This window comes from Pan paniscus, chromosome 7 (assembly GCF_029289425.2).
Source record: "Pan paniscus chromosome 7, NHGRI_mPanPan1-v2.0_pri, whole genome shotgun sequence".
NCBI classification, from domain to species: domain Eukaryota; kingdom Metazoa; phylum Chordata; class Mammalia; order Primates; family Hominidae; genus Pan; species Pan paniscus.
In genome coordinates, this window is record NC_073256.2 from 126,022,088 (window position 1) to 126,094,176 (window position 72,089).

Genomic DNA, 72,089 nt, shown 5'->3' on the forward strand with positions numbered 1-72,089 from the left:
ATAAACCAATGGAACAGAATAGAGAAGCCAGAAATAAAACTGCAAACCTACAGCCTTGTCGATCCTTGACAAGGTCGACAAAAACAAGCAATGGGAAAATGATTCCCTGTTCAATAAATGCTGTTAGGATAACTGGTCAGCCATATGCAGAGGAATGAAATAAGACCTCTACTTTTTACCATATGCAAAAATTAACTCAAGATGGATTAAATATTTAAATATTTAAATGTAAGACTTCAAACTATAAATTCTTAGAAGAAAACTCCATTCTGGACATTGGTCTTGGCACAGAACTGATGGCTAAGACCTCAAAAGCAATTGCACTGAAACCAAAAATTGACACATGGGACCTAATTAAACAAAAGCGCTTCTGCACTGCAAAAGAAACTGTCAACAGACAAAGCAGACACCCTGCAGAATGAGAGAAAACATTTGCAAACTATGCATCTGACAAAGGTCTAATATCTAGACTTTATAAAGAACTTAAACAAATCAACAAACAAAAACAAACAACCCCGTTAAAACGTGGGCAGAGAACATGAACACTTTTCAAAAGAAGACATACAGTGGCCAACAAACATATGAAAAAAATGCTGGAAATTACTAATCATTAGAGAAATGTAAGTCAAAACCACCATGAGGTAAAACCTCACACCAGTCAGAATGGCTACTATTAAATAGTCAAAAAATAATAGATGCTGGTGAGGCTGCAGAAAAAAGGGAATGCTTACATATTATTAGTGAGAGTGTAAATTAGTTCAGCCATTGTGGAAAGCAGTTTTGATATTTCTCAAAGAATTTAAAACAGGACTACCATTTGACCCAACAATCTGATTATTGGGTATATACCCAAAGGAAAATAAATCATTCTACCAAAGAGACACGTGCACTCACTTATTCATCAGAGTACTATTTTCACAATAGCAAAGACTTGGAATCAACCTAGGTGCCCATCAATGGTAGATTGGATAAAAAAATGTGGTGCATATACACCATGGAATACTACACGCCATAAAAATGAATGAAATCATGACCTTTGCAGCAACATAGATTCAGCTGGAGGTCATTAACCTAATCAAATTAGTATAGGAACAGAAAACCAAATACTAAATGTTCTCAATTATAAGTGGGAGCTAAGCATTGGGTACACATGGACACAAAGATGAGTAAAATTGGCACTGGAAACTCCACAATATGGGAAGGAAGGAGTGGGGCAAGTGCTGAAAAACTTTTGTATACTATGCTCAGTGCCTGGGTGATGGGATCAGTCACACCCTAAACCTCAGCATCATGCAATTTACCAGTTGCATGTATTGGTATTGAGATCTAGCAGAAAGAAGAAATTTTGGTTGTGCTAGAGAAATCTGGGGTCAGTGATCAGAAATCTGTGATCAGAGGAGAAGCTTGCCCCATTTCATGATCACGTACTAGAGACATGACAAGATCATGTCCAAGAAACATGGCAAAAATGGGGCATCAAAGGAAAATGGTCCTGGGTCTGAGGGCTCCCAGCCTTGCCTGTCATTCCCTTACCCAAAACATGGAGCACAGACACGACAGAGGAATCAGACTTACAGGAGCCACACAAGTTGTGGAAATGGACATTCAGACATTCTAAGAGATAACCAAGGGATTAATTTATCCCCATCCCCAGGAATCTGGTATGATGTAAGACTGAGCCCCTGACAATGCTGGAGGAGGGGAACAACGCAGCAGAAAGGGTTTCTTGCTAGGTGAACACAGGGAAGCTACGGCAATGATTTAAATAGGTTGAATTGTAATGAATAAGTATTATTTCCTACATGTCTAAGTTTGTGGGCTCAGATTTATGCTTGCCTCTATTAGTTAATGAGACAATTATAAAATTATTTTAAGAGAAATTATAAAACCAGTAAACCACTTGATATATATTGTTCACGAAGTTTTTTTTTTTTTTTTTTTGGAAAGAGTCTAATAAAGAACTTCACACTTAACATGGGCTCAAGAAATATTTGTTAAATTGAAATGACTGTATTAGGATGTTTCAAAATTCTCCATGTGCATCCATGCTAAATATACACTTTAGGACAAGTGACATGGTATATTTTAAGAGAGTCAGTGTAGTGCTTGGGTTGAGGGAATAGGTTTAGGAATCACCTGCTTAGATTCAAGTATGTTATACAATAATTATATAACCTTAGACAATTAGCTAAATGTTTTGTGCCAAGTTTGCATTTGAAAAACGAGTATAATAATAATAATGCCCACCTCTCAGTGTTGTCACCAAGATTAAATGAATTGTGTCTTTGAGTTTTAAATGCAAGATTTCAAAATTAGTGACAATGTATAGGCTGTAGCCAATTTGCATGGGTGAGTTCATGAATAAGTTCCAAATAGACAAGAATATGCCTTTTATTGTATATTCTGCTTGCAGGCTTGGAATTCAGAATCTTTCTCAAAAAGCCTAGAATTTGTTGTTATTGTTGTTAAACTGTGATCTGTTTTACGGTTTGATGAACTGAGATTCTGCAAAATATTCAGGCATTAACAGTGACAGTTTTAACATTGGCATAGAAACACTCTCAAGATATTTAAACATTAGCTAACTTGATTGTCTTTGGACTTCAATGCTGTCTTTATATATTTTTGTCCTTCATAACTCAGGTTATAAAAATATCATTACCTGAGCTAAAAAATGGCCAGGGCAACCACCCATATTCCAAGTATGGTCTATAGAACATTACATATTACATTGGAGAATAACACAGGGGTGGGTTCCTCCTTGGTTATTTCATTATATTAAACATCTGTACATTTCATTTTAGCTTGTATTATAGCTGGCTTTCTTGGTTACAGGCACACCAAGTATCCATTCCCCAAACAAGCTCTGTTTCTTGTAACTCACCATCTCCTTTTTAATTCCTTAATTCCACTGGCAATTTGGAGTGGTCTGCTTACTCATGTTGTGTCTGCAGTTCTGGAGTCTTAGCCCTTGAGTCATGTAATTTTGGAAATCTTTGCCTTCTGCCTTATGTATTAACAGCAATCAGGCAGCCTCTTAAGACCTTCCTGGAAACATCCCAAAATACCTCAGCTTTTATTTTGGTTTTAGTTTGAAGAAATATCAGTCAAGTTATCCCTGAGCTCCTAATTTTGACTGGCCACCCAGATGAAGACAGCCTTAGAGATGTCTAGTTTGGCAAATCAGCATCCTTGGCAGCAATTTGTGGATTTCGTAAATGTCACACAACCAATTTGTATTATCGAGGTACCAAAATCACAATTTAGCTTTTTATTCCAAGGAAAACTTTTTCTATGACTGATGTTTAGTACTAGAAATTCCTTCCTTTCTTGTTTAGCTGATCAATGAAAGGCTAGGTTTTAAAGTAGGAAAAAAAAGTATGGGATTAAAGATTCACTAAGTAAAGAAATCTATTTTTTTTAAAAAAACATTAGTAGCAATTGAGGGATAAACGAGTAGATGAAACTCTATAATCAGAGTTTATAGAATATTTCTTAATACATGTATTCAATAAAACCTTTTTAACCTACTATATACAGGATACATTGCTAAGTCACAGAGAAAGTGTGAAAAACTAAGAGCCATTTTTTTGCCCAAAAGAAGCTTATGGTCTAGGATGAAAGGCAAGAAGATAAACAGGTGATTTCAATATAGAGCGCTAAGTGCTATATTAGGGGTAAGTACTCAGTATAATGAGAGCACTAAGATAAAGCACCAGGAACACTATGGGGTTTGGGGTTAGAAGAATTTTCCTGGAGGTATACATATCTAAGCTATAATAAGAAAGGGGTAAATAATTTGGCCAGGAAAAGATAATGCATTTTGAGCATTCTAGGCAAGGGAAATAGCCATGCAAAGACCTCAATTATTCCAATCAAAGAGGGAAGGCCTTAGAAGTTCTCACTCACATATTATGTTAATTTTGGTAAATTGAAAAATAGCCACAGGTTCTTCCCGTTTTTTTGCATCCAGGTTCTTACAATGTGATGTCACAAATCCTCCCATAAAGAGGTGGGGTATATTTTTCTACCTCTTGAGTCTGGGGTGGCCATGTGACTTGTTTTGGTCAAAAGGACATAAGCAAATGTGAAAACTGCTTGTGCTTTGGAGCCTGGCCTCTTTCTGAGCTAAAGGCCTGAGACCACTATGTTTTTATGAGCATGAGCAAGCCTGCAGATGAAAAGAGAGATCACATGGAGGAAAACTGAGGCATCTGGGCTGACAATCTGCCAACTGCCAGGTAGGTAAGAGAAGCTGTCTGTGCGAGGCAAAATTAGCTTCACTACCCCGCAAAGATGTCCATATCCTAATCCTCAGGACCTGTGAATATGTTATTTTACATGGCAAAAGGGACTTTGAAGATATGACTAAGCATTTTAAGATGGGAGGATTATCCTGGATCATCTTGGTGAGTTTATTATAATCACAAGGGAGACAGGAGACTCAGAGTCAGAGAAGACGGGGTAATGGAAGCCAGGGTAGCTGTCATAGAGAGATTTGAAAATAGTATATGGCTGGCTTTCAAGATGGAGGGAGGAGTCATGAGATAAAGAATGTAGGTGGCCTCTAGAATCTAGAGAAGGCAAGGAAGCAGATTCCCCTCTAAAGCCACGAGAAGGAATACAGTCCTGTGGATATCTTAATTTTAGTCCAGTTAGACTTCTGATCTTTATTTAGAACCCTCAGGAAATACAAACTATAACAAGCAGTTTTGGTCTTAAGTTACTACGTTTCGGGGTGAATTCTTACACAGGAACCGCTAAACAATACACTGATCTACAAGTTCAAAATAAAAAATAAAGCAAAAGAGTATTTATATTAAGCTACTTAAAAATAGTCATTTTCTAACTCTCCTATGGACTTTTACGTGGGTTCTTTACATCTTCTGAGATTCCAAATGAGGATTTCATCCATTCTTTCATCCAATACAACCTGGTTGTCTGTTGTCTGAATAGTAATGAACTAGACCCTGCAGCAGAAATTGGGAACTTGTTTCTGCTTTCAAAGAGCAATTATGTTCCTAGAAGTCTCATCTTGAGCATGTTGCTTAAGTCTCTAAATTTCAGTATCTGCATCTTCAGAAATGGGATAATAATAGTACTTAGCTTAGAGAATTGCTTTGAGACTCAGATGCAAAAATGCTTATAAAGCACTCAGCTTTACATGACATTCAATAAGTATTCAATAAATGCCAGCAGAATTGAAAAGAGATGAGGGAAAACTAGATGGCAAATAAAAAGTAGGAAAGACAGTAATATGAGAAGTAACAATAACTCTTATTTATTGTTTGTGATGCTCTGGAAAACTTATGTTTATGTTTAGTAACAGTGACAACAACTCTGCAAGGTAGATTTTGTTATTTTTACTTTACAAATGCCAAAATTGAGATTTCAAAGGTTAAGTATCTTATTAGGTCGGTGCAAAAGTAATTGCAGTTTTGCCATTACTTTCAAAGGCAAAAACCGCAATTACTTTTCACCAACCTGATATCTGACACCAGACAAGCAGCCAGTAGCACCAGGTATCTAACCCTGCACTGTCTAATCCTAACGTCCTTTATCTCCCTGAAAACCCTAAGTTTATAGTAGTTTTAGTTGGTAGTTACACAGTCTTACTTCTGCACTGTTCAGTAGCCAGGTGGCTGTGGCTTAGGGTTTTCAAGTCCAGTGGAGCCTTCAATGTTGCTTGGCAATTTTTTTCACTAAATGCGGGTTAACAGCCTCAACCTTTTCTCTTTGAGTAGATTATTTTGCCTCGGCTTTCATAGAAAAAATAGAGGCCATCAGATATTAACAGTTTCCCTTCCCTACATTATAAAACTTCCCACAGTAGTATCCATCCTTCTTTTCTGTATAAGGGAAAATGAGTCAATATTTATCAGCTGCATGCTTTTTATATCTCCAGCCTAACCTGAACTCTTGAACCACACTCATACTTCTTATTACCTATGAAACATCTCTACTGGGTATCCAATAAGCTTTTCAAACTTCACTGATCTTCCTTACCAAAATCTGTTGTCCCATCATCTTCCCCATGCCAGGTAATGGCAACTCACATCCCTCCATCTCTTTAGGCTACACACTTTGGAGTTATCCATGCCAGCCAAGTCATTATCATTTCTTGTTTGGATTATTTCAATAACCTCCTAATTTATCCTCTTTCTACCACCAACATTGTGCACCTGCAATCTATTCTTAACACAGTATCTGGAGTTATTCTGCTAAAAATGTAAATCAGATTATATTTTCTGTCCCAAACTATCTATTATGTTCTCATTTCATGCCAAGCAAAAGCCAAAGTATTTGCAATGGCCTATAAAGCTCCATACCATTGGGTTCCCCATCGCCTCTTTGACCTCACAGCCTACTATTCTCCTCAGTTGTCCATCTCCTTGTTGTCCCTTGACTATGTTGGCCTTGTTTGGCCTTGGGCCTTTGAATTTGTTCTTCCCTTTGCCTGGAACAGTCTTCTCCATGAAATTTGCCTGGCTTTTCTTTTACTTACTTTGGATTGTTGCTTGAATGTTTTATTCTCATTGAAGCATTCTTTTTATTTATTTATTTATTTATTTATTTATTTATTTATTTATTTTTTTATTTTTTAGATGAAGGCTTGCTCTTGTCCCCCAGGCTGGAGTGCAATGGCATGATCTCAGCTCACTGCAACCTCTGACTCCCAGGTTCAAGAGATTCTCCTGCCTCAGCCTCCTGAGTAGCTGGGATTATAGGCACCTGCCACCACACCCAGCTAATTTTTGTATTTTTAGTAGAGACAGGTTTTCACCATATTAGCCAGGCTGGTCTCAAACTCCTGACCTCAGGTGATCTGCCCACCTCGGCCTTGCAAAGTGTTGGGATTACAGGCGTGAGCCACCGCGCCTGGCTCACTGAGGCATTCTAATCACTTTATTTAAAATTGCTTGATACTCTACACCGTTCTGTATCTCCCTTTTATGTCTTAATCTTCTCCATAGCGCTTACTACCATCTAACATTCTGTATATTCATTTTGTTTGACTCCTCCAACTAAAATGCAAGATCCATAAAAATGGGATTAAAAAAAAGTACCACTATACTTTCCAGTGGTTATGACATTGCTGGAATATAGTAGAACTTCAGTAAAGAATTTTGAAATGAATGAATCTTTTTTTTCCTTGCTAAAGAACTTTGTTTATATGCTGAATCCAACTTTACTGCCCTCTTTAGGAACTGATTCATCAGTTATTCTCAGAATTTCCTGTGTTTTTCCTCTCTTTCATCTGAATATAGTCTTTAGGCTATAACTGTAATTAACAATCACTAATCTCTTTAAAAATATCTTCTCTGTGGTTTCCAGTTTAGGCTATTTTTCTATGAAAATTACAGTAAAGAAACACAAGATGGAATGAATGCCTAGGAAAGATAGGAGGCTGGAAGACAAAATGAGATTTTAAAAAATATCTGGAAATTAGAAAGAGGATGAGAGCAAGATGAAGGATGAGGCAGAGGAGTAGAGGCAGCTATAGCTCAGAATATATGGAAGGGAGCTTTGAGGTGTGTGTGTGTGTGTGTGGTTGGGGCACTGTCAGCTTATCTTCCTGGTGGTGCCTAGAGAATATTTGGACCCCCAGTTGACAAGGAGAAACAGCAGTAATGAGAAGTAAAGCTAAAAGGAGAAGAGTTATTTTTTTTGATATATGTGTATGCATTGCATCAGTCTGTTCACCCATTTCCTCTCCCCATTGTTATACACAGAACTGTTCACTGGTGAGCTAGAGAGTACGTTGAGATTACAATGACTTCTTTATACATCCAGTGTTACAACCATGTGTCGCTAAAAAAAAAAAAATACTAGTGCAAAAGTCAATATATTTGCTGACACTCTACTAACTACTTAAAATCATGCCACATTTCAGTCTTCTTCATATTTAGGTCTTGACTTCTATGTACAGTTGTTTTTGTTAGATTTTTATAATTGGATTTTTGCCAGAAAGAAAAAACACATTTTTTACTCGCATTAACTCTTTCAATTTCACAACAAATCTAAGAAAAATGCAACAACAGGAAAATTAAAACAAATGGAAACATTAAAAGTATCCATCAATATATACAAATATTGGTTAAGTAAATTATAGTGTAATCTTACTATATATCATGCAACCTTTAAAAGAAAGGGAAGTAGATGTGTGTGTCCTGACATGGAAAAATATTGAAGATACATTTTCAATTGAAAAAAGCAAAGTGCATGATGGGATAAGTGGACTAGACACATGGACTGGGAATTAGAAGGGAGTGCTTAGAACACAGTCACCTGGAATATCTGAAATATCTGAATACCTAAAATATCTGAGAGCTTTCAGTTTCTGCAGATTGATGCAGAATGCAAATGCCAGGAGGGAGAGACCCTGACCACCAGAGTGCAGGATGGTGCTCATTCTCAAACAATTTGGTTTTCTCGGTATCATAAGAAAGATATCCAGAGAAAACAGAGACACTGGGAAAAGATAGTTGCAGTAAAGAAGGCAAAAGAAAGCAAGAAAAAGAAAGAAGAAAAGCCAATTGCGCAGAAAATCCAGGAATCTGCCCCTAACACAGCAAATATTTTCTGAGATCTCTAAGCAAAGAGATTCTTTTGGAAGACAAACACTCAGGACAAAGGCTGTGTATCAATTTGAGTATGACCCACCCCATGTCAAAGAAGGAATTGAGTAGACTGGCTGGACAGATATGAAGGTTGTATGGTTCAGATGAAATCTACTAGGCCATTTTGGATCTGCCTCACTGGATTCACAGTAGACAGTGCCCTGTGTGAAGAGCGAAGATGAATTTTCTAGCGACTTGCTAGACATAAAAGAAGACTTCTTTTAGTTTATTTCCTCTGGAAACCCTTGTGTTCCCGACTCCTAACTTAGAATACACTCTTGAAGATGTTGATGTAAACAAAGTTTGTATCTTTGATGGACTTGTGGATGAAAGCATTCAGAAGAAGGTGACATTTCAAAAGGCCCAGGAATACTCTTTCAGGACAGCCCACTTGTCTGTCATTCCAGGGATACATGATCAGACACCAGAGTGGAAATAACTCTCATTTAGGGTTGCTGGCCATCAATCAAGTATTTGATATTCTGTCCACTTGAGACTCTTAACTTGCCTGAAGCATTGAAGACAGGAATTTCTTCCAGAAAAGTTATATTCTTCAGAGCACAGTGGGATGATGGGCCTAAGATTGCAGCTGCAGAACAAAGCGCTGGAGGCCCTGACCAAAGAACAGGGCAGAGGGTGGCAGTGACACACTTGCCTTTACTTGACATCTTCTTGGATCTTCACAATAAGCTACTAATGACAGGGACCACATTTTGTACTCTTTTTTTATCTCCCATACTTCCTAGTTCACAGGATATACCCGTATTTATATTAAGTAAAAAAGTTTATGTAACAAGGAATTAGCCCCAAACCACATGGCTTTGGATGTGTCTTAATTCATCTTTTGTACATATATCATTATATGTGAAACATCTACTCTTTAGAGATTGTTTAAATAATAAATAATTATTGTTGTATAAAAATTAAATAATTATCATTATATAAGAAAAAAGCAAAGCACAGCACAGTGCATAAAGATGATTCATTTACTCTGTTGTGCTTTTTTAAAGAAGTATAACAATAGATACATCTATTTTGGTTGTGTGCAAATATCCTTTTTCTGAAGATGAATTACACAAATTGGGATTGATGATTAGCTTTGGGATAGGTGGGAAGCATGCAGGCTTTTGCTATTTATTTGTCAATTTTCTAAAATGTCTGTACCATTGGGTAGGTGGGAATTTTGTCGTGTTTGTATTTACCTTTCAGAATATGTGCATATATAATATAAAGATGTATTGCTTATACAATTTACATTAAAACATACTTACATAAATAAAAAATATTAAAAAGCAAACAGTGATTGAAGGTAGAGGGGTTTGGGACCATTGTTTTCATTATAAGACAGCATACTTTTGATTTTATTTATTTATTTTTTATTTTCTTAGATCTTGAGCTTGCATTACTTTTACTTAGTGGAAAATAACAATAAAGATGGAAAAAAGGATAAAGGCAGCAGAGGAAAAGCATTTGAGAGCTTAGGCCCAGGCACCAGACTGCCTAGGTTTAAATCTTAGGTCTGCTACTTACTAGCTGGATAACCTTGGGTAATTTACTTACCTTGTCTGTGTCTTAGTTTTCCTATTTGTAAAATGCAAAATAGAAATACTTTTCATATAGGGTTATAGTGAGGATTAAATTATAGAAATTAGTTAATATGGAAAAAGTGCTTGATTTAGTATCTTATACATAGTAATCACTGCCTGTGATATATTATAAATATGTTCTTAGGTAAAGAAAGGGAAAAAACACATAAACCACTTCAATCTGTTTTATTTTCCCCATCCTGACCCATGTCTAGTTTGACTAATAATTCTAGGGTTGGGAGTCTTTTCAAGAAGAAGGAGAAGACCAGGGTTGAAGCTGAGCAATGGTTTGGGGCCTCTGAAAGAGGAAAAGGCAATGGGAAGAATTTTTCAAAAATAAAAATTGCATTCTAATTATTATGCTTTAATCAATACCTTTATTCCTTCTTGCCATCCTGAAAAATCTTTGTCCTTTTTACCAAGTGTTTTTTTTTTTATATTCCACCTAATTTTAAGGAATGGCCAAGCCCTACTCCCTCCAGGAAGCCTTTGATAAAGTTCCTGGTGCATGCAGAACTCTCTTGTATATATTGTTTTTCATCACATTTAGTTCCATCGTATACTGTATGGTCTGATTACAGGAACCACAGAAATTAGTTGTAATTTATCGTATGATAGCATTATGTAGAAATACATCAGTAAGGTACTAATTACTATAGGTTTTCAATATGTTTATTAGATTGGTAGTCATTTTTTTATGAAAGAACATCGATTTTCCTTTGACCTAACATATCTTGTAAAATCTTGTACTTTCTTTTTCCTTCTATTCATATGTAAATCTTTAGAAGTGGAAAGCTACATTTCATAATAGCAGTTTCCATTTCCACAGATGAGTTACTCCTGAACCCATTATAAATGGCTTTCAGTCCACCATTCTGCTAAAACTACTTTCATTGAGGTATGCAGTAACTTCTTACTTGCCAGAGGCAAATATGTATTTCAGTCCTTATTTTACTTAACTGTTTAACATCAATGTCTTGACCACTTCTGGAATCTTATTGAATCTTCTCTGCTGGATTCCCAGGACTTTGGGAGGCCAGGTTTGGAGAATAGCTCGAGCCCAGGAGTTCATGATCAGCCTAGGCAACATAGCCAGACCATGTCTCTGTAAAATAAAAAAATAAAAAAAAAGAAGAAAGTTAAAAGACAAATTTTTAATGATCTGTGGTACGTTTAAAAAGAAACACTTAGAAAGTGACCTTGCAAAGCCAAAATCATTGATGGCAAAAAATTTTTAATATAGTTCTTAGAAAATGCACCTCCATGGAAATTCTCTTTTACTCCCCCAAGCTGCTGGATTCCAGGAGAATTTCTTCTTGGCTCAATTCCCACCCTTGGCCATTCTTTCTCAGTCTTCTTCATAGGCATCAACATCTAAGAAAATCTTCTGCAGGTCTTTCCTGCCACAGCTGGTTATTATAAGTATCAGAAATATAAATTATGATAAATTGGATAGTAAACAAGGTTACCATCATATTTAACAGAAAGGTTCTTAAGAACTGAAACATTGTAGAACAATATAGCACATCAAACAATATATTCTAGGGAAAGTATCATTATTGAGATAATATCATTTTGAGCATCCAGGATTTTGGAAAAGATATTTCTATAGGAAAGTTTAAAAAGGCTGGGCACAGTGGCTCATGCCTATAATCCCACACTCATGAGTGTGCCAGGCACACATCATTTGGTGGTGCTGATAGGGGCCAGAAGTGCTCTTATTCCTCACTCCTCTTTTCATTCAAAAGGAATTTTCCCCTCTCAGCGGTTTACTTTCTTCCCCAGGAGAGGCAGACTAATTTCAAGATTGGTGAGTTTCGAAGGAGAATCTGGCAAGTGTAGCTCCTTCTTCTCCCCTTGGTCTTTGGGATTTGCCTGCCTGCAGAGAATCTGCTCTAGTGGACCATATGGAAATCTTAGTGGTAAAGGTTGTAAACTTGCTTTTCTTCCCCCACAGTGAGTGGGTGAATAAGTTTGCTTAGTTCAGGGCTCATAATCGGGAAGCTCATTGTTGTCACATGTTCCCTGGGAGTCCTACTTTGATCTTCATCTGGCTCACTCCTTTGCCCATCTCAATTGATTTAGATTCAAGAGGGAAAACCAGGGGGCTTATTTAATAGTCCATTAGAACTTCAATATCTTCTTCCACATAGAGTTACTCTTCACTATATGTAACCTCATACACTGAAGAAAACTATCATTTCACAAATGTATTGTTCTACCTGTGGTAGTTTCAGATAGAAATCTTTCTATGATTTCATTAAGACAAGACATAACCACTCTTAGGATGACTTCATTGTCCCGAAGAGACCAAAGTACATCCCTCAGTGATGCCTAAGCATACCTCTCTCACGATCATAAATTCAGCTTAGAATTCCTGTGGTCACACATTTTGTTCTCTATTTTTGCCATGCAGGTAACAAAATAAAGAAGAAACTACCACCTAAAAAAGTAGAAAAAGACTAGAAACGTGCAAAAGAAATTCTGCTTCCTTCTTTGGAAAATTAGATCTTGTCCAATATCATATGATTCTCTACTGTTCTAGGATTTTCTCATATTGAACTTGAATGAAAACTTCCAAATTCTGGTAAAAATTTTTTCCAGAAGCCATTTTTATAAAAAAGATAAAATTTGAAATTAAGCTGAGAAATCATAATAAATGAAAACCTCTTTTCTTTGTGGTTTTCTCTATTATGTAGTAGTCATAAAGTGCATTTTATAACATTCACTTTTTGGTATGAAAATATTAGTCTTTTGAGACAATTCCAATCAGCATCCCTAATTTATATGTAAGGGAAATATTGAGTCATTCCAGGTTAGAGGGAGAATTCTTGGCACAGTTAAAAACTGAAATTCTAAGATTCTAATCCTAAGCCATATGGGGTCCAACCAGCTTAATATAGCAAGATGTTCTCAATAACTACCATGGTGTTATTCAGGGACTGAGAGAACCAAAAGTTAACCAGACCTGGTCCTCATCCCTGAGACTCTTGCTTACAAGCAGGAGAGGTAAATGTGAATTCAGAAAATTGTCTGATCCTCCTCTTCTGAAGCACCAGCATAACAAGTTTGGGTATTGGCCAAATGGATTAGTGCTATGTTTGGGTTCCTGGATGCTGGATCTTGGGTTTGTAAGTGCTCTGAAGCAACCAGAAATGGGAAGAATTAGTTGGAAGTAAAAATATGAAAACAACCCCAAACCCCAACTAAACCAAGAAATAGACAATAAAAAATATTTTTGGACCGGGCGCAGTGGCTCACCCCTGTAATCCCAGCACTTTGGGAGGCAAATGAGGTCAGGAGTTGGAGACCAGTCTGGTCAACATGGTGAAACCCCATCTGTACTAAAAATACAAAAATTAGCTGGGCATGTTGATGTGTGCCTGTAATCTCAGCCACTCAGGAGGCTGAGGCAGGAGAATAGCTTGAACCAGGGAGGTGGAGGTTGCAGTGAGCTGAGATCATGCCACTGCACTGTAGCCTGGGTGACAGAGTGAGACACCATCTCAAAAAAAATATATATATATATATATATTAATTACATATATATATTTCGAGAAGTCCAAGGTCTATCACTTTTAGAAGTGGAAGTCAGCATAAATTAAAATTTGAAGGAACAAGAGTCTGGTAGACACTAAGACCACATAGAGAATGAGAACAAGGCAGAAGGAAAATGAGAAGACCCCAAATCATCGCAGAGAACAAGCTGGCCAGCTTGTGACTCATCCCTGGTGGCTGCTGGCCATACAAATTATGAGCTTAAGGCCTGTATTGGAATTATGAGCTTAAGCCAAACACTGGATCATCGTGGTACAGTGGAAAGAGGACAGGGATTTCAGCAAATCATACAAGTAGTTGTTATTTTCAGCAAGTCCATGTTTCAAACTGGTACCTCAGTCTTTCCACCTAGAAGTATAAGGGTTATGTAGGAATGGGGTACCTAAAATAATCAGGAACATTGGCATATACACAGGATTTTTGGCCTTATTATATTTGCTTTCTTTTATGTCATGTGCTTACCTCTAGATCTGGGAGTGACTGAGACCAGCCCTGATGTGCTGAGATAGACACATTAGAAATGAGAGAAATGAGTGGGTCTCTAAAGAGAAAACTGGGATACTCTTACCCAATTTAGAAGAAAATAATTCCAGACTGGTAAAAACAGATGTCTTCCACAAAGAGGAAAGCCAAAATATCAAATGCAGCTGATGACAAGGATTATGAGGGAAAAAGATCTCTGAATTTATCAATAGTCCTGAATGTGAGAAAGGCAGTGGGCTGTTCTAGGAAAGCTTTGCAGCCAAGCAAATGCCAATCTGAATCCTGGTTGAGCCTCTTCGTAATGTTGTAATCTCTGGCAAATCAAATAATCTCTCTGAGCCTCAACTGTAAAGCCAAAATTATGATTACTACCTAATAACTTGAATACAAAGATTAGAAAAACATAGGTAGTTATCATTAACAGTCTTCAAGAGAATAATCATTTCAGTGGTGAGGATTGAATGGAGAGGAAATAAAAATAATAGAAATATACCCCTGATACAAGAAAAGTAATCAATGAAAGAAAATAGAGAAATCCGATGATAGCTAGAAGATGGCATCAAGCTAAACTTACTTTTACCACGGCTTCCACCTGCCACTATAGGGCAGATCTGTCACAATAAGGCAGAAAATATGGAGACTTGGTAGAAATAGCCAACTGAAGAAAAATATATAAAGAAAGGAGTTAAATGTGATAAACCAACAAGTAATTTAACATTTAATATGGAGAAAAGACCATTTCTCCTTCAAAACTAAAGATAAGGACAAGATGGCAGATGGAGATAGAGATGCTGAGGTAAGATGTGGTTTGATCCTGAGGTGTGGACTTTATAGATAGCCCACTTACACACACACACACACAAACACACACACACACACACATACAGACACACATATGCACTGGACACTTGGGTCCTTATCTTACTGAAGTTTTCTAAGGCAAGTGCTGACTCCTGTCCAATGTCTCCTCCTAGAAGGATTTTCCTTCTTTGTTTCCTATGAAATGATCCTCCTTGGATTCTCATTCTCTCTTAAACCTTGTCAATATCCTTTCCTTCTGGTTGTTTCAGAAAAGCTGGTGCTCTCCTGGCTTCCAGTCTTGGTCCTTTTCTGCCATTTTTACATGCCTGGGTGAGCTTGCCTAGCTTCCCATTGCTTCAATTTAGTCTCGAATATTGGTAATTCCAAAATCTATGTCTCTGGACCAAACTCTTCTCCAGCACTCAAAGACTTCTTATACAACTAATTGGTTACAGGTTGTCTCTGGCTAAATGTCTTTCAGTCTTAATATGTCCAAGATAGAACTCTATATTCACTCAAACCACTTCCTGCTCCAACCTGTGTTGCCCAGATACCCCTCAAGGAGGACTTGTATCCAGTAGCTGGGAATGTTGTCAGCAAGCAGCCTCAGTTGTCAGCTCCCACAGGTTTCTCCACAGCCTCAGAGAGCCATCTCACCTAAGACCATGCCGTTCCTGGACTGGTCTACATCCAATTACTCAGTACAGTGAGAGCACAAATCCCCAGCCATTTCAGCTCCCTTCAGGACAACTTTGATGAGCCGTATGCTACCCAGAGCTCCTGAGACATTGACCAAGGCATCAGGCCTGCATTGCAATTCATCTTCTCCTTCCACCTAACCCCACTTCCTCTGCCTTCCTTCTACAGAATTTGATCTCTAATAAATACTTGTCATGCCAGTCTTTGTTTTGGCATCTGCTTCCAAAGAACACAACTTGCAGCACACCAGGACCTACTTGTTTTCCAAAGCAGAAATCTAGGTGTTATGTCTCTCCCACCCCCCTCATTCACCAGTCATCAAAGACTGGCAATTCTTTCTCCTAAATCTTACCATTCTAGCTAGTTTCTCTACTACTCCCTACTCACTTCCAATATTCTAGCTCAGCTTTTGCATCCTTGGCAGGCCTATCTTAAACTTGATGGTTAAGATTCCTTCCATTGAATGGGCCCAGAAGGGCCATTGTTTTCCTCTTTGCTGAATTGCGAGTTTACAAGTCTCTCTCCTTTATTTAACTGTCTGCTTCTCTGGGCTAGATGCCAAGTCTTATTTTTCTTCTTGGTATTCAACCTTCCCAAAACTTCACTCACACCCTCAACTCCATAGCAGAAACCTTACCCAGTCCCTGACACTTAGAGAAACTCTGTATGCATTTGGCTAATTAACACATCAATAATATTGTCCAGGTAAATAAGATTTAAACAATACCTAACGTGATACTGTTTAAACCTACAGTTAGATAGTTGTGCCTTACAGACAGCTTGTCTATAAAATGACTTAAACACATCATTCACACATCATAAACCTGCCCCTTTTTCATCTTTTTGTTATACTTCATTGTGAAACAGTTAGCCGTAATATCCCCACAGAGAGTATTTCATGCAGGTAACTCAGTTCACTGGGAGAAGAGAACAGATTTTAACCGTTGCTTATTTTGTATATTTGTAGCTCCAGTTTGCCAAGTCTGAAAAAGTTACCATCATGTTATGTATATGCTGTATATATAACATGGAAAATTATCTGTGATCAAGGGAAATAACTAAATAAGGGAGGTTAGGATCCATCCATGTGATGAAATGTGGTTTAGTATTAAAAAGCAAATCCATTCCCAGAGATTGACTAGGATGATACTTGTAAAATAATCTCATATGGTTAAATTTAGGGACCTGAAAAAAATTCCACCTAACCATCCCCTCTGTAGCATTTTCATTTGATTATAATTTGAATATATTTTCATTTACTTTAAGCCTTTTCCTTGGAATTACCTATTCCAAGATTCTTAAATCAGTGGTAAGAGAACTGTTGGCCAAAGTTATGGCATCCCTTGTACAAATGATCTTTTTAAATTATACGACTCTGCTTTAAAAGCAGCTTTATGCAGCCTAGATGTTTTTAGTTTATGATTTGCAAGAATTGCTTTGTGATTTTTGCCACTGAACCTGGTCTTTTATCTTTTTCCTCTCCCTTGCAGCTCTTTTTTTTTTTTTCTGTCTTTGCTGAGGTCATCTGAGAAAGATGGAGAGGCTTATCAGTAATGGCACATTGGTCTATTTGTTTGCAATTTAAGATTGGAATCTTTCAAAGAAAATGGAAATTGGCATGGATCACTCTTATCCCTTAGAATTTCAATTTTCATTAAGTAGATGTTTATGGAGCAGCAGCTTGAACCAGGCACTGAAAGTACATGGGTTCATATGTCTATGAAACCATGTCTTACGGAGAAGACATTAAACCGTATTAACAATTCCTAATCTGTGTGATGAATGCTGTAAGGGTAAGCACAGAAGGCTCTGGAAGCACTAAATGAATGTCTGATTCCACAATGAACGGGGCAGCCTCCTTTCTGGGTAGGTGACACTTAGTGTTTAAAAGAAGAATGGGAATTAGCCAGGGAACAGGAGGAAGTCATACGTTAGACAAGCTGGAAAGGACCTTCTAAGGAGGAAGGAGTTTGTGAAATTGCAAGAAATTCTCTATTCCTTATAAGGAGAGTGAAAGGAAGGAAATAATAACAGATGAGATGGTGAAAAAGGATGATAAAACTATAAGCATTTACAATTTTCCATCTCTGATTTTCTACGAAATGTGGATTTCAGAGATAACAGTCCTTCTTTTTACAGTGGGGTGAAAGATAGAGATGGAAAATGAAAGCAGCTGAAGATTACCTTATCTGCTAAAAAAGATGGATAGACCCATTGGGAGAACAAAGGATTTGGGAGATAGAGCCTTCCACAGTCAGGATGAAGAAATAAGCAGGTGGAAAAGTTGAGGAGGTGGTGGAGATAGAGGGAAAGAGAGAGACAAAGAGAGATGGAAAAACACACACACATACAAACACACACATAAGACAGAAATAGTGAGAGACACATGATAGAGAGGTAGGGACACCTAGAGAGAAAACAAACAGATAGGCAGTGAGAGAACAAACAGAGACAGAGATCGAGACATTCGTTGAAAGACAGACATTAAACAAGGAGACAGAGAACAGGAAAGGCAGCAACTACCACAGACATGAGAACTTTAAGGAAAGGGAGTTGCTCTTATTGAGGTTTTTAAGAAGATTTCTTGTGTATTGTGTTACATAATGCCCTTCATTTTTCCACAAAGAGTTTAGTAGAACTACCCTGCTTATCAATGTTTTTTGACTTAGAGTTTTTCTTCTGGATGTATTACCATGGTCAGCCTGGCTCCATAGATGCCGTTATGTACTATAGTGGTAAGCAGTGATGAGATTAGGGAAGGCCTGTGTGCCCCATTAGGGTTTGAGGTTCCTTAGAGACCAGCTCATTGTAGTTAGAAGGTGAGATTTCTCTGTTTTGACCCCACAATTTATGCATAAAAAGCTCTGGGGAATCTGGTTGCATCTCAAGAAAAGCAGCTTGGGCATCACCTGGCCTGGGAAGTCTTTCCAATCCTTGCAGACCTGGTTGGTGCCCTACTTCTGTGTTCCCACAGTACTCTGACTCACCCTGTTTACCACAGGTAGAACATGGGGGAACTCTATTCACATGGGTGTAGCCTTGTAGTATAGTTTGAAGTTGGGTAATGTGATGCCTCCAGGTTTGTTGTCTTTGCTTAGGATTGCCTTGGCTATTTGAGCTCTTTTTCGGTTCCATATGAATTTTAAAATAGGGATTTCTGCCAAAAGCAATAGCAACAAAAGCAAAAATTGACAAATGGGATCTAATTAAACTAAAGAGCTTCTGCACAGCAAAAGAAACTGTCATCAGAGTGAACAGACGGCCTGCAGAGGAAGAGAAATTTTTTTCCATCTATCTATCTGACAAAGGTCTAATACTTAAAGGTCTGGATATAAGACTCTAATATCCAGAGTCTACAAGTAACTTAAACAAATTTACAAGAAAAAAAACATTAAAAAGTGGGCAAAGGACATGAAGAGACACTTCTCAAAAGAAGACATTCATGCGGTCAACAAACATATGGAAAAAAGCTCAACATCACTGATTTAGAGAAATGCAAATCAAAACCACAATGAAACACCATCTCATGCCAGTCAGAATGGCGATTACTAAAAAGTCAAGAAACAACAGATGCTGGCTAGGTTGTGGAGAAAAATGAACGCTTTTATACTGTTGGTGAGAATGCAAATTAATTTAACCATTGTGGAAGACTGTGGTGATTCCTCAAAGACCTACAGGCAGAAATAACATTTGACCCAGGATTCCCATTACTGGGTATATATCCACAGGAATATAAATCATTCTATTATAAAGATACATGCACGCATATGTTCATTGCAGCACTATTCACAGTAGCAAAGACAGGAAATCAACCCAGATGCCCAACAGTGATAGGCTGGATAAATAAAATGTGGTACATATACAACATGGAATACTATGCAGCCATAAAAAGGACTGAGATCATGTCCTTTGCAGGGAGATGGATGTAGTTGGAAGCCATTATCTTCAGCAAACTCACAAAGGAACAGAAAACCAAACACTGCATGTTCTCACTTATAAGTGGGAGCTGAACAATGAGAACACGTGGACACATCAGAGGAAACAACACACACTGGGGCCTCTCAGGTTGAGCAGAGGGAGGGAGAGCATTGGGAAGAATAGCTAGTGGATGCTGGGCTTAATATCTGGGTGATGGGTTGATCTGTGCAGCAAACCACCATGGCACACATTTACCTATGTAACAAAACTGCACATCCTGCACATGTACCCTAGAACTTAAAAGTTGAAGAAAAGATAAAATAAAATAGGTTTTTCAAATTCTGTGAAGAATGTCATTGGTAGTTTCATAGGAATAGCACTGAAGCTGTACATTCCTTTGGGCAGTATGGCCATTTCAACAATATTGATTCTTCCTATCCATGAACATGGAATATTTTTCCATTTGTTTATGTCATCTCTGATTTCTTTGAGCAGTGTTTTGTAATTCTCTTTGTGAAGCTATTTCACCTCTCTGGTTAGCTGTATTTCTAAATATTTTATTCTTTTTTGTGGCTATTGTGCATAGTATTGAGTTCTTAATTTGGTTTTCAGCTTGCATGTTGTTGGTGCATAGGAATGTTACTGATTTTTGTACATTGATTACATTGATTTTGTATCCCGAGACTTCGTTAAAGTTGTTTTTCAGATCAAAGAGCTTTTGGGAAGAGAACATGGGTTTTTCTAGGTATAGAATCATATTATCTGCAAACAGGGAACGTTTAACTTTATCTCTTTCTACTTGGATGCCTTTTATTTCTCTCTTTTGCCTGATTTCTCCGGCCAGGAATTTCTTCCTTGCTTTTCTAATTCACCAAAGCCAAGTCTTAAAGATTCAGTGGTCTACAGGTATCTGCTAATGAATATTATTGTCCCCATATAACCTAGAAGAAACAAGTAGAGGATGTTAAGAGACCTGCTCAATGTGAGGGTAATAGTAAATGGCAAAGCCAGGTCTAGATCATAGATCCGCTAATGTTTGTGTCTCCGCTATTTTGACTCTACAATATTGCTTCTCACCTGAATGGAGTTCAATTAGAAAAAGGATATAGATACCTGACCAAACACAGTCCACATACTTAAGCTGTCTCTAGATTACAAGGAGATCAAGTGAAAATTGTACCTGGTTTGATCCAACTTAAAGCTTTTTTTTTTTTTATAAACTATACCGATTATCTCTCTTGCCAATGGTCACATACCTTGATATCCTTGTTTTCTCCTGCATGTTAGATATAACTTACTATGAATAGTGAATTACAGTGGAACAAGCCAAGTTGAGAGGTTACAGCATTTGAAATTGGCCTCTCCTACTGTATGTGCATGTTCTGTGCCAGAAACAGACTCATTTACAGGAGAGAGGAATAACTTCGACCTGAATTATTATATAACAGACAATAGCTGGTCCAGCAGTCTGGGATGGGTGAAGAAGTTGTCTAATGAGGGAATTGTTATTTCAATTGGGAAAATAGCCTTGTTATAGGGAGTATGAGAGCAAATGATAATCTGGAATCCTGGATAAGAGAAATGGGCATCAGGGAGAAAGAGTAGCAGGAAGCAGAGGCCCTACCCCTTTGCCTACAACAAGGAGAGCACAGTAGAGAACTAAAAAATGCAAGGAAGGTTCTATTTCCAAAGATTTCTGAGTACATAAATAGCCTAAGAACTCAGACACTAAATATGCATGAAGAAAGTAATGGCTGGACTAACAAAAATGGTAAAGATATCAAATCAAAGAATGGTAAATGGAGATGCTTAAAGTTAGTATGCCTAAAGTTAAGATTGGTCCTTGCTAATGTGGTTGTCTAAGTGTGCAGACTGGAGTCAAGATGGAAAGAGAGAAGAGGGTTGCAGAGTCTAAGGAACAGCAAAGTCTTAATACTTCTTTATTGAGTAGATAACAGTACTATTTTGGAGCGTCTGACTTAACTGCTGATACAGACATGTACAAAGAGATGGAGAAGTTGTTCTAAAGGATACTTGATTCAAAACAATATGCTTGCAGCACAAAACCAATAATGCAAAATGTCTGTTAATATATGAAATACAGGGGTAATGCTAAGAATATATCATTCAATTAGACTATGCATAAGGAATAAGTAAATATTTTGATTTACTTACATTGCCAAAACAATTTTTTAAAAGTTTGTTTTTATTGCCTTGATGTTGAATAGAAGACTGTGGAGGGAGACAAAATCACCACAGAATGAAACATTTAAATAATAAGAATAACTGAACTTTTAGGCACAGGTCTCATTTATTTGGACTGAATGAATCCAAACTCTCCAATTGAAAGCTATTTTAAGAGAGAGCCTGGTGATATAGTCTTCCAAAGAGCCACCACCTTCAGAAATAGATTCTGTGTGTTATCCAATAATCAGCTGGCAACATAGGTGTTTATCTAAGATTAATCTAATAGACTTCATTTGCTTAAAAGCTAATCATTGCTTAGGAGCCACAGTAACTACGAGTTGAGTGATTACAGTGCACGTGTTGGCAATAATCCCTAAAAGAATTTAAAAGCGTCAAAGTCAAGGATAAGAACTGGTAATGATTCTCTGGAGTATAGTTTGAATATTAGTTTTGGTTCCCCACCAGGGGGCTTCCTGGACCCCTTTAACGGCAGCAGTCAAATCAAATGCTTTGTCCCAGCTTATGGACAAAGGAGTGGATGTAACGGACTTTCTTTTGCTCGTGTAATCTACTGCAAGACTCATGCTAATGTACCCCTGCATAGCTTCATAGTGTGATTACCTAATCTACTCTTCATCATCTTAGTATTGAGAGATGGGAGATTAGACAACAGAAAAAGGAGATTAATACAGACTTTACAAGACATAATGTGGTCACATCCCATCTCTTGGCCCAGATTTAAGAGCATTGGGGTTTTAAAGGCCCAGTGGCTTAAAAGCAACTAACCGACTAAACAGAATCCTGCCCAAATACTGCATTACATTTACCACATGAGGAAATTTAGCATTATAAATAATTCAGCCCAAGTGGCACTTCTCAGTGCAGATGAACTCAGGCCATTTTGCAGCATTAACTCTGATGATTTTTGTTTAAACTTATTTTCTAGTACAATCTTGGTTCATCTTTAATGGGCTACTTACGTCATCCATTTAAAATAGTTAGGTTCATCCTGCTCTCCCACAGAAACAATGCCTATTTCTCAGAATGATACTTGCAAGGAGAGGTCTAATTTCGCAACACAGATTGATTTGTGTGTGTGTGCAATGAAAAGAATCTATGTGCTTTTCGAAGTGGCCAGGGTCACAGTGGCTGTAATCTCGTTGATCTAGATTAAAAACAGACTCTTGTCCTGGTATGCTGAGTATCAGTCCCAGTTGTGTAACAAGTGGTTATTCCACTTTTGTGAGTAGGCACATAAGACTGACCAATATCTCAGGGAAGCAGAAAAAATGAACATAAGATTGTTAAGTGTTTTTGGTCAAGATAGAATATTATAGTAAAATGATGTATTTTCCCGTCATGTGATAATGCACGTGAATTAAACAATACAAATGCTACCTTTAGATTTTAATTAGAATGATCATCAGTTACTGAGTAATTTTTGATGAGTCACTCTTTTTCACTAATAGGAAATAAAAACTCCAAAGATAATGGAAGCGTTTCACTGCTGCATTTAAATATAGATTTCTGGATTATTGTTGTAATAGGTAACTTATTAGTTGGGTAGTAGGAACTACTTACTGACTTCAGGATTTTCCATGATAATATAGTTATGATAAAGGGAATTTCAAGGTTTTGCAAATTATAGACTGGTAAAATTCAGATCCCTTAGATATTTTTTAATGGTCTCATTCATCATTTCTCCTTTGTCTGCATAGTTTATAAAAGTAGAATTCCTAGCTCTAATTCATCTTTGGAATGTTATGTAGATTCCACACCTCTCCCTACTGCCTACCTACACCCTCCCAGCCCCATCCCCTGCCAGATTTCAGCATTCTGCTCTCTGTTCTTTCCCCTCTTTAAATGAACGAAATTGAAAGCCTAGTACCTCCTCCCATAATACTAAGAAGCAGAACAATGCTGTCATCTGCTTCATTTTATGGACACCAGTGATTTTCCTGTAGTGGAATAACTCTTGATTAAATATTTTCCATGCTCCTCCACATTTCCTGGTTCTGCAGCTCTTGTTTCCCTGACTTAAAGCAAAAATATTGCTTGGCTAAGATACCATGCTCTATTTCAAATCAGTTTGCCACTAAAATTTGGTTATTGGAATATCCTTTAAAAGGCAAACTACCCATATTTGAATATTACTCACAGGATAAAAAATCAACCAGCCATCTCCTCAGTAGGTTCATAAATTTAATAAGTGATTTTTCAAAGAGCGTTTTATAATTATCCCTCTTTTAGAAATATAACCTCAAAGCTGATTTCTAGTTATGGCTTAATACATTTATCAAAACATAAGTTAATATATAAAGGCACATTTATATTATCTGCAACATTTACCTTTTCCAGCTAGAGAAACTATGATGTTTATCAGTTATTGTATTAATAATAGTCATTGGTTAATGTTATTAGGGAAGTTATACCATTTTCATGACATGTCATAACAAAATAAGCCACAACAGCAACAATAGCACCAACTCTAACTCTGGTACTACTACTACTATTGGTAATTCTGTGTCTACTGGCCCTGTGAGATAAGCCTGACAGCTACACTTATTCCCATTTTAAGGATAAGGAACCTGAAGCTGAGCACACTTCAGTGACTTATTTTAAGGTCAAAGCACACACCCAAGGTAGAAGCAAGGAAAGAAACCAGTTTTTCCGACTTTCAAGAATACATAGTTGGGTACTGGGCTTTTGTTATGTTAACAGCACCTGATATATCAGGGAAGTTTGCCTCTTATCAAAGCAAAATAAACATATTTATACAAAAAATATCACATTAAAAACTTTTTTATCAATCTTGAGACTCCAAATTTCATCATTAGTATGACTGTTTTTTCCCGTCCTCCAGAACTTTGTGTTTCTGCTTGGTCCTAAAGCATTGGAGAAGCTTATTCAGATATCGGTCAGTAGTCTGCCACAGTTGAACTGCAGTTACAACATTAATCCAGTTTACATTGTAATTTAGTCTGAAGTTCTGCTGTTTCTGTGCTGCACTTGGGCACAGAAGATTTTTATGACCAGGGAATCTTGGTGCCTGAGATCTTGGCTCCTTACACACCCTACTCAACCATTCCCCCTTTGAAGTCTTGCCACTTTCTTAGGTTGCTGTTAGAGCATATGCAGGCAATACTTAGGGGACTTATAGATCTCTCTCGTTTTTCAGGTTATGTTTCAGTTTATCAAATACGTAACTTCTCCTTTCTGCCTGACTTCCTGACCCTCAAAGCATTATTTTCTTTCTTTCTGCCTGAGACTTTGCCAAAGTCGCTGAGGCTGGGGTTGCAGCCTGCTCAAGAAGGAGCGGATATAAGGAGGACACACACAAGTTATCCTGCTGAGCACATTACAATGAAAAGGTCATCATTAGTGGCCCTTTTAGTCATTTAAAACATTTACTGAGCCCAAAGCTTTCACCTTCTATTCTGGGCTGAAATGCAGAGAAAATTTGGGCTGGTGATATTTGCATATATGCTGTAAGGAGTAGAAGAAAATCATATCCTTCAATTCTTGGTAGTAAGTGGAAATAACTGGTGACTCTGAGCAGATTCTGATTAGAACAATAAGATATTAGCTTTGTTTTCAAATTTTAATAAGATTTTAAGTAAGATTTTTGAAAGCAGAGGAAAGTTTATATACTTGACTGCTATTTCCATTGTCAGTTTATCATTGACAGTCACAAATCAGAGGGAAGTGACAATCATCTCCAGAATGAGAGAATACAGCATTCTTCAGAAGTAGTGCATGGGGCCAGGCGCGGTGACTCATGCCAGTAATCCCAGCACTTTGGGAGGCTGAGGTGGGCGGATCACCTAAGGTCAGGAGTTCGAGACCAGCCTGGCCAAGATGGTGAAACCCCATCTCTACTAAAACTACAAAACTTAGCCAGGCATGGTGAGGCATGCCTGTAATCCCAGGTATGGGGGAGGCTGAGGCAAGAGAATCACTTGAACTCGGGAGGCAGAGGTTACAGTGAGCCGAGATTGCACCACTGCACTCTAGCCTGGATGACAGAGTAAGATTCTGTAAAAAAAAAAAAAAAAAAAAAAAAAAGGCAATGAATGGCTTAATTCCTTTTCTTTATATTCATTTTTTTTTCTGTACTCAGGAAAACTATTCATAGTATAGTAGAAGTATAAATAAAATGTTCACTCTGAATCTGGATAAATTATTTGATCTGCTGTCAAAAGACCTTTCTTTATTTCATAATAAAAAGTGTACATGATTTATTCCAGTTTCAGTTCCCCTATGAACAAATAGCCAATTCTAGTGCTGTGTTCAATATTTTTACTTCAGAACATTGAGTAGGCATTGGGTCAGAAGCACCACCTGCTTAGGGAATGATTTGCCCTGCAATGTCTTTGGAAAGAAAGGAGTGTCTTAGTTTAATCCAGTATCATGTGTTGTGTATCACAGTATGTGAGAGCTTTAGATCATCGATGGAATTTTGATACTGAGTCTCCCATATACTGCAGTGCTGTGTGGTTGTGGCTGAGTCTTAATGCACCATATGATGTCATTTCCCCATTATAAAAACAAATGAAGAGAGTAGTGATTTATTTTGATACTTTCTTTACTTGCTTCTCAACTCCCCACAAGATCTTTAATAAAACTGGCTCTTCAGAAACAGATTAAGAAGCCTTGAAAATAGTTATATACGACATCTTTGTGGAAAGTCAGGATACAGAAATACATGAAATATGGATGAATTTGGCGGTTTGTAACATGTTACCAGAATCTATTTTCATCCCATGTTCACCATAACATTAGGACCCAGCAATGAATTTTAGGTTAAAGAAAAAGAAGGAAACCACAAAAAGAAAAAAGAAAATAATCAGAAAGTAATTGATTTATAAACCTTTATGTTCTGTTTTAAACTCCAAAATCCCCATAAGAGCGAATCAAAGTTCCAAGAATGACCAACCGTGCTCATTAATAATAAAAAGGCACACTAGAGAAGAAGTTGAGAATATCTTACCTATGCTTAGTGATATGATGTTTTGAAAGTGAGTATACAGTTGGAAAAATACAGTTTCATTAGTCCTCTCAGTGGTTTTTGAATCAGAGAAGAACACTGAGACCTGATGAGGGTTCATACAAAACTTGGTTGAATGCAGTTGCAAAATACATCACCTAAACTATAGGTAGGGACTGGTGATGGCCAGTGCTCACTCTTGGAAATATTTTCTTTAGTGTTTGACTAGGAGTTATCCAACTGTTTTTATAAGACACCTCCAATTTGGCTTAGAATAGAGCCAAAAAGTTAAATACTAGCTCAAGCTCCCACAATATCTTGGTTTTCTATGTGGCAAGACAACAGGATTTTCACTTTGCCACATTGCCCATGGAGCTGTACCACCCTCTTGCTAAGGTTAGAAGGCCCCCTGGGGCAAAAGCAACTGTCCTGTTTCTGTTTGTGGTTGGACTGAAGATGTTCACATGGCTAATGACCCCTGTGCCCAAAAGAAAAGCAGGTGAGATTAAGGTTCATGCAATATTGATGTGTTAAGAGGGTTTTCACAACTCAGGAAGCTCTCTTAGCTGAGTTGGTTCTCCGAAAATGTTGAGTCCTGTTTTCCGTGGCATGGTGCAGCTGATGTTGTCACTCTGTGGTCAGGAGCAGGAAAGCTGGTGGGGTGGAGAGAGATTAGTGGTCTGGAAGTATGTAATTGGTATTTCATGGCAACAGGGAGTTGACAGCCCTCAGGGACCACAAATGGAGGGGAGGACCAACAGCTCAACTAGATTAAAACAAACTATGATTGAAAAAAAGTAAGAGAGAAATATATTCAAACAGTTAAGAATTTGATAAATTACTCTATAGATGAATTCCATATTGCCTTCCATAAAAGGTAAAGTGTTAAGTGAGATAATATATGTAAGGAAGTTAGCCTAGTGCCAGGATGACAGTGATTAATCAATTGAAAACCTGCCTGCTTTTAGTATTATTCTGTATGGGGAGAAGTTGGGTATAACTTAAGCTTAGCACAAGTATTATTTCATTTAAATTTTCCCCTTATTTGTACTAGAGAATTTAATCCTTATTTCAGATCTTGTACCTGACACTGTGGGTGGAAAAACTCCACTCATGAATTTGGAGCGGGCAGGCACACGGCTACGGCAGTTGCCGTCCAACTGAGTGTGGTTAGTTTGTGTAACTGAAGCCAAGCAAAGCTAAGGCAGTGCTGGTACATGGATCCTTCTGTTAGACTAAATAAAGAAGAGTGAACCCATTTTTATGGGGAGGAAAAGAAGAAAAAATTGTTCCTAACAGTAGGGGATGGCTTGAGTCTAGGAACCTCAGGCTGTGTCTAAATGTTATCAAATATTCAGATGAAGCTGCACAAAAATTTACTCAATCATCCAGATGTTTCCAGAAATACAATATTTTGATTTCATGTAGATGAAATCAGGGAAAGATTAGATTTTATTTTTCTGGCATTGTGAGACACGGTCTCAGTATCTTTCTTATTGTCTGGTGTGTCTCCCTACTTAGGACTATGTTGTGGGGACCAGCACAGCTGCTTTCTGGGGTTGTCAGTCCCTGGCCTGGGCCACTCTTGAATCTATAAAGGGCTGTTTGTTCTGTGTGAAACTCACTCAGGATGGAGCCCAGTTTGACATTTGGGTCATTGGAATGTGCCAGCTGAATTTAGTATCCTTGTGATTTCAAGACAAAGGATTAAAATATACAAAGCCATGGAATTTAACTTTCCTCCTATCCCTCAGATCTCTCTGAAGGAGATCAACCAACAAGGGTCCTTCTGATTTTCAAAGAAATTAAATAACTTTACATTCACAATGACGCTATATCCCGTGTCAAGAACAGGTTAGCAAGACCAGTTCTTCACTCAGGGCAAGATCATAAAGAATGAGCAGGATGGGAATGGGTTTAGTACAACATGGGTCACAAAGCAGGTATTCCAGATGTTGGCTTTTGAGTGAAAGAGTTGGAATAGTTCAAACACAGGTAGTTTTGACATGAAGATCCAGATGATTAAACACAACTTTTCAACTTCATTTATCTTATGTAGCAGAGACGTAAATAGAGCATAACCTCAGTCTTCTGAAGGACATAGATTCAAATTCTAAGAAAATTGGATCCACTGTATTTCAGGAAAAGAATGCCCAAGGAAGTAATAGCATGGCTAACTCCATAGATATAGCACTTGCTGAATTAGCTAGTCTATTTAAAAATCCTATGAGCTGTCTCTGTTATCCTCACACACAGATCGTGGAAGTTGATCTCACCAGGGTAAGATTCTTCTGCGGTAGTCAGTACCTGCCTTGTATTATGACTACACACTTGGAGTACTCAGTACCTACTGGAAATACTAGTTTCAGACTTTATTGTCACATGATCTCAGACACAGGGCCTACAGTGAGAAGCTGCTGTGTAGCAGTCTACATTGGAAGCATATTGGCACCAAGAAATGAGGGGAATATTTTGAGCCCAGGCTCTAATTAGGAAGTGAATCTTCAGGACACCTAGGGCTGAATGTAAACATCTCTCACAATGGCAGGGAATCTGGCCAGCAGAGAGCATAGCCAGAGAGCAGTCAGCTGAGGGAGAGAGCCAAGAAACAGGAGCACATATTTTGGAGAGAACTTTAGAAGGAAGAAAAGTGCAAAAGCAATCGAGTGATAAAGACTATGCTTAAAATGTACCTAAAGTAGGCCATCAGAATAACCCAATGCCAGAGAAAAGTAGAGGGGACAAAAAGAAAGTACTGTGGGAAATACAGAAAATCTGCAGACCTAGAAGAAGAATTCAGCTGAGATCAGAACAGATATTATTGTCTTTGTCATTTCTCTGGCCAGTTCTGCTGTGAGGAATAGTGGAACACTGTTATCACAACCCTACTGGATAGTATTTAGCCTACTGTTAATACTTTGATTTAAGTTTGGGTATGGCAAATATAGCTCTCATGTTTATGAATGGGTTCAAACATTTTAAAAATTTCCTATTATTTTTATAACGTCCCAAGTTAAACATTTTGTTAGATATGAATGCCTAGACTAGGTAAATTCAGCTTGAATTTTACAGCTAAATACTGATGCCTGGAGTTGACAAAACTAGGTAAGAACCAATCCTTAGAGACTATTGTTTCCACAAGCAAGTATGTTATCAGAAATTTTTACATTGTGCTATAATTGTGTTTTTATGTCTTTTTTCCCCATATACATGAGCTTTGTGGGGCTGATACTGCAACTTACTCATGTAAATATACCCAACATTAAACATAGGGTATTGTTGGTGCTTCATAAGTTTGTTAAATATTGATGTGTTTGTATGTGTATATGTGTGCATCTCTGAATATTAGTGGTGAAAAGAGAGTGTGATCCAAAAAACAAAGTGAATTATACTGGAAACAAATATCCTTGGCTTTTCATCTTGCATGTTGTAATCCATCAGCCATCACCTTGCTTCCAGGAACATTATACTAATTGTCATAGGTTGTATATGTCTGACTCATGAGATCATTTAATGAAAAGTAATAATACTAAAGAGCAAGAGGCCAGTAAGTCTGAAGATTCAGCCTCATGTATTACTCCATGGAATCTATTCAGAAATTTCTATAATCGAACCATGTGCTTAAGGTCAGGCCTTGTCGGTAGATTATAACTAATTGTGGGACTTGATCTATAAGAGAAGTTGACAGATTAACATGTCACTTGGACCAAAAATACTTGTAGTTGTGTGAACTGAACTGGGCCCCAGATGGGCAAGGTCAAGCTGTACAACTCCAGAATGGCACCACTCACATTGTCCTCTATGTGAATTGTCCTCCGTAGAGTTGTGCTGCAGATAATCTGTGAGTTAATACACGCAGCTCTGGAGGGGAGGTGGATTCCAATGTGTAGCAGATACTGTCAGTGCCTGACCCATGTCACTCAAATATCTCAATTTGCTCTGGCTGACTTTTAACAGCCAGATGAGCCCAAGGATTTATCATTTCCAATCCCCAACCCTCAGTTGTGAAAAGTGGCAGATCAGAATTACTGAGGAGTTAATACCCTTAGCCTTCACCAATGAATATGGAAGTTGGTGTATATATACCCCAGATCCCTTGCCTCTTGGATGAGATCATTCTGAGACATATGTTTTATATGTTTCCTAGAGTTCCCCTGTGGGAATAAGCTCCAGTTGCCCACTGTGGCAGCTGACTCAGCAGCATATCCTTCATTGACTACCTTTTGTTTATGGTGTCATCTCCCCACTTTCCTTTTGGTATTGCTTGTACTTGTATTTGAACTTGAATCCTGATATCAGTATCTTCTTCTGGGAGACCTGAAACTAAAAGTAAAATCCAGATCAGCTTTAAAATTTTCAGAATGTGGATGTGATTCTGGTAGCTTTGGAGGGGAAGCCCTCTTTCTTGTCTACTGAAGTTGGAGTACTGGCCTTGATCAGCTGCCATGGTACACTGGACACTCCTGCAAAATGTAACAGGAAACCCTCTTAACTGCCATCTATGTCCATCGAATAAACAATTTAAAATCGCATTAGAGTACCCAGCGAGTCACAAAGTGCTCAAATGAATGTTGTTTTTGTTTCTACCCAATATTACAGGCTTTTTAAAGTAATCTGGTCACAACTTTATTCTGTTTTCAGAGCACAAGGGAATTAAATAGAAAAATAAATCTTTTCTATTAGCCTTTCAGGGAGCTAAATGGCAGGAAAATTTAAATTTAGAAAAGGTGAAACAGAAACTCAGAGGATGTGACACAGCAATTAAAAATACATTAGGAAATGCTGAGTATGCTTACACTTAGACAAACAGGGCATAGGCCTAGGCCAGTGCTATCAACAGTTACTAAAACATACTCATTCCAGGGGATGCCACTTATTTGGAAATAGGCGGGACCATGTAATATTGAAGATAGTTTAGTATAGAAAATTAAGATAATGAGATAATATTATTCATATTAGTTATAATATAGGAGCAAAATAATTAGAAGAAGAAAGAAAAACAAAAAGGATAGGCAGAGAATTTGATAAACTGGCTCTTTTAAAAAGGACATACATGTAAAACACTCTTGTAAAAGGTGGAGGAATTTAGATGTGAAATAATGAAAGAGGAGGATATTCAAGGGGAGTATTTATTGTAAAGGAGTGGGGAAAGATACCAGGACTGGCTGGCAGAAATGGAATGTGGCAAGTCAGTAAACTCAGAACATATACAGGACCGCAAAATCCTTTGTAGGGTCACTTCTGGGGACTTTATCAGCTTATGTCACTACTCCACCCAACACCCCTAAGAGCTGCCCATCTGCTTCGGAATAAAGCCAAAAATCCCTCCAATGGGACCCTACGTGGTCTTGTCTCTTACTTCTCTATCTTCATCTCCTATGACTCTGCCTCTTGCTGTCTTATTTCTGAGGCACTGGCCTCCTTTCTGGGCCTCAGACATACCAGGCACAGTCCCCCCTCAAAGCCTTCACACAAGCTGTTCCCTCTGCCTAGGAGGCATGCACACGGCTCACTTCCTCCTCTCCTTTAAGTCTTCTCTCACATGTAACCTTCCCAGTGAAGACTGCTGTCATAATCCTATCTAAAATTTCAATCCTTCCATTGACCACCCCGCCCTATTATATTTTCAATTAATATTTTTCACCCTCTAGTAAAATGTGTAATGTATATTATATTTATATTTTATTTAACTCTCTCCTTCCCCCTTCTCAAACTAGAATGTAAACACCTTGAGGGCTGGAATTTTGTCTACATTTTTCATTGACCTATCTCAACGAAAATCTCACCTGCAACAATGCCTAACGCATAGTAGGGGTCCAGTGAATATTTATGGAATGAATGAATGAATAAATAACGACTTCTTGTTTCTTCTGGCTGTCATCAGCACCAGGCACAAAATAGTTGTTGAATAACTGAATGAAAGAATCAATAAATGTTTATGAGCTTGACTTAGAAAGTCTTATAGATGTTGAGGAAAAGTTTCAATTAGCCTGGACGTTGGTCACAGACACCAAAATGTAAATCAAAACATTATTCAAAGATCAATTATTCTTTCCAGCTATTGGCACTTACAGTTTAATCTTCAGCTGTAAAATACGTCATCGTAAATCTCTTGACTCCAACATCTCACTTTCCTAGGCTAGGAGATAGGAATTTTACTTAAATAAAATTTGTGACGTGAATACAGTTTCTGGGAGAGAATTTCTGGCATGGCTAGGAGTTGTCTGGCCTAGAAAGAAAGGAACCTAATCTAGTTTCTCTACTTTCCAACTCAGTGGTTACAAATAATTAGTTACTCAAATCTAGATTTTTGTAAAATTGTAATTAATTAAACAAATGTGTTAATACTGACTACAAACATAAAAATATTAATCTTCTCAAATAAAATATATTATTTTCAAATGAGGAACATTAACATATAAAATGTATTATACGTATCAGTGAGCTAGAAGTATGTTAGAATAAAATATTCTTTAAAAGATTTGAAAATACAATAGCTTAAATTTAATGTGAAAGAAATTGATTTGGGGCTGAAGTCAGTTTCAAAACGGCCTTAGTATTCTGTTGTTTTTTTTTTCTGAAACAAATGAATCATGCACAATCTGAAAAGATGACTTTTTTCCAGAAATGCCTCAAACTTGACTGTTTTCCAGAAATGCCTCAAACTCCAGCTATGTTTCCACCATTACCTCGCAGCAAGAGGGAAACTGACAAGTAATGACAGTTATTCTGACTGTGTTTTTACTGCAAAATCCATCTTTCTGTACTGATCAGCATATTACTTTTACTTGAGCCATAGACTGAATATGGCTAGTTGCCTTTAGAGCCATGAGATTGGATCAGCCCAGGTCTTCCTAGGTCCTTTTAAATAAGACTTGCATATAAGGAAACATTCTTGTAGATGAGCTGTGACCAGCAAGCGTGACCCAAGTTTTGACAATTTATTGTTATTTTTTTCTATTACTAACTTGTAGTGACATCCCAATTTACCATAGACTTGAGAGATATCCAGGTAGATTGTACTTTGACCATGGCCATGTGTAGATTTCAAGCAGGAGGCCAGTTTTCATGCTGCCTTTCTCTTAGAGGGGATGCTACTTAAGAGTGTTGTCTATTTTCCTTCCAAAACAAAACACTATACCATCAAATGCATTAATACTTACTTATATTTTCAACAGATTATCTCTTTTCATAACTTAATCACACAGGAGAAATTCTTATAGGATATTAGGTGAAAAGCGCAGATAACAAAAATAATGGATTCCAATTGTATAAAAATATATACAATTTGAAAACTGGCTTTGATAATTTAGTTTTGTATTAGAATATCTTCATTTAGAAATCTGGAAACAAAAAGTAATCCTACGCTGCCATTATTATTATTTATTTTTAGTTTTTGAGATGGAGTCTCACTCTGTCACCCAGGGTGGAGTGCAGTGGTGCAATCTCAGCTCACTGCAACCTCTGCCTCCTGGGTTCAGGCAATCCTCCTGCCTCAGCCTCTGAAGTAGCTGAGATTACAGGCACCCACCCCTGCACCCAGCTATTTTTTTTTTTTTTTTGTATTTTTAGTAGAGACAAGGTCTCACCATGTTGGCCAGGCTGGTCTCGAAATCCTGGCCTCAAGTGATCCTCCCGCTTTGCTCCCACTGCCATTATTATTGTCATGCCCAATTTGCTTAGGTTCTCTTTTTTTTTTTCTTATAAAGCTGACTTTATAGCTAATACATTGTGCTTTTTAAAATTTATATATTTATTTATTTATTTTATTATTATTATACTTTAAGTTTTAGGGTACATGTGCACAATGTGCAGGTTTGTTACATATGTATACATGTGCCATGTTGGTGTGCTGCACCCATTAACTCATCATTTAGCATTAGGTATATCTCCTAATGCCATCCTCCCCCCCTCCCCCCACCCCACAACAGTCCCCGGAGTGTGATGTTCCCCTTCCTGCGTCCATGTGTTCTCATTGTTCAATTCCCACCTATGAGTGAGAACATGCGGTGTTTGGCTTTTTGTCCTTGCGATAGTTTGCTGAGAATGATGGTTTCCAGCTTCATCCATGTCCCTACAAAGGACATGAACTCTTCATTTTTAATGGCTGCATAGTATTCCATGGTGTATATGTGCCACATTTTCTTAATTCAGTCTATCATTGTTGGACATTTGGGTTGGTTCCAAGTCTTTGCTATTGTGAATAGTGCTGCAATAAACCTACATGTGCATCTGTCTTTACAGCAGCATGATTTATAATCCTTTGGGTATATACCCAGTAATGGGATGGCTGGGTCAAATGGTATTTCTAGTTCTAGATCCCTGAGGAATCTCCACACTGAATTCCACAAGGGTTGAACTAGTTTACAGTCCCACCAACAGTGTAAAAGTGTTCCTATTTCTCCACATCCTCTCCAGCACCTGTTGTTTCCTGACTTTTTAATGATCGCCATTCTAACTGGTGTGAGGTGGTATCTCATTATGGTTTTGATTTGCATTTCCCTGATGGCCAGTGATGATGAGCATTTTTTCATGTGTCTTTTGGCTGCATAAATATCTTCTTTTGAGAAGTGTCTGTTCATATCCTTCACCCACTTTTTGATGGGGTTGTTTGTTTTTTTCTTGTAAATTTGTTTGAGTTCATTGTAGATTCTGGATATTAGCCCTTTGTCAGATGAGTAGGTTGTGAAAATTTTCTCCCATTTTGTAGGTTGTCTGTTCACTCTGATGGTAGTTTCTTTTGCTGTGCAGAAGCTCTTGAGTTTAATTAGATCCCATTTGTCAATTTTGGCTTTAGTTGCCATTGCTTTTGGTGTTTTAGACATGAAGTCCTTGCCCATGCCTATGTCCTGAATGGTATTGCCTAGGTTTTCTTCTAGGATTTTTATGGTTTTACAAACTACCATCAGAGAATACTACAAACATCTCTGCACAAATAAACTAGAAAATCTAGACGAAATGGATAAATTCCTCGACACATACACCCTCCCAAGACTAAACCAGGAAGAAGTTGAATCTCTGAATAGACCAATAACAGGCTCTGAAATTGTGGCAATAATCAATAGCTTACTAACCAAAAAAAGTCCAGGATCTACCAGAGGTACAAGGAGGAGCTGATACCATTCCTTCTGAAACTATTCCAATCAATAGAAAAAGAGGGAATCCTCCCTAACTCATTTTATGAGGCTAGCATCATCCTGATACCAAAGCCTGGCAGAGACACAACCAAAAAAGAGAATTTTAGACCAATATCCTTGATGAACATTGATGCAAAAATCCTCAATAAAATACTGGCAAACCGAATCCAGCAGCACATCAAAAAGCTTATCCACCATGATCAAGTGGGCTTCATCCCTGAGATGCAAGGCTGGTTCAACAAATGCAAATCAATAAATGTAATCCAGCATATAAACAGAACCAAAGACAAAAACCACATGATTATCTCAATAGGTGCAGAAAAGGCCTTTGACAAAATTCAACAACGCTTCATGCTAAAAACTCTCAACAAATTAGGTACGGATGGGATGTATCTCAAAATAATAAGAGCTATCTATGACAAACCCACAGCCAATATCATACTGAATGGGCAAAACCTGGAAGCATTCCCTTTGAAAACTGGCACGAGACAGGATGCCCTCTCTCACCACTCCTATTCAACATAGTGTTGGAAGTTCTGGCCAGGGCAATTAGGCGGGAGAAGGAAATAAAGGGTATTCAATTAGGACAAGAGGAAGTCAAATTGTCCCTGTTTGCAGATGTCATGACTGTATATCTAGAAAACCCCATTGTCTCAGCCCAAAATCTCCTTAAGCTGATAAGCAACTTCAGCAAAGTCTCAGGATACAAAATCAATGTGCAAAAATCACAAGCATTCTTATACACCAATAACAAACAGAGAGCCAAATCATGAGTGAACTCCCATTCACAATTGCTTCAAAGAGAATAAAATACCTAGGAATCCAACTTACAAGGGATGTGAAGGACCTCTTCAAGGAGAACTACAAACCACTGTTCAATGAAATAAAGGAGGATACAAACAAATGGAAGAGCATTCCATGCTCATGGGTAGGAAGAATCAATATCGTGAAAATGGCCATACTGCCCAAGGTAATTGATAGATTCAATGCCATCCCCATCAAGCTACCAATGACTTTCTTCACAGAATTGGAAAAAACTACTTTAAAGTTCATATGGAACCAAAAAGAGCCCGCATCGCCAAGTCAATCCTAAGCCAAAAGAACAAAGCCGGAGGCATCACGCTACCTGACTTCAAACTATACTACAAGGCTACAGTAACCAAAACAGCATGGTACTGGTACCAAAACAGAGATATAGATCAATGGAACAGAACAGAGCCCTCAGAAATAATGCTGCATATCTACAACCATCTGATCTTTGACAAACCTGACAAAAACAAGCAATGGGGAAAGGATTCCCTATTTAATAAATGGTGCTGGGAAAACTGGCTAGCCATATGTAGAAAGCTGAAACTGGATCCCTTCTTACACCTTATACAAAAATTAATTCAAGATGGATTAAGTTCTCTTAAATAGAAGAAGGTCACAATTACTATTAGCTCCTCCTATAGACCATATAAGCTAGTCTCTGGACCACTCCAAGGAAAAGAAGTACTGGGGCTTAGGACTTCAACATATGAATTCTGGGAAAGACACAGCTTAGTCCATTATAGGAAGTGACTGCTTAATGAGTATGAGTTCCTTTTGGGGTGAAGAAAATGTTCTGGAAATAGTAGTAATGGCTACATAACACTATAAACGTGCCAAATGCCACTTAGTCGTACACTTAAACCAGTTAAAATGGTAAATTGTATGTTGTGTGTATTTTATTAAAATAAAAAAGTCATCACCTTGTCATGTTGATTTGATCTTGGGAAATGCTTCAAATCAGAATACATCTTGCCATCTCTACCATTCTAGTCCAAGCCACCATTACTTCCTGCATGATATATGTCAATAATTTTTAACTACATTTTTGTGTCCATCTTTGCTCTGCTTCAATCTTTACTCTGCCCTAAAGGCAGATTTTTTTGTTTATTCAATTGTGTTACTCCCTGATTAAAAATTTTCAGTGGTTTCTCATTTTGTTTAAAATCAAATACAAAATTTCTGGTTGTAACTACAGGTTCATTATGCTCAGGTATTGGCCTATATATCATCCATATTTCTTTTCCACTGATTAATTTGCTTTAGTTTCAATCCATTATCTTTTAATTTTTGAGCAATCCCAGATCATTCTCATCTCCAGGCTTTTGCATATGCTATTCTCTTCACCCCCACTGTACTGCCTTCACTTTTTACCTACCTAACATCTATCATCATTCTTAACTTAAATGTCACTTTTCAAAGAGATTTTCTGTGATTTCTTCATCTAAATTATTTTCTTTCATAGCACCCAATTTCTTTCTTCTGAATACATAGAACAACAAAAATATTAACCACTAACTTACATTTATCTGTTTATAATGTTTGTCTCTTCTACCATATTGTAAGCCCTATGATGGTAGCAACCATGTTTATTTGGTTCATGGCTATATCCACAGCATATAGCACAGCATGCACTACATAGTAGGCACTCAAAAATATTACTTGAATGAATAAATAAATGAAGAAAATGGTAGAGTTAGACTAAAAGATTTCAAAAGCTCTATCCACCTAGAGATTATGCAGTTTGTAATTAAATTACCTTATTTTCCTTAATTTTAATGATTGCTTAAAAGCTTACAAGTACTGACAATATCCCATAAATACTCTTATAGTGCTCTAGTGTGGCTCTTAAAATCTTTCAGTTAAGCACACACTATGGACCAACTCCTGCTGAAATTGGAGTTTGACTCAATAAAGAAATAAGTGGATATTAATAATATTGAAATACAATCTATAGCAGATTTAATCAATAAAATGAGAAGTTAGCCTTTGTTTTCTTTAGTAAGTGTATTAAGGAATAAAGAAAAGACTGAAGAAAATGAAGCAAGAAAAAAGATATAGCTAAGGATGGAATTAAAGAAATTTTGACAGATGGTAAAAATAACTTGCCAAAAATAATAGTAAAAAACAAATGCAGGATTATCTAAGAAGGTATAAATTACTTTAAATGACTCAGAAAGAGGTAAAAGTGGAATATATAAATAACCATACTGAAGGTCTATTCTTATAAACAACATCAGCTCAAAATGATTTATAAGCCAGTTCTATTCAACCTTTAAGGAACAGATAATTACTCTGTTAAACTTTCCGAAGCATTAAAAGTGTTGAAAAACTTTAAAATTAATTCAATTGAGCTGCATAATCCTGTTAAAAAACAGAAAATAAAAGAAAAAATAAGAGGAAACTATAGTTCAGTATCATTTATAAACATAATTACAAATAAGTTAAATATTTACAAGTTAAAATTAGCATTTTTTTCAGACAATAATGCAAATGATCAAACAAGTTTTATTCTAGAAGTGTAAGAATGATGTAGCATTCGGAAATTTATTAATATAATTTACTAAATTAACGAATTAGAGACCATTATACAATTATGTTATTACAAAATGGTATTACTCATGAATCAATCCATTCTTTAAAAAATTGTATTGTTTTAAATTGCCAAATAATCATTGTACATATTCATGGGATACATAGTGATATTTCGATACATGTAATGTATAGTGATCAGATCAGGGTAAATTAGTCTATCCATCATCTCAAACATTTATTTCTTTGTAATTTCTCATTTATTATGATTAAACATTTATCATATTCTCCCTCTACCCTTCCCAGTCTCTGGTATCCTCTATTCTACTCTTTACTTCTATGATATCAACTTTTTAATCTTCCATATATGAGTGAGAACATGCAATGTTTAACTTTCGTTTGCTGGTTTATTTCACTTAACATGATGTATCTCAGTTCCATCCATGCTGCTGCAAGTGACAGAATTTCATTCTTTTTTATGTCTGAATAGTATTCCATTGTGTATATATACACCACATTTTATTTATCCATTCACCTGTTGTTGGACACTTAGATTGATTCCATATCTTGGATATTGTGAATATGACTGTGATAAACATGGGCTGCAGATGTTTCTTCAATTTAATGATTTCCTTTGCTTTGGATAAATTACCAACAATGGGGTTTCTGGATCATATGGTAGTCCCAATTGTAGTTTCTTGAGGAACCTTCATACTGGTCCTTATAGTGGCTGCACTAGCTTATATTCCCACCAACAGTGTAGAGGAATTCTCTTTCCTTTGCATCCTTGCCAGCATTTGATATTTTTTGTTTTTCTGATAATAGCCATCCTAAGTGGGGTGAGATGGTACCTCATTGTGGTTTTGATTTGCATTTCTCTGATGATTAGTGATCTTGAACATTTTTTCATGGATTTGAACCCATTTATATGTCTTCTTTTGAGAAATGTCTCTTCAGATTTTTTGCCCATTTTTTTTTCCTTTTGAGATGTTTGAGTTCTTTGCATATTCTGGATATTAATCCCCTGTCAGATAAGTAGTTTACTCCCAGTCTGTAGGTTCTTGTTTCACTCTGCTGATTGTTTCCTTTGTTGTGCAGAAGCTTTTTAGTTTGATATAATCCCATTTGTTTATTTTTGCTTTTGTGGCCTGTGCTTTTAAGGTCTTATTCATAAAAGCTTTTCCCAGAACAATATCTTGAAGCATTTACCCTATTTTTTTCTAATAGTTTTTTTTTTTATCATTTTGGGTCTTATATTGTATCTTTGATCCATTTTGAGTTGATTTTTGTATAGGTGAGAGGTGGGGGGTTCTAAATTCATTCTAGTTTTAGTCATTTATGCCAGTACCATGCTGTTTTGGTTACTACAGCTTTGTAGTATATTTTACGATCCAGGTGTGGAATACCTCCAGCTTTGTTCTTTTTGCTCAAGATTGCTTTGTCTATTCAGGGTCTTTTATGGTTTCATAAAAATTTTAGGAGTTTTTTCTATGTCTGTGAAGAATGTCATTGGTATTTTGATAGGGATTACATTGAATCTGCAGATTACTTTAGGTAGTATTGTCATTTTAACAATATTAATTCTTCCAATTAATGAGCATGAGATGTCTTTCTATTTGTTTGTATACTCTCCCATTTCTTTGATGAGTGTTTTGTAGTTTTTCTTGTAGAGATTTTTCACTTCCTTGATTAAACTTATTCCCAGGTATTTTGTTTGTTTTTTCATAGCTATCGTAAATGAGATTACCTTCTTGATTTCTTTTTCAGTTACTTTATTATTCGTGTATGGAAACACTACTGATTTTTGTATGTTAATTCTGTATCCTGCAACTTTACTGAATTTGTTTATTTACCCATTCTAATAAGTTTTGGTAGAATATTTAAGTTTTTCTATATGTAAGATCAGTCATCTGCAAACAGGAATAATTTGACTTTCTCTTTTCTAATTTGGATGCCCTTTATTTCTTTCTCTTGACTAACTGTTCTGGCTAGGACTTCCTCAACACCATTTTTAATAAAGTCAAGCTAAAAATAAGTAAGTTCTTCCTTAATTTAATAAAAGGAAAAGGAAAAACTTAGCAAATAGCAAACATAATACTTAATAGGGGAACATTAGTGTATTTTAATTAAAGTCTTGATCAAAATAAGGGTGCCTAATTCTATCACGACAACTGGAATGGGAGTCCTAACAAATGCAATGAGGCAAAAAGAAAAATAAGTTAGAAATATAGACCAAGAAACTAACACTTTTACCATTTGCATACAATAGAATTGTCTGAGAGAAGGAATGGAACAATATTTAGTAAAACAGGTTGATACAATGTCAAAATACAAAACTCAATCTCTTTTCTATTAACAATAAAATCTTAATTAGAAAAAATGAAAGAAAATAATCCAACTAAATAGCAATAAAATTATTAAATATATCCATGAATAAACAGCAGAATGTGTAAGGTTTTTATAGGGGATATTATGCAATTTTATTGATGTACATATAATAAAGCCTGAATAAAAGCTTTAAAATATGAAAACTCAATAAAGGTGTTAATTAAACTTAAATAAATGTATAAATTAAAGAAAATCCTAATTAAAATCCCAGTATTTTTTAAAAATGAAAGTTATGAGTTTCTTTTAAAATTCTTTTGAACAAAAAAATGCAAGAATATCCTAATGGCTGAAAAAACAAGCCATTTCTTTTTGTTTAGTTTTGGAAGCTGATGTTGTCTTCCTTTAGCTGGGTGAGTAATTGCTTTGCAAATTACTCAGGTTCTAAGTCCAACATTTGTAGAAAAAAAAAAATAGAAAACTTCACCTTGGCCCTAGACCAAACTCATCCTCTTATACAACATACTGGAAGTTCTATATTTTGAGGGGATTACTGGACACTACTCAGCCAGTACAAAGCTGATGCTGCACATTTTTATCCTTATCAGACTCTAAGTGTTTATTATTAATTTTTGAGGAATCCAGAAAGGAAGATGGTGAGTAATCAACACTCCCATAAGGAAGTTGTTTGTGAAATCTCAAAACAAACCAAAAAGCAAAAAGACACTTGCTAATTACAAATACAAGTTTAAAATTGTACTTTAATTTAATTTCCAATATTTGAATTTCAAGTTTAAATTCAAGTTTAAATATTTTGATCCTAAATTCAAATTTAATTTGAATTTTAAAATAATGGGAAGGTGGTGTGGTAAGGTAATTTGCTCTCCATTTGTGCTAAAAAATTTTATCTCTACCTCACATAAAATAACTTCCAGATGATTATACAATCACAAAAAACTACTGACATTAAAGAAAAGTGCAAGAGATTATTTTGACAATGTGGAATGGAGGGAACCTATAAAAGCCAACAAACCTATAAAACCCAAAAGCCATTACAAATGAATGAATTTCTCTAAATAATAATTAAGAATTTCTGCACAAGGAAAGATCCATCAACAAAGTTAAAAAGCAAGCAGCAGACTGGGAGAAACTATTTGCGGCAAACACAACAGAAAAAGTTAAGTCCTTTATTGCAGCAGTCCCCAACCTTTTTGACAGCAGATACCAGTTTTGTGGAAGGCAATTTTGTCACGGACAGGGTCGAGGATGTTTTCGGGATGATTCAAGCACATTACGCTCATTGTTCACTTTATTTCCATTAGTATTACATTGTAATATATAATGAAATAATTATACAACTCACCATAATGTAGAATCAGTGGGAGCCATGAGCTTGTTTTTCTGCAACTAGATGGTCCCATCTGGGTCTGATGGGAGACAGTGACAGATCATCAGCCATTATAGATCCCTCGCATGTGCTGTTCACAATAGGGTTTCATACTCCTATGAGAATCTAAAGCCACTGCTGATCTTGCAGGAGGCAGAGGTCAGGTGGTAATGCAAGTGATGGGGAGTGGCTGTATATACAGATGAAGCTTTGGTCGCTCACCCACCACTCACCTCCTGCTGTGTGGCCTGGTTCCTAACAGGCCACATACAGGTATCCGTCCATAGCCTGGGGGTTAGGAACCCCTACTCTAGGGGTTTCTATGGTTAAATAAGGAAAAACAAATAACCTAATAAGAAAAATGAACAAAAGTTATAAATATGAAATTCTTCAAGAAAATATAAATGACTAGCATACATTTCAAAATGTGCTTAAGTTCATTAGTATTGAGGTGAATTCAAATCGAAGTAGAAATGAGCTATCTTTCTCCATCAGTTTAGCAAAACTTAAAGTGATCGATAATGGCCGATGCTGACTGGTATGCAAACTGGTGCTCTCATGAAGTATTCATCAGTATTTAACCTGGCTCTACATTTCTGAAGTCAATTTGACATTATCTTTCAAACTGAAGATTTATATATTATTCGACCAGAAAATCCACATTTAATATCCTTATTTTCTTCCACAATGAAGGCTTTCTTAGATACTGCCCTTGAGCGTGTGAGATCACAACTCATGTTCACGCTCAGTCCAATCAAGGATGTTCCAAGGCTCCTCCTCACATGTTCAGCTAAAGTTTCCCAATCATATTCCCAGGCAGCTAGGGGAGCAAGGGCTTCCAGTCTCAGCCCCATGGCATCACAATATTGGTATCCCTCCCCTATAACAATTTAGGCAAAAGGTCAAGAACTCAAAATAGAAATGAAGTGGGGAGAGCAGGAGTACGTATGTGAATGATGGGTTTTGGAGCAAACTACAGAGGATGTGCCTTGGCCAAAGGAATCTATATTTATAAAAGAAATATTATTTTTAAATGTTGGTTCATTACTTTAAAACAAAGGAAATGAAATTTATGGGGAGCAAAGGAAACATAATTTGCTTCATGGGCAATTTCTTGAGATCTCCTAATCAAGCCTTGCCACCAGTCCAGTATTACCTTCATTTGTGGTTAGCTTCCCCTAACTGTTCCTGCAGTCTTGACCAGCCCACACACCTTATATAGGAGCGTTGCAATCTATTGTATGCTCTAAAGGCATTGAATATCTAAAAGCAAACTGTCTCATCATGGTTTCTTTTCCTAGATGGCTCCTTGACTCCTCTGCAGATGTACAAACCTCTTCTCTAGTGTCAAGTCTGTATGCCAAGGGAATGGGGGTGATGGTGAACAGCATTAAGCTACTAAAGCTCCAAGCACTCTTCCTTTTGACAAAGGTGCCCACTTATCTTTTCATTACAAAGTCACTTAAGTGACTCTTCCCAGAACACTGTAAATTTGCTACAACTTCACTTCTCTCTCTAGAAAGAGATGCATGTGATAAGTCCTGCATTGGAAAAAATTAAACTTCTGTGTTCTAATCCCCCAGTCACATGAAGACTAGTAGGAAAGCTATATATATCAAGAAATGCGGACAAATACCAAATACAACATGTGTTCTGCCTTCTTACAGAGAAAGGGTTAAGGAACCACACCTCCAACTTAAAGGCCAAGGTTACTTTATTCAGTTAGGAGAGGAGGCACTGTTTTCATAGAGTAACGAACCACAGTTTTTCTGCCCCACAGAATTCTAATGCTGTCAAGTATGGTAAGACAGATGATCCTATGTAAAATGATATTTTACAAATCAAAACAGATATAACTCAGTAACTGTGCATCTAATTGACTTAATTGCCTCATTTATCACATGACTTAAGTGAGCTGATGTTTTCTACTCTGCTTCACCCATGTAATTCTTGAAATATAAGAGCCGAGACATGGTGCCAGGCATGAGCGAGAAATCCTCTCTCCTGAGAAAAGATATCACTGGAATGATGTTGGCTTTGGATTCCAGTTTATTGAAAAATCAATGTCCATTTGTGCAACCAACACATATGGCTTTCTTCCAGGCTGATGATGGCTTTGGGAGGCTGGCTATCACCTAATGAAGTCAGATCAGCTTACCCGGCACCTGAATTGCAGTTGGCAAAGTGACTTTGTCATTAAAACCCAGTTTATCATTCCTGTTGGTGTTGTTCTTCCCACTTCACCCCCTCCTCTCCATTTCTCCAGAAGCCACAGTATTGTTTTTCTCTTATGCAGATAACAGACCAATGGCTCCAATTTTTAACATTTCAAAGGGACTCATGTGATGTTTGGTGCTCAAAGGATAAACAACTTTTTTATATGTCTGTGTCTTTTATGGGTTAGAGAAGTACATAAATACATATATATACATACGTACGTGTATATACACACGTATATATACACTCAAGACTGAGTAGGACTACACACATATGTATGTAGTGCTACTCAGTCTTGAGTCAAAATAGATGATTTTAAAAGTCAGAGCCAGGTTTGTAATAGGCTTCATTGAAATTCATCAGTTTAGCTGTCTTGAGTAAATCAGCAAGGCTAACTTTGTCTAACGTGTTCATCCATACATTTCTCTAAACAGAATCCAGCTCACATTTTACATATGGCTTTAAAAAATTTATCACTAAAGTAATACCATTTTCCCATTATTAAATGGAGCGGGCAATCTAAATTACAATACTGTTTTTTTTTTTTGTTTTTTTTTTGTTTTTTTGTTTTTTTTTTGTTTTTTTGTTTTTTTTTTTTTAGTCCCCCAGTGTTCTCTTCCCCTGGAGAATGCCATCAGAGTGATAGTCATTGGCAACAGAAGCTCTGGCAAGGCAGGTTTTTGTTTTTTTTTCTCTCCCTGAAATCTGCAAAGAGTAACAAATAATTCTGTCAGAAAGTGAGCGGTGGCTCAAGCCTGTAATCCCAGCACTTTGGGAGGCCGAGGCGGGCAGATCACGAGGTCAGGAGATCAAGACTATCCTGGCTAACACGCTGAAACCCCGTCTCTACTAAAAAAATAAAAAATAAAAAATCAGCCGGGCATGGTGGCAGGCGCCTGTAGCCCCAGCTACTCAGGAGGCTGAGGCAGGAGAATGGCTGAACCCGGGAGCCGGAGGTTGCAGTGAGCCGAGATCGTGCTATTGCACTCCAGCCTGGGCGACAGAGCAAGACTTCATCTCAAAAAAAATAAAAAATAATAATAATAATAAAGTGCCAGCTCAGCCATGAAGCATGGTTGCTGGGTTCATATTTGGTTCCATCATGTGAAGACTTCTTTTTGCAAGGATAGCAGGAGCTCACAAAGTTAATGAGAGGATAGAGAACCAGGCATGGAGGCTGGGTTTAAACCAAGACACTTCTATGCCAAGAGGGAAGAATCCAAAATCTTTTAGTCCAAACAGACTGGTCTAGAGCTACTGCTTTATAAAGGACATGGAGGCTGCTTCTGTTGCTGCTATGAAAGAATCTAAACGGTTTCTTTTGTCTCTGTTTCTTGCTGAAGAGTCACAGTCCCATGTTGGCTGGGCCTGGGACATTTGCTTCCCTTCTGGCTGACGGTGCTCCAAAGAGAAAGGATGTGATCTCTTTGGTTTCTTCCCACAAGGAAAAGGTAGTTGTTGGGAACCTGCCCCGTATGATGAAAGTCATCTGCAGTCAGATGAGCAGCACCTAAACCGGGAGCTTGTGAAAGAAAACTGCCAGTGGGTTTCTGAAGGGTTTAACGTGTGCCTGAGGTGCCCAGAACATGTGATCAAAACAAGGAACTGAAAGCAACAATGAGTATATGGTCATTTGTGTTCAGCATTCCCATAGAGTTGAAATCTAAAACAAAGATCTGAAGTTCGCAATGACTTCAGCAGATCTGAACTGATAAGTATTATAAACTGGAAATGTTCATTGGCAATTTGAAGGATTCAAGCTCCCTGCAATCTTGATGAGTGAAAGAATGAAGTCTACTGAGAGTGATGCAATAATGAAACACGCAAAATAGTTTCTTAGGAAGCATAATAAACAGGCAACCAAGGGATAGGGAAATAATCTAGTTGGGAAGTAAAGTCTATTGTAAAAATCTCAAGGTTAGGAGGAAATATAGACAGGACATAAATTCACAGTGTTCTACAGTTGTAGTAAGGCATATCACCAAATGGATATAGGAGACATAAACATCATTCCAATATATATATGGAAATTACTCTTTTTACATAGTACTTTATCACACAATTAATTTGTTTTTCCCATGCAGTCCTTGTTTATAGCAATATGTTGATTCCGGGCGACAGATTTTTTTTAAAACTCTCAAGTGGGAGAAATAAGAGAGAGAGAGAGGAATACACGTTGAGTGAATGTTCAAATAATGTTCCAGGCATTTTTTCATGTCTTATAGTTTAATTCTTACAAGAGACCTTCCATATAGCTGTGAGCTGCTCACATTCCAGATAATAAAGCCAAGATTCAGAGAGGTGTATGAGATTTGTCTAAGGTCACATAAAGCAGAAACCGATTTTTGTGCATGTGTATGTAAAGAGTTGCATGAAGTCATAGTCAGGATCACACTATCTGCTGCCCAGTCTGACTTCTGGCTCATCACTTCAGTAAAACAACACTAGCAAAGGTTAACAGAAATTTCCAGGTGATGAAATTCAGTGGATATTTTTCAGTCCTCAACATCTAACTTCAGGCTCAGAAGGATCTCACTCATGATACAATTTTCTCCTTCTTGAAACCTGTCTTCTACAGGGTGTCACATGTGAGTGGTTATCTTTTTCCTTCACCAACCAATCCCATTTTGTTCTCTTTCCAGTGTTAACCACCCCTTACTGGCATTCCTCTCTTCTTATTCTTTTTGCTATTTCTGGATGATCTTATACAGGCCCACATTTAATAACCAATGAGAAGCAGATATCTTAATGAATGCATTCTAGACCAGACCTGCAACTTTTAAGTCCAGTCTAATCTGCAAAATGACCTATATGATACCACTTTTCAGAATATCAATAGTACTCTGAAATTAAAATGTTAAAACTGAGCTTATAATTTGCCCCACCCTGCAAAAAACCCCCAACCAATCAACAAAAACAAACAAACAAATAAATAAATGCATGCTTGATCTTTTCCAGCATCTTCTGTCACAATGAATGGTACCACCATGAATCACATTTGCAATTTTATACTTATTTGCATGATAATTGCCTGTTAGTCAAAATGTTAATATTGCATCTCCAATCTGCTGCAGCCCTATTCAAAACAGTGGGAAAATACCTGTGAACTAGACAGGCAGTAATCCTATTGTCAAGGATTATACAATCTAGGAAGGGAACACAGTAAAAAATAAAGAGGGCAAATGCAGTAGAGTGTGGTAGAGAGGGCTGCTTTAGCTAGGAAGTTACCAAATAATTTGAGACTTGGATGATGAAATGAGGCAGCCACATGACTCTGTGAAGGAAGAATGTTCCAAGGAGGAGGAGCAGCAATTGTAAAGGTGCTGAGATGAAGATAAGTTGTATTTGTCATAGGAGCTACACATAAGCCGGTGTGGCTGGAGTATTATATAAAAGGATAGTGAAGGGAGATAGGGTCAGAAAATTCTGTAAGACAAGGACATTCACATCAGATCTTTGGAGTAAGAAAGATCAAAATAACAACAAAAAAGAAAGCTGAGTTAGCAGTTGAAGGAAAAGTTACATTTACTTTAAAAAGTTAAACCATGAAAGAGTTTCAGATAATGGAAGTGGCCTGGCATACACTCAATCTCCGTATCTACTTTCATACTGTCCCCTTTTCAAGGATAATTGGAGGCAAGACATGGAGGCCCTTTAACTGATGTCTCTAAAGTCACTCCATGATGAAAGGGCAAAAACGGATGAGTTCAGAAAATTGTGAGAAGACTGGAAACGTCAGCTAATACATTCCTTGTATACAAAAGATTGAGCATAGAAATTCTATTGACATCTAATTGTTGGCATGTGCAAGCTAAGTGTTACCAAATGCCTTCCTAAATAGGTACGGGGTGGTGTGGAAAGAAATGTTTCTCTGTTGACTAAATGGTGAAAGCAGCAACCTATTCACAGAATTATCCTTAGAGGCTGAATGCTAATTGATTTTATGTGCATGTCAAGAAGTCAATCAATGGCAGGCATGCAGCAAAATAGCAGAGTAAAGAATAATACACGAAGCAGATTCCAGTTAAATATGGAAAGCATCTAATCTTATCCCTGGAAATGTCTACTTTAATGACCATGTAGCTGTTCTTTTTGCCAGTTTGGCATCTATAAACTTCAGCAGAGTCTCCTCAATTTCATTCTGAACATTTATAGATGCACATATATTCTTTCAAAAGGAAACCAACATTGTAACATCATAACCTTTAAACATTTTATTTGTATAAATTTATGAGGTACAAGTGCAATTTTGTTACATGCATAGAATGTACAGTGGTGAAGTCAGGGCTTTTAGCTTATCCATCACCTGAACAATATACATTGCACTCATCAAGTAATTAAAGTGAAACTCGTGTCATGTGAAATTAACCACTTTAAAGTGTACAATCAATGGCATTTAGTACATTCACAATGTTGTGCAACCACTACCTCTATCTAGTTCCAAAAGGTGTAAGCAACCCAATGTCTATCAATAGATGAATAAACAAGTGTGATATGCCTGTAAAGTTGAATAGTATTCAGCCATAAAAAGATATGATACTGATACATGTTGTGACATAGTACTGATACATGCTGCGATGTGGACAAACATTGAAAACATGCTAAGTGAAAAAAAACCCAGATACAAAAGGTCACATATTGTATAATTTCATTTATATGAAATATCCATAATAGGCAAATCCATAGAAACTTCATAAGTTTTTATATGAAGAATGATGCTGAATTCTCCTTTAAGAACTGTGAACTTTTGTGAATGTAGGAGCTGCACCTTATTCATCTGTCTCCTCAGCTCTCAGTATACAGTTCCTGACACAGAAAGAGAAGGCTCGCTGTATTGCCAAGGTTCTTATCAGAGAAGTGGAACCAACAAGATACATGCATACATACATACACATATACCTATATGCACATACATATACATGAATGTTTATAGAGATTTATTATAAGGATTTGACCATACACAACTATGGAAGAGGAGAAACAGTATATGTGAAGTTTAGTTCCTGAACTTGGTGCTGGGACATGATGCCCACAGGCAGGTGGCTGGGAAGAGAACATAGTTGTGGAGTGGGCGAAGCAAAGACAAACTGGAAGCTGAATTTGAGCTGGAGCCCTCAAAAATGAACTGGAACCCACAAGCATTCCCCTTTGCCTTCAAGTTTCCAACTTTCATGATGAGAGTTTTCTGCAGCAATAGCTGGTGCCCCTTTGTCAGGAAGCTAACCACACGCTGGGCCAGGAGTCGGAGAAGATGCAGCAGGATCTGGATGAGTTGGGGGCCTGGCTGCTCCACCCTCCAGCCAGGAAGCCAAGAGGTCAGCACCAACTGGCATGAGCTGCAACAGCAACAGTGCTTTGTGCTGCACCAATCTTCTCAGTACCAGAAGTAGATAGCTGGGATTTTACTTCTGCTTCTTCATCTGGGCTTGAACTGATCACATGAGGAAAAAAAGGTGGATGTGGGAAATGCAATTCCAGTTTAGCTAAATTAATGCAATGCAAATTTCAAACACCAAGGAGATTCATAGAAGAAGTTAGTAAGGAGGTGTAAGAAGCAGCATTTTGGCAAGCACTTGGGTACTTACCTTGCCTATAGAGTGTGTGAGAAGTATTTTGCAAGGACCTTATATAGACCAGAAAATGGATTGGACATTTTACCAGCATTCTTATTTCATTATATCTTCACAATGACTCTATGTCATAGTTACAATTTTTATTACCATAACAAAAATGAAGCAGGGAGGCACAATATGCAGGTAAGTCGTGATCCACACTTAGCCTAGGTAGCAAGTAGCTGAGCCAGGAAACTGAATTTAGATCTAGCCCATTACAAAGCCCATGCCCTATCCACTGTAGCACACTACACCCCACCTTGATCTTCTCCCAATTTGTGTATAGTGAAGTTTTCTGCTTCTCTTGTTTCCATCTTCCTCCATTTCTAAGGAACTAAAAAAAGGGGGAAGGGGCAGCATGGGCATACTTTTCTTCCCCTGTAACTGATATATAGATGACCCAGCTATGAAATTTGTACTTTTTCAGTGATGCCCATCAGAGATGATAGGAAGCTCAGCATCAGAAAATGGGGTCTTCTCTTTTTTCTCTCTTAGGAGTGAATTATTCTCTTCCTTCTGGTGCCTGTGCTCTGCCCTCTGCTGTTAAATCCACTTTTATCACCTACTCCCAATAATCTACCCTGAAGCTATGGACAAGTCAAATTCTGAGACATAATTTATTCACTTGTTTGTTGAATCTCACAAATTTCCATCAAAAAGTATGACATTTTCCAATGACAAAATGCTTGACAGTATCACAAAAAGGCTTCATATGTAACTTATATAGCCAAGGATGTAGATCAATAAACTGTATACATTATTTGCCTAAGATGAGGCATTAAAGTGGTAATAGCTAATATTTTCCAGCACTTCCTCTGCAAACGGTTCTGAGACAAAAGTTTTATATGAATTATTTTCTTAATCTAAATGAATACCTAATGGAAGAGGTAATTATACATTGCTATATTGCAAATGAAAAACCTGAGGCTTAGAGAAGTTAAAAAACTTGTTCAAAGGGTAGTGAGCTAATCAGATCTGTTTGATATCAAAGCACTTGGTCTGCATGTTCATGAGATGCCATTTGAAACTCATTAGCAAATTATTGCTATTATTTAATGAATATCCACTGAGTGCCTGCTAGGTGTGCAAATAACGGTAACAAATTGAAACACCATGGTGCAGCATAAAATGAGAAATAATAATTACAATCATATTTTTTGTCTTCTAATAACTCTCTTCAAAGTCAGTTTCTGAAAGACATACTGTACTAACATTTGGCAGATGAAAGCACAGTCTCCCAAAAGGATGGGAACACAGTAATTCCCTCCAAACCCCTGCTCTCCAAAGATGTTAAAATTGCTCATTTTAATAGACAGCAATTAAGTGAATCTCACAACTGCAAATATAATTGACAAAATTTATTCAGTTTCAGCTTTTTGAATGCACAATTTGTGTACACAAAACAAACTAGTAAAGAACAGGCCTTATTTGTGTTCATTTTATCTTTTCATTACTATACGTTGTGAAGATAGGGACCTCTACAATGGAAGAATCTAACTTAAGGTAGCAAAATGCTCATGAAGGTTTCTGCAGCTAGTCCAGCAGATTCCGTCTCCACCTACTTTAGATTTTACTTTTGCTGCTGGTGCCGTCATTTCCACTGTCCCTAAAGTTCTTGTTTTCCTTTTCATCTTTGATCTTTAATGTGGAACTGGATTAGAATGGGAAAGGAGACCAGGCCACGGTGATCTTCTAGAAGATCATCTGTCTCATTTTCCCACACTGCACACTGGATTCCCAACTGCAATGGTCAGTGGATGTCCACTTGGTCTAGGGTTTTACTAGGATTCTTTAACCCAGAGCTTCAACAGAGTTCTGTGACAAAGGAGTCACAGATGACTCCTCCATAACACAGGATGAGAACTATGGTTTGGCATAAATTTTAACTTATGCTAGTTATGTGGATATTGAATTATATATGACAGGCAAATGGGTTCTGATATAAGCTTCAATTCCTCCTTTTCAACATTTATTTTATTTTATGTTTTTGGAGACAGGGTCTCGCTCTGTCATCCAGGCTGAGGGCAGTGGCATGATCATGGCTCACTGCAGCCTTGACCTCCTGGGCTCAAGCAACCCTCCCCTCCTCAGTCTCCTATGTAGCTGGGACCACAGGCTCATGCCACCACACCTGGATAATTTTTTATTTTTTGTAGAGACAGAGTCTCATTATGTTGTCCAGGCTGGTCTCATACACCTGGCCTCAAGAGATCCTTTCAAAATGCTGGGATTGCAGACATGAGCCACCATCCCCAGCCAATTCCTTCTTACTATGTGAATTAATTTGGCTGGTTATGGCTCAGAAGTAATCTTTCATAATGGTTGGGGATTTGTTTGTTTTTTTTTTCTTTGTATGAGGTCTACTGATCCTCTTTATTTGCGTTTGTTTTGTTTTGTGATGATGTTACCTGTAGTCTCTTCTTATTTTGCAAGTTTTTTCAAAGTATACTATATCAACTGAGTTGCTTAAAGGGAAATTACTTTCTTCAATCTTTCTCAAGATGACCTACTACTGATCACCCTTTACCCTGAGTGCCTGCCCTGAGTGCCTGGGTTCTGTGTCTCTTGTTCATGTGGTTTTTTTTCCTCCTTAATCACGAAAGTCTGTGTCCTGCCTGTGCTGTGGCAATACTTTCCCTGTATGGAATGGCTGCTATGTATTATCTCTCACTTTCACAGTAATCTTGAAGAATGGTATGATCATTTCCATTTCATTTTACAAATAAAATAAAATACTAAGGCTCAGAGAAATTCAGTTACTTTTATAAGGTCACACAATCAAGATTAAAATCTGTTTGACTTTCAAGCTCAGAGTAACTGAAAGGGTGCTTTACCCATTTCCAAACTTAGTGAGAAAATTAACTATTAGACTGGATAGAAATATATAATCACTGTAAGGCATAAGGCTTGGGTTCAAGCCCTGCTTCCATCTTTACTATATGCTTAATTATAAATAAGTTACTTGAACTCTCTAGGAAACAGTTTCCTCAGCTGTAGAATGGACATAATTATGTTATTTAATTCTCCGGTATATCAATAAGGACTAAATGCAATACCACCTGTGGTATGCTTAGGACGGTGGATGGCATGTAGGAAGATTTCAATAAATGCTAGCTGCCATTACTATTGTTGTTACTGTTATTTCCTATCCAAAATGTAGCCTTCTATTACACAGAAACATGGTTACCATATTTACTCAGAAACATCAGTGGAAGTCCTTCATGACTGTAGGAGTTCAGAGGTTTGAGTGTTTAACCATTTCATACCCTCTGTCACATAGGGCCATATCTATGCTGCAAAGGAAGAAAATATTTTTAAAATTAGTGCTTTCCAAGCTATGGTAATATTACCACTTTTTTTTTCCTGTACTGACTCTGTTCTTAAATACGAAGTAAAATGTTCACCAAATACTAAACAATGCCTAAAGTAGCCTCATTCTATAAATCCCTGTTCATGGAAAACAATCTTGGCTTGGCTTTGGTGTCTGTAAATGTGAGGATTAGACTCCCTGGAAAAGCTGACCAGACAGCAGTTAACAAATAACCCTCCAGCAAGAACAATTCCCGGACGAGCTGGGCAAGATCAGGGCTCTCACTTCCCACAAATCTTTGACCAGGCATTGCCCTTCTTTCTGGGAACTACCATCATTGCTTTCCCTCCCCTCCCCTCTCATACCCTTCCCTCCCCTCCCTCCTTTCCTTCCTTCCTTCCTTCCTTCCTTCCTTCCTTCCTTCCTTCCTTCTTTCCTTCCTTTCTTCCTCCCTCCCTCCCTCCCTCTCTCCCTCCCTCCTTCTCTCCCTCCCTTCCTACTAAGGAATTAAAGCAGACATCAAAACCAAATTATAGGACTAAACATTTTGTATGCCAGTGTCTGTAACACTATTTGTGCTATGTGTATGTATGTAAACTTGAAAAGTTAGGATCTCAAGGGCAGGGACTGTGTGTGGTCCTACTCTCGACCATGCCTAAAACACTGAGAGGTCACACTCTATGCCATGGCCACAGAGTAACTGAGGTGCGTTCTGTTCTCAAAACAAGCAAACAAGTAAACATTCTCAGGAGTTAATCTCACACTTGGTGTTCTATGACATTGGCCAGAATACCTCAGATATATTTGGGGAACAATTATATTGAAATAATAGACATAAAGGTAATGAAACATTGGGCCTCCTGTTCTACTGTTAAGGATGATCTCTGCAAAATGAGGAGAAGGAAGCCTGGGTGACTTAATCAACACTCTCCCTTCTGCTTTGCTGTACAATGCCCATTAGATGCACAGTGGTCTTAAGCACTTAAAATATTGAGGTTGATCCTAAACTGTCCTTCTGGAATTGGGTATTCTCTGGGGTTTATCTATACTAGAACATTGCTCACCTTAGTGAGGTGAGTCAGCCTTTCCCAGTTCTCTATATAGCTTATTAATTGAGCTGTCCCTCTGCCAGTGGTTTCCAAACACAGGTCTATGACAAGATTTCACTGGTGTGAGGTAAAGTGAAAATAATAAGCATAACATAGAGACTTTTTCTTAGGGCTAAATTTATTCAATTGAAAACAAGACCATTTACTCTGAGATTATGTAATTCCTATATTTTTGTGACAAAGAGGCCTTTCTTTTATGAAAGGATCTGCATAAAAGAAGCTTCAGGAAACCACGGTTTTAAAGTATGGGAAATGGATAAACTGCTCTAGGCCATAAATGGTGTGTGTGTGTGTGTGTGTGTGTGTGTGTGTGTGTGTGTGTGTTCATTGTGGGGCACCCACGTCAAGGGACCATGTGACTGGACAGTCCCTAAAGGAAGCTTCTAATAAGAAACTCAGTGGGGGATGTTAGCACCACTCAGATAGATGCTAATGCAGAGGGGTTATTCCACACTTAGAAGGGAAAGCTATTCTACACTTACAGAAAAGCCTTTAATTGTCACATTGCCTATTGCTGTTTTGAGATGTATTTTCTTTCTCTGGGCTGCTCTTGGTGTACTTTAACATTCAATTTCACCGAAATAAAATTGTGCCCTAGGAATGGCCTTGATGAGCATCCAATGACTAAAAGAGAATATGAAAAGAAAACAGTGTGATGGTGTTCCTAATAATGATGATATATTAAAGGTACATTATGGCTCAAGTTTTCTAGAACACAGAGTGCATGGCCAGTGTTGATCAACACTGCTTTACTGAGAAGTGCTATCAGATAGCAAAATAAAGGAGAGAAAAATTAGTATTTCATATACATGGGGCATTTAATCATCTTAATCAAAATGAAGTGAATTCGTGATGTAGTTGAAATTCTGAGAAGCTGCTTTAAAATGCCATTTTTGGATGTCATTAGTGTTTATGAGAAGTGAGTGACTGTGCTCAGGAGGGTAAATGACTGGCAGGTTTACACAGCTGGAGCATGGCAGAGCCAATCTCAAAATCAGGCTAAACTCCTGAGCTAATGGGCTTTTATCATTCCTGCAGATTAGTGATACAGAGCTTTTTGAGGACTATCTGGAACAAGGATTATTATTCTCATTTTGGAGAAAAAGGAAATAGATGCATTGAGGAATCTAGTAATCACTCTAAAAACAAACTAGCAAATCAAATCCAGCAATGTGTAAAGAGAATTATACACCTTGACCAAGTGGGATTTATTCCAGATGTGCAAGGTTGAGTCAGCATTTGAAAATCAATTAATGTAATCTATGGCATCAACAGACTAAAGAAAAAAATACGTAACCACAATAAATGCAGAATAAGCATTTGACAAAATCCAACACCCATTCATGACTTAAAAAAAAAAAAACTCGGCTGGGCGCGGTGGCTCACGCCTGTAATCCCAGCACTTTGGGAGGCCGAGGCGGGCGGATCACGAGGTCAGGAGATCGAGACCATCCTGGCTAACACAATGAAACCCCGTCTCTAATAAAAATACAAAAAATTAGCCGGGCGTGGTAGCGGGCGCCTGTAGTCCCAGCTACTCGGGAGGCTGAGGCAGGAGAATGGCGTGAACCCGGGAGGCGGAGCTTGCAGTGAGCCGAGATCGCGCCACTGCACTCCAGCCTGGGCGACAGAGCGAGACTCCGTCTCAAAAAAAAAAAAAAAAAAAAAAAAAAAAAAAAAAAAACTCTCTACCAGCTAGGAATAGAGAATTTCTCCAACTTGATAAAGAACATCTGTAAAAACCCCACTGCTAACACCATACTCAATAGTTATAAACTGGGAGATTTCCTGCTGAGATCAGGAGGAAGGCAATCCTGGTTCACTCTTCCTTTTCAACATCATACTGAAAATCCTAGCTAATGCAATAAGGCAAGAAAAAGAAATAAGGTTTACAGATTGGGAAGGAAGAAATAAATTGCCTTTGTTTACAGATGGCATGATTGTCCATCTGATTTAACAAAATCTGATTTAACAAAAGAAACTTCCTGGAACTAACAAGCAATTACAGAAAGATTGTAGTATACAAGAATAACATACTTCCTATATACCAGCAATGAACAACTGTAAATTGAAATTAAAAGCACAATATCATTTAAAATAGCACACCCCAAAATGAAATACTTAGGCAAAACTGTAACAAAATATAAACAAAATCTATGTGAGGAAAACTGCAAAACTCTAATGCAAGAAATCAAAAAAGAACTAAATAAACAGAGAAATTTATGTTCATGTAAAGAGTCAGTATTGTCAAGATGTCAAGATTGTCAAGATGTCTTTTCTGCCCAAATTGATCTATAGATTCAATGCAATCTCCATAAAAATCCCAAGAAGCAATTTTATGGATATTGAGAAATTGATTCTAAAGTTCATATGGTGTGGTAAAAAAAATCCATAATAAATGACAACATTTTGAAGAAGACAAAGTTGGGCAGTTGACACTACCCAACATTAAGCTTTACTATAAAGGCACAGTAATCAAGATCATATGGTTGGTATTGGCAAAAGAATAGGGAAATAGGCCAGGCATGGTGGCTCATGCTGGCAATCCCAGCACTTTGGGAGGATGAGGTGGGCAGATCATGAGGTCAGGAGTTTGAGACCTGCCTGGCCAACGTAGTGAAACCCTATCTCTACTAAAAATACAAAAAATTAGCCAGGTGTGGTGGTGGGCACCTGTAATCCCAGCTGCTTGGAAGGCTGAGGCAAGGAGAATTGCTTGAACATGGGAGGCGGAGGTTGCAGTGAGCCGAGATTGAGCCACTGCACTCCAGCCCTGGCGATGGTGTGAGACTCCATCTAAAAAAAAAAAAGGGAAAGAAAAGCTTCAAAATAAACCAACACAAATTTGGTGAGCTGATCTTGACAAAGGAGGAAAGGAAAAAAAAAAGCAGCAGCAAAGGTAGCCAATGGTTCTGGAGAGCTGGCCATCCACATGCAAACAAATGAATCTGGATACACATCTTACACCCTTCACAAAAATTAATTCGAAATGGATCATAGACCTATATGTAAAACACAAAACTGTAAAATACTAAGAACATAGACTAGGAGAGAAATTTTTTTTATTTTACTTTAAGTTTTAAGGTACATGTGCACAACATGCATGTTTGTTACATATGTATACATGTGCCATGTTGGGGTGCTGCACCCATTAACTCGTCATTTAACATTAGGTATATCTCCTCATGCTATCCCTCCCCCCTCCCCCCACCTCACAACTTAGATTTGATGACGACTTTTTAGATACTATATCAAAAAGACAATCCATGAAATAACTTATTGGTAAGCACATTTTTTCTGTGAATCTAAAACTATTCTAAAAGCCTGTTAAAAAACTCAGGTAATAAACAGTGAGTGGGTAGGAATTTTGTTAAAAAAAAAAAAAAGAAGCAGAAGAATAAGAAAAAGAAAAAGAGTATCAGATCCCTAGAGAGAGCACTGGAAGGGGTCATGGAGAGTTGATTCTAGACCTTGCTCTGCAGCTAGTCAGCAGTGTATTTCCTTGGGAAAGGAATAATCCCTCTAGGCTTCATTCCTCATGTACAAAATGAAGCAGGTGGAATACGTGATCTCTAAAGTTCCTATGTCCCTCCCAATGCTCAGTTTTGGAACAAAGCAATCAAGGCTACCCTTAAGGAAGTTCATATAGGATTTAAGGGGATCTGAACAGATCCTCTTATCCCAAATTATCATCTTCACTACCTGATGTGCCCAGTATTAGAGATTCACTTTTTTTGTTGTTGTTGTTGTAACGTGCATTTCCTTGAGTATATTAAGATGAAGATCAACCCCAGCCCTAACTCTGCTTCTCAATACAGTTGCCCTTAGGAACTGTTATATCTAAAGGCATAAGGTTAACTAGGGTGTATTTTGTCAGGGAAGAGGAATCAAAGTAAAATCTGGTATATATCAAGTGTTTGAAACATTTAAGTAAATGAATGGATGAGTCAATAATTGTAAAGAAGAAGGGTGTAAAGATAAGAGAGCTACAGATGTACAGAACTGCATTAGGGTCATAGAAGGAGGGATGAACCCTAAAAAAAGAGAAGCTCCAAAGATAGATTTGCCTGTTTCATACTTATGCCTGTGGCTAGCCCTGAGGCCTTATTACTCACCTCTTCTTGTCAATCATTCCTTTATTGAGCACCTACTACATGCCAGAAACTGTACTCAGCATCTGCGGTCAATGGCAAGTAAACAGAGGGAATGAATCTCTTTCTCAGAGCTATTTGCCTGGCTCCTTGCTAAATGCTCTTACGGCAGGGTAGATACCAGGATTTTTGCTAACTTTCCAACTCTTGATATCCTTCTGTACTCATACCAAACTCAAGAAAGAGTTCAAATGCCCCTTTCATCTAACTTCCCAATCTTCATTGCCTTGAAGGCTAGCAGAAGTAAAACTTTTCCTTGGTTCCCCTACTGTGAATAAATGCTGCCCCCTTCTGGAATATTGGCAGAAGTATAAGGAACTGACAGCAGTGAAAATTCTTACAGTCCATGGAAAATTAGGGTTAGAAAAGACTTTAGTTAAATCTCATTGTTTTATCCATGGGAAGTTTGATGCTTGGAAAGGTCAACTTGCCTGTTTATATCTTGGAAGAGAAGAGAGTTAGTAATAACAAGGAATGCAAGAGGGGACTGAAACCTATGCTTTCTATTAGGTTTCCTCCTTTCAAGTTTACTAGACTGGGGACAGGGTTATAGATATTTTCACTGTTCCTATGCATGTGTTTATCTACACATTTCCCCTCATTTTTCAACCTATTCATCCCATGCTTTCATCTCTTTCCTATTTCCTGTTTTATAGTGTATCGATAGGCAGGCTCACCTTGAGAACCCAATGCAGGTTAAGAGCGGTCTCAAGCAGTGCCTCTGTCCATGCACTTGTGTGTCTTCTAACTTTTTATCGATTTGTGATATCTTTTATAGATTTCTGGGGAAGGACGTGTAAAAGTACACTCTTTATTTATAAACTTAGGTCTACAGGAACAGATCTACCATTATCTTATCTTCCACTCATTCATTCAGTAAAAATATATTGACCATCTACTTTGTGTTATATGTTGTGAATACAAAAACAAAAAAGACAAAGTCTCTGTTCCCTAGGAGTTATCACTTATTGGAGAAGACAGAAAAGTAAACACATGATCAGAGGCAGCAGCATGGCGAAGGCCCTCCAAGAGGAACTGTCAGAACATAGATGGAGGCATCAAACTCAGACTGAAAGAGGGAGGGAGGTTACCTGGAGGAGGTGGTGTCTTACCTTCCAGGTGTCTGAGGATTATGTGTAAAATAAAGGGGAGTACAAGTATCAAACTGTCAGCAAAGTTTTCTAACATGCCTGTTCCATGCTTTAACCCTTGAGAGGCCTCAGAGATTTGTAAATCTCAAAGTGAAAAATATCTGCTTAGTGATCACTGAAATTCAAGGATATAAACATCCGATATAATGTATGAGGGCAAATTTTACATGTCAAATCACTTAGAAACATCACTTTTAGTAAAATCATGATAGTATCGAATTTTCTTTTCATCTACTTCTGTAATTGATATTAACATATTTATACAGCCCAAATTAGTCCCACGGTTTGTAAAGCCCTTTTCTTTACTGAGTATCTGTGTCAGCTTGTGATTAGCAGACTCTATAGGGTGTCTAGTAAAGAAAAAGACAACATAAAACTGGAAAAAGACCTAAAAGTATGATGGAAGTCAACGAACTTGATGCTTGCAAAATGTTCTGAGAAGGAAGGTTATTTATCTGTGTTAACAACGCCTTGAAGTCTGTTTTAGTGTGTTGTAGTGGAATGCAGATTTAATTCAGAGAAATGTGATTAGGAGAGAAAGAGGGGTTGTTAATTCCTGGATGGATCTTGGGCAAGTCATTTAATCCCAAGTCTCAGACACAGGGCTACCTCTAGCCCATATGGTTCTTATATACAAATTAGGAAAAGGCTCCCCTCTCTTTGTGGGTGTAGCCCAGCTGGCACTAGGCTTGATGAACAGAATGTGGGATGGATCTCAGCCTTCTCTTACTCCTTAGTTGTGTCTCTTTCTGTAATGAATAACCTCCTCAAGCAGATGTAGATGCCCTGGCCAGAAACCTTAACAGTAAAATGGAGCTCGTACATCTTTTATGTACCTTACAAGGTGGCTGCAGGAGTCTTATGAAAAAAAAAAGTATATACATAACACACATGAGTTGTATTATACCAAATCTAATGCTCCATATTTGGAAGAAGGAGTTCAGTGAGAGTGTTGTATCAACAATCACAGATACTCTCATTAGAGATGCTCACAAGAGAACTTACAGTTGCTAATTAGACACCTGCTGCAAATGTCATTCAGGATGGCCTGAGGATGTTCATGTTCTGTGGAGTACAGCAACTCTGATTTCTTGGAAGGATTCTTTTGCTATCAAAATTCCAAACAGCAGAGCCCCAGCCACTTCAGAGAATTCTGAATCCTGTTGCCTAAATTAACAGGTGGCTGTAGGCAGAGGACTGTGTTGGCAGCCAATGGCTGCAGGTGCTGAGAGCCACCATTCATCTACTAAGCACACCAGAGGCACAGCTAAGCCAGCAGTCTCATCTTTCTTTTGCATTGCATTACATCCCAAATATTTGCTAATTTTTTCTAGAAGAATTAGCTCAACATGTATCTGTTTTAAAAATATTTCTAATAACTATGTTTTAGGTTTTGTGGTTCCATTTAATTTATAAAAATACAAATTACTGTGGTAAAGCAATTAAGTTTTCATTCTTTAAACCAAAATGGGAGGATGTACTGATTTTATACCTGTGACACACACTCAAACATACTAGGCATGCTTCGTCATAGGGTCTTTGAACTTATGATGTATCTATAATACCTGGAATGCTCTTCCCTGCATATCTACACAAATAGCTCATCACCTCTTTTAAGTCTTGGAGGTTTGGTTTAATAATGTCAACGTACAGTAAATGTTTATTGAATTGAATTGCACATTGAAGGTGGTGGGAATCATTGACCCTTAACAGGTTATTTTGGACGTATTACTTTTTGAAAATTACTTAAAAATCTCTCTATATAATTATCCTTCTATTTAAAGCTGATGTTTATTACATTCCATTATTCATAAGTAGCTTTAAATAGGATTATCCATATTTTTTCCAAGTGTTTCTGCTCTTTAGTAATCTGACAGACAAGCCAACTCCTATGTTTAACATTAGCTTCTAGAATTACAAGGTGTGGTGTGTGTGTGTGTGTGTGTATGCAAGCACATGCATGTAAAATAATATTTGAAATTTTTGGTGACATCCAAGACACTAAGATAAAAGTACAAAATAAAAGAGTCACAGGGGCAGTAGATGGATAGAGAATGACAGTGATCTAGAGGCTTTGGACAGCCATTCCTTTTCCCGCCTTGAAGTATTACCTTCTCATGTACCTCATACTCTTTACTTAATCCCTCATCCCAAGTTCATGTCCTTTGCAGGGACACGGATGAAGCTGGAAACCATCATTCTGAGCAAACAATCACAAGGACAGAAAACCAAATACCGCATGTTCTCACTCATAGGTGGGAATTGAACAATGACAACACTTGGACACAGGGCAGGGAACATCACACACTGGGGCCTGTCGGGGGGTGGGGGGTAGGGGGAGGGATAGCATTAGGAAAAATACCTAATGTAAATGATGAGTTAATGGGTGCAGCAAACCAACATGGCACATGTACACCTATGTAACAAACCTGCATGTTGTGCACATGTACCCTAGAACTTAAAGTATTAAAAAAAAAAATCCCTTATCCCAACCCTTTCCAAAGAAATCTTCCAAATTACTTGGATTGGCCAAATCATGGTGGAAATCACATTCTAAAAAACCAAACACACCAAAATTTTAGCAGTTGTTTTAAAGTTTACATGATCTCTCATGTCTTTAATAGGCCATAATGTGGTTTTAAAGCCTATGATGTACACATTTTTAAATAAACCCACATATATATGGTGAACTGATTTTGTTAAGAATGCCAAAAATACACGATGGAAAAAGGATAGTTTCTTCAAAAAATTGGGTTGGGAAAACTGGATATACACATGCAAAATAATGAAATTGGGGCCTTACTTTACATCGCACACAAAAATAAACTCAAAATGAATTAAAGACTTAACTGTAAGAACAGAAACTCTAAAAATCTTAGAAGGAAACATAGGGTAAAAGCTTCTTGTCATTGGTTTAAAAATGACTTCTTGGATATGACACCAAAAGCACAGGCTGTGAAAGGAAAAATAAACAAGTAGGATTATATCAAAGTAAAACAATTCTGCACCAGCAAAGGATGTTTTAACTTTTAGGTTCAGGGGTACACATCAGGTTTGTTATATAGGTAAACTGTGTGTCATAGGTTTTGATGTACAGATTATTTCATCATCTAGGTAAGAAGCATAGTACTTGGATAGGTAGTTTTTCAGTTCTCTCCCTCCTCCCACCATCCACCCTAAAGTAGGTGCTGTGTCTGTTCTCTTCTTTGTGTCCATGAGTACCCAATGTTTAGCTCCCACTTACAAGTGAGAACATGCAGTATTTGGTTTTCTGTTCCTGTGTTAGGTCGCTTAGGATAATGGCTTCCAGCTCCACTCATTTTGCTGCAAAGAACATGATCTTGTTCTTTTTTATGGCTAATAGTATTCCATGGTGTATATGTGACACCTTTTTTTTTTTAATCCAGTCTACTGTTGATGGGCATTTAGGTTGATTCCATGTTTTTGCTATTGTGAATAGTGCTGCAACGAACATACACATGCATGTGTGTCTTTATGGTTAAACAATTTATAGTCCTTTGGGTATATATCCCATAATGGGATTTCTGGGTCAAATGGTAATTCTGTTTTTAGCTCTTTGAGGAATCACCACACTGCCTTTCGCAACAGCTGAACTAACTTATACTACCACCCTTTTCTCCGCAGCCTCACCAGAATCTGTTATTTTTTTGACATTTAAAATGATAGCATTCTGACTGATGAAAGATGGTATCTCACTGTGGTATTGGTTTGCATTTCTCTAATGATTAATGTTTAGCATTTTTTCATATGCTTCTTGGCTGCATATATGCCTTCTTTTGAAAAGTGTCTGTTCATGTCAGGAAAGGAAAGATTTAACAGAATAAAATGCAGTCTATGGAATGGGAGAAAATATTTGCAAACCATATACCTAAAAGGGGTTAATTTCTAAAATATACATGAAACTTCTACAACTCAATAGCAAAAAAAAAAAAAAAAAAAAAAAAAAAAACCAACCCAAATAACATGATTAAAAAATAGGCAAAAGACTTGAACAGACATTTCTCCAAAGAAGGCAAACAAATGGACCACAGGTATGCTAAGAAAAATGCTCAACATCATTAATTATTTAAAAATGCAAATCAAAACTACAATAAGATATCATGTCACACCTGTTAGGACAGCTACTATAAAAAAAATATAACAAGCGTTGGTGATGATGTGGAGAATTGGAATCCTTGTACACCATGAGAATGTAAAATGTTGCAGCAGCTATGAAAAACAGTATGGATGTTCCACAAAAATGTAAAAATGGAGCTAACTTATGACTCAGCAATCCCACTTCTGTGTATATATCCAAAGGAAATAAAATTATTATCTCCAAGACATATCTGCACTCCCATGTTCATTGCACCATTATTCACAGTAACCAAGATATGGAAACAATCTAAGTCTCTATCAACAAATGAATAGAACGAGAAATGTAGCATACACATACAATAAATATTACTAAGCCTTAAAAAAGAAGGGTATCCTGCTGTTTGTGACAACATCAATAAACCTAGGGGACATTATGCTAAGTGAAATAAGCAGTATTTGTGAAAGACAAATACTGCTTGATTCTACTTACATGAGGTATCTAATATAGTCAAACTCTTAGAAACAGAGAATACAGTAGTGGTTGCCAGGGGCAGGGGAGTAAGAGAAATGGGGAATTGTTTTTCAGTGGCATAAACTTTCATTTATGCTAGGTGAATAAGCTCTAGGCGTCTGCTGAACAGAGTAGTGCCTATAGTTAACAATACAGTATTGCACACTTCAAAATTTAAGAGGATGAATCTCATATTAAGTGTTTTTACTGCCAAAACAAAACAAAACCCAACAAAAATACTCCCCAAAACAAAAAAACAAAGGGAAATAAGGAAAATTTGTGAGGTGTTGGACATGTCTATTTCCTTGATGTGGTGATGGTATATTGTGTTTGGATTGTCCAGACTCTTCAAATTGAACATATTAAATATACGTAGTTCTTTGTATATCAATTATATTTCAATAAAGCTGTTAAACAATAAAACAAACTGCTTTTTAATTTGATGTTTCTTGACAATACAACATTATGATTATGAATCTAATCACACTCTCAGGGTCATATCTCAGATTTACCACTTACTGTAAGTGACTTTAGGAAAATTACATAATTTCTCTGGGTCTCAGGTTTTCATCTGTAAGATGGAGATAATAACAGGATTACTTCCCAGAGTTACTGAGAAGAGTTAATGAGATTGCATCATAAGGTGCCTAGCACACTGACTGGCATGCAGCAAAAACTTAACAAATGTTAGCTCTAATTATGTTTTAGTAAAGGATGCGTTTAGTATATTCTTAAATGTTTTTTCTGCAGTGTTTCAATGCTTAGCATTGTCTGCTTTACCTTTCAATCACTAGAGAACTATAGGGACCATGATTAGACTGCCAGATTCTTATCTTAACATGTGATGAGAGCAGGAGATTGTGGTATCACTGATGAACTGTGCCAGAATCTCAGGGCAAGTCATGCTTGCCACTGTATACTATATGGAACTGCATGTGAGTTCTGGTATCTTTAAACCCATTTTCTTCCTTGTCAGGTTCACAACTAAGCCAACTGTTATGGCCAGGGTTAGGTTCCAGCTCATGCTGAGGTCTGAAGGGAGTGGGTAGATGAGCAGATAGCTGAAAGAACACTTAGGGGGCCGTAGACAGGTGAAATGTAGTTTTATTCAGCAGCTCTCTCATCAGCAGCTTACTCACACTAGTTCTTCTACACTGTTCGCCTTGTCTCAGCTGCTTGAGCTGGCTACTCCCACACACAGCTGCATGGTTGGCTCTCTCTTGCCGTCAGGGTCAGCAGCTTAACTCTTTCTCTCTCTGGGTATGAGCGAGCGGAGCTGTGTTCTGGCTCCCCACTGTCCATCTGCAAAGACACACAGCTCTGACTGTCTCTCTCCTTCTCTGGGTGCAAGCATGCCTGTACAGTGTTAGCAGGGCAATCATACCTTTTACAGACAATAGTGGCTTAGAGCCAAATGATGAGCCTTCCCATGTTATGGCTACATGGCTGTGATAACAAGCGGAGTTATATGCCTGTGCTCTAAAATCATTGAGTCATGTACAGTGTAAACATCCTACCTTGGCCTATCCTTGACCAAAGCACAGCCATGTTCCTTACATTCCTCTTATTTGTTTTTATCTTTCAGAATATCAACTATTCAAGGGCAAGGGAGAATTAACATTTGTTTAAAACCTACTCTATGCTGGAAGTTGAGCTAGTGACTCTAATACACCACAACCCTTTTCATCCTCATTTCTACATATAAGAAACTGAGTGAAGAGCTTAAGTGATTTACCTGAAGTTGTAGAGTTATTAAGTGGCCAGCTGGAGGTTCCACTCCTGGTCTCTCTCTTTCCAAAGCCTCCCATGCATTGTGAATTAAAAGGATATTCCATAAAGAACCCAAAGAGAGAATTTTACTCTCGATTCCAAGCAGACTGTTACTTTTATTCCAAAACACTCTCCCTGTCTTCTACTTATAGCCCTACTTCATCCCCAGGTGTTAGCACAGGTGCCACCTCAGTTCCTTCTTAACTGATCTAACCTCTACGACCTTTTCTTCTCAGCAATTTTGGTTTGAGAGCAAGCATTGTTTGTGGTAAAGGAGATATGAGAAGGCAGAAGAGCCATAATATTGTGACTTAAATGTGTCCTTGTGAAGGAGAGAAGAAAGAAAGCTTGGTGGAATTGTCCCAGGCCACCTTGCAGTCTAGAAGTTTGGCAAGGCCACTGGGGAGTCCTTGAGTCAAAACCTCTAGGCATGGATCTGCCTTAGCGTCCTGTTGTGCTCAGTCACTGCCTGGCACCAGCCCATGTAAGAGGGAGGTCTCCTAGGGCCATTCTTGTGGCTGTCAGGAGAAGACATTACTAACAGAGAGACTATAATGAATAAAGTTATGAAAGTAGGAAAAGGCATGCCATTATAAGAAATGTGCCCAGAATTCTAGTATGGCCCAAGTCTAGGGTATGGGTGAGACTATGTTGGGGGATGGGAGAGTTGCATATCTATATCTATAGATATAGATATAGAGATATATCTGGAGGCAGAGGGAAGCTTGGTAATGTAAGACTCGTTGTCATTGTATGGTCTGGACCATCAGCATCACCTGGGAACTTTTTGGACATCAAAATTGCAAATTGCAAATTCCAGGATACCCACCCCCAGATTACTCAATCAGAAGCTCTGAGGGATGGGGCTTGCAATGTGTGTTTTAAGAAGTCCTCCAGGTGATTCTGATGCATGCTCAAGTTTGAGAACCAGGGCGTAATAAGACACTGAAAAATCAGGTATGAGCTTAACCAGAAAATATTATCAATCCAATGCCAACTCTTTAGGGATACGCTGCACATGGTTTCCCCATTGTTTAAATCAGTGTTTTCCAGCCTGAATTATAAATTGTAGGCTTGAAAACTAAGCTCTCTATCTTGAAACTATGTAAATATCTCATTCCTTATCAAAATGTCAGTTGATTCATGTATGAATTTATGTCTGTTGACTCATAGTTTCATGTTTTATTCACATGAATAAAGCTTCACCAAGTGAATCCCTTCCCATGCTGCTCTAGCACGGGCACACCATGGCAGATGGGCCTCCTTGTGGATGTCCTCCTCATACTGCTCGAGCTCTGAGTACGCACATCAGGCTGCTCCCTGAGTAAAAGCCATTCTCACCCTGATCCAGTTTTGACAGTCCATGCTAAGCATTATCACATGATCAGGATTATGGTTCAAAGTAATTGCTTCCTGGTACACCTTGATTCATTTAGCCTCTCATACTACCATGCTATATATGTGTGTGCATGTGTGTGTGTGTGTTGTATTTAATACAAGATGAAAACTCATAACAAGTCTGTCAACTAAAACCAGGAATCTATTGCCAAAATCCCAGAAGAATCTGTAGCTCTTAGAATGTAACAGAAAAGAAACTGGGGATGGAGTGAGGGGTGAAGCTTGTGGGACATTGCTTCCTGGAGGTAGTGTTCTCTCTGGTCAGGTGTAGAGACATGAAGAGCTCTGGTAACAGTGCATGCTAGGAATTGTAGTTTTATATTTACTTTCCTGTAATGAGACCTGGGATTCTGCACACAGAAAAAAATATGTCCCCCTAGGATCTATTCCAGAGTTATTGACAATGTTATTGGAGTCCACAAATACATGAACTTTTGTTGGTTGGTTCATTGGTTTTAGTTTCCCTGGTGACTCTAGATTTGAACATCTATTTGGGAACCACTGTCTTTTATGGATCCTTAACAGATTTTGGCAATTTGGCTAAAAATTTAGCAACTGTAATAGCATATAAGAAGATAAGGCCATAGGAAATGGGCTGAAAACTGAGACAAGAATAGACTGAGATGACAAAAAAATTGAATTATATACAATTATAAAATAATGAGATAGAAAAGGAGACTGGTTAAGAAAAAATTCTAATGGCCTTAAACTTACAGTGGCGACAAAGAAAAGAGATGAATTAATTGGGTAAAAAAATAAAATGGCTATGTGCAAGACCAGAAAGATGCATTCATTCAATACATATTTTTTATCACCTATTATGTGCTGGGCTGTTAGAATACAGTGGTGAACACATGATACATGGATTCAGCTATAATTGCACTCACACACTGTAAAGGAGATAGGCACTTAATAAATATTCACAAAATACACATTAAAACTGTGATAGCAGCTATGGGGGAAATCTATGGGTGCTATTAAGGGCATACATATACCATGTTAAAATTTGTATTAGTCAGGGTTCTCCAAAGAGACAGAGTCAATAGGATATACATGATATATGAGAGGAGATTTGTTAGGATTGGCTCACACAATTATGGAGGCTGAGAAGTTGCAGGACAAGCCATCTGCAAGCTGGAGACCCTGCAATGCTGAAAACATCAAACTCAGTCCAAGTCAGAAGGCCTCAGAACCAGGGAAGCTGATGGGGTAACAGTCCAAGGCCAAAGGCCTGAGAACGCAGGGGGCCACTGGTGTAAGTCTTGGAATTTAAAGGCCAGGGAGCCTGGAGTTGTTGCATAGGGACAGGAGAAAAAGAGTGTATCCCAGCTGCAGCAGACAGATCAACACATTCACCTTTTCTCTGTTTTTGTTCCCTCCAGACCCCCAGCAGATTAACGACACCTTCCCACACTGAGGGCAGTTCTTTCCTACCTGGTCCCCTCAGACTCACATGCTAATCTTCTCTAGAAACACCCTCACAGACACCCCAAAAGAATTCTTTACCAGGCTTCTAGGTATTCCTTAATCCAGTCAAGTTGATACTAAAATTGACATAAGACTAATCTGGTCTAAAAGAGAAATAACAAGGTAAAAATGTATAGATATTCTAGAGGAGGACAATAACTGAATAACTGAAATAGAAGACAATAATAGAATAACTGAAATAGAAGAATTAATCTGTCACAATGGAACACAATTGTATGGGGTTCAAAATACTAGGATAGTTAGATGAAATTCTCGGCAAAATTACCAAGAAAGGAGATATAGATACCCTCTGGCACAAAAGTTAAAATCTAAGAATAAAGAAAAAATTCTTCAAGTGACAAGGGAGGAACAGGTGACTGACAAAGATAGAAAATGAGTTGTCTCAGATGTTGGCGAGGCAGCAAAGAAAAGGGAACGCTTATACACTGTTGGTGGAAATGTAAATTAGTGCAGTTACTGTGGAAAGCAGTTTGAAGATTTCTTAAAGAACTCAGAACTACCAGTTGAACCAATAATCCCATTACTCTATGAATATCCAAAGGAAACAAATCATTCTACCAAAAAGACAGATGAACTTGCATGTTCATTGCAACACTATTCACAATAGCAAAGACATGGACTCAACCCAGGTGCCCATCAATAATAAACTGGATAAAGAAAATGTGGAATATATATACCATGGAATACCATGCAGCCTTAACAAAGATCAAAATCATGTCCTTTGCAGCAATGTGGATGGAGCTGGAGGCCATCCATGTTTCCATTCTATTTTTAATTTACTAGTGATTTCCTTTACATATTGAAAAATCATTCAAATTACATTTTTCTCATTATTACATGACATAAACACAACATAAACACAACTCCGATATTTAAGCATTCTATATTGTATCTTTTCTTTTTTGTCAAAAGCTACAGAGCTGTATAAAATTTCCTTTGTAGAATGTGTTTCTATCTATATTACCTGCTTTTTAATTTTCTTTTTTAAATATCAATTTTTATGTTATGCCATTTGGCATATAAACATGTTTATATAAAACATTGTTATATAAACATTGTTATATCATATAACAAATATCTTTAAGCTAAATATCAGGTACTTATGGACACAAAGATGGCAACACTAGATGCTGGAGGCTACTAGTGGGAGGAGGGAGGCGAGGGCTAAAACACTGCTAGGTACGATGACTCACTGCCAGGGCCAGGGGATCATTCATACCCCAAACTTCAGCATTACACGATATACTCAGGTAACAAACTTGCACTTGTGGCTCCTGAGCCTAAAATAGAAGCAGAAAAAGAAAAAAAAAAATGAGTTGCCTTTAAACAGTTCTGCAATGGGAAATTTTGGGAAATAGTGAATCATCATTAAAAAAAACTGGAGAAGAAAGGCCTATAATACAATCATTTTATAGTCAGACAAGTTGTCTGACAAGTTGTGTTTATGTCATGTAATAATGACAGGAATGTAGTTTGAATGACTTTTATATGTAAAGAAAATCACTAGTACATTAAAAAGCGAATGCACACTTTCTATATCACTGGAAATAAGTGAGAAAGCATAAAGTATAATAAAAATATAAAAAACATATACAGGCAAAGATATATATAATAAATGGGGCTAAACTTTTTTAAATTAAAAAAGTCTAACCAAATGCTGCTAAGAAGACATAAAACAAAAATTAAATTATATAGATAGCTTAAAAATAAACAGGGTTGCAAATATTTATGAGACAAGTAACCCTGGTGACAATTTTAATAGCAGACAATATAGAATTTGAAGTGAAAGATATTCATTAAGCCATAGAATACAAGTTTACTTTGAAGAAATTGTAATTCATAAGAAAGATAATAAATCACTAAACATGTTTATATGGCAAATGACATAGTATAAAAATTGATTAAAAAAATAAAAAAGCAGGTAATATAGACAGAAACACATTCTACAAGGTAAATTTTATACAGCTCTGTAGCTTTTGACAAAAAACTGCAATGTAGAATGCTTAAATATAGTAATTACTAAGAGCAAACTTCCAAATACATTTCAAACTTTTACTCCATGAACAGAGAACATGCTTTGCCTCCAAACATCACTACACAGTAAATCAAAATATGCAATATGTTCCATGATGTAAAAAGTTACATAGGATATATTCCTAATAAAATGAAATATTAGAAATTGATTTTAAAATTTCAGTACATTAAAACTATTAAATAATTAACGAATTCAAAAACTCTTTGATCAC

At 37.4% G+C, this 72,089-nt stretch overlaps 1 pseudogene; it reads left to right on the top strand.

Moving 5' to 3' along the window:
* Positions 1 to 1,486: 1,486 nt before the first annotated feature.
* LOC100982228 (uncharacterized) lies at positions 1,487 to 28,004 on the top strand (annotated as a pseudogene).
* Positions 28,005 to 72,089: the final 44,085 nt, after the last annotated feature.